Source organism: Amphibalanus amphitrite, unplaced genomic scaffold (assembly GCF_019059575.1).
Source record: "Amphibalanus amphitrite isolate SeventyFive unplaced genomic scaffold, NRLGWU_Aamphi_draft 000740F_arrow, whole genome shotgun sequence".
Lineage (NCBI taxonomy): Eukaryota > Metazoa > Arthropoda > Thecostraca > Balanomorpha > Balanidae > Amphibalanus > Amphibalanus amphitrite.
In genome coordinates, this window is record NW_024882234.1 from 1 (window position 1) to 69,856 (window position 69,856).

Consider the following 69,856-nt stretch of genomic DNA (forward strand, 5'->3'; position numbering starts at 1 on the left):
ATTGAAGAGGGGGCCCAGGAGAGTGTCTGTGCAAATTTGAAGAAAATCGTAGGGGCCGCCCCATTGGGCCCCAAATTTCAATTGGGGCCCGTGGGCCCCAGGTGGGCCTCATCGAAAAATAGTACTTGGGTTTTTTGTTTGGGAAATTACGTTCTTTCCAATGATGTGCATATTGCCGGTGGTCTCGCGAAATTAGGGGCAATACTTAGAAAGGGCCTCTTTGGGGCCCTCTTTGGGCCCTTCCTTTGGATTCCCCGTATGGTTTCTTCAGCCAGATTGAAGAGGGGGCCCAGGAGAGTGTCTGTGCAAATTTTGAAGAAAATCGTAGGGCCGCCCCATTGGGCCCCAAATTTCAATTGGGTCCCGTGGGCCCAGTGGGCCCCATAAAAAATGTTACTTGGGTTTTTTGTTTGGGAAATTACGCTCTTTCCAATGATGTGCATATTGCCGGGGTCGGTCGCGAAATTAGGGGCAATACTTAGAAAGGGCCTCTTTGGGGCCCTCTTTGGGCCCCTTCCTTTGGATTCCCCGGTAGGTTTCTTCAGCCAGATTGAAGAGGGGGCCCAGGAGAGTGTCTGTACAAATTTTGAAGAAAATCGTAGGGGCCGCCCCATTGGGCCCCAAATTTCAATTGGGTCCCGTGGGCCCCAGGTGGGCCCCATCGAAAAATGTTACTTGGGTTTTTTGTTTGGGAAATTACGCTCTTTCCAATGATGTGCATATTGCCGGGGGTCGGTCGCGAAATTAGGGGCAATACTTAGAAAGGGCCTCTTTGGGGCCCTCTTTGGGCCCCTTCCTTTGGATTCCCCGGTAGGTTTCTTCAGCCAGATTGAAGAGGGGGCCCAGGAGAGTGTCTGTGCAAATTTTGAAGAAAATCGTAGGGGCCGCCCCATTGGGCCCCAAATTTCAATTGGGTCCCGTGGGCCCCAGGTGGGCCCCATCGAAAAATGTTACTTGGGTTTTTTGTTTGGGAAATTACGCTCTTTCCAATGATGTGCATATTGCCGGGATCGGTCGCGAAATTAGGGGCAATACTTAGAAAGGGCCTCTTTGGGGCCCTCTTTGGGCCCCTTCCTTTGGATTCCCCGGTAGGTTTCTTCAGCCAGATTGAAGAGGGGGCCCAGGAGAGTGTCTGTGCAAATTTTGAAGAAAATCGTAGGGGCCGCCCCATTGGGCCCCAAATTTCAATTGGGTCCCGTGAGCCCCAGGAGGGCCCCATCGAAAAATGTTACTTGGGTTTTTTGTTTGGGAAATTACGCTCTTTCCAATGATGTGCATATTGCCGGGGTTGGTCGCGAAATTAGGGGCGATACTTAGAAAGGGCCTCTTTGGGGCCCTCTTTGGGCCCCTTCCTTTGGATTCCCCGGTAGGTTTCTTCAGCCAGATTGAAGAGGGGGCCCAGGAGTGTCTGTGCAAATTTTGAAGAAAATCGTAGGGGCCGCCCCATTGGGCCCCAAATTTCAATTGGGTCCCGTGGGCCCCAGGTGGGCCCCATCGAAAAATGTTACTTGGGTTTTTTGTTTGGGAAATTACGCTCTTTCCAATGATGTGCATATTGCCGGGGTAGATCGCGAAATTAGGGTCAATACTTAGAAAGGGCCTCTTTGGGGCCCTCTTTGGGCCCCTTCCTTTGGATACCCCGGTAGGTTTCTTCAGCCAGATTGAAGAGGGGGCCCAGGAGAGTGTCTGTGCAAATTTTGAAGAAAATCGTAGGGGCCGCCCCATTGGGCCCCAAATTTCAATTGGGTCCCGTGGGCCCCAGGTGGGCCCCATCGAAAAATGTTACTTGGGTTTTTTGTTTGGGAAATTACGCTCTTTCCAATGATGTGCATATTGCCGGGGTTGGTCGCGAAATTAGGGGCAATACTTAGAAAGGGCCTCTTTGGGGCCCTCTTTGGGCCCCTTCCTTTGGATTCCCCGGTAGGTTTCTTCAGCCAGATTGAAGAGGGGGCCCAGGAGAGTGTCTGTGCAAATTTTGAAGAAAATCGTAGGGGCCGCCCCATTGGGCCCCAAATTTCAATTGGGTCCCGTGGGCCCCAGGTGGGCCCCATCGAAAAATGTTACTTGGGTTTTTTGTTTGGGAAATTACGCTCTTTCCAATGATGTGCATATTGCCGGGGTTGGTCGCGAAATTAGGGGCAATACTTAGAAAGGGCCTCTTTGGGGCCCTCTTTGGGCCCCTTCCTTTGGATTCCCCGGTAGGTTTCTTCAGCCAGATTGAAGAGGGGGCCCAGGAGAGTGTCTGTGCAAATTTTGAAGAAAATCGTAGGGGCCGCCCCATTGGGCCCCAAATTTCAATTGGGTCCCGTGGGCCCCAGGTGGGCCCCATCGAAAAATGTTACTTGGGTTTTTTGTTTGGGAAATTACGCTCTTTCCAATGATGTGCATATTGCCGGGGTTGGTCGCGAAAATAGGGGCAATACTTAGAAAGGGCCTCTTTGGGGCCCTCTTTGGGCCCCTTCCTTTGGATTCCCCGGTAGGTTTCTTCAGCCAGATTGAAGAGGGGGCCCAGGAGAGTGTCTGTGCAAATTTTGAAGAAAATCGTAGGGGCCGCCCCATTGGGCCCCAAATTTCAATTGGATCCCGTGGGCCCCAGGTGGGCCCCATCGAAAAATGTTACTTGGGTTTTTTGTTTGGGAAATTACGCTCTTTCCAATGATGTGCATATTGCCGGGGTCGGTCGCGAAATTAGGGGCAATACTTAGAAAGGGCCTCTTTGGGGCCCTCTTTGGGCCCCTTCCTTTGGATTCCCCGGTAGGTTTCTTCAGCCAGATTGAAGAGGGGGCCCAGAAGAGTGTCTGTGCAAATTTTGAAGAAAATCGTAGGGGCCGCCCCATTGGGCCCCAAATTTCAATTGGGTCCCGTGGGCCCCAGGTGGGCCCCATCGAAAAATGTTACTTGGGTTTTTTGTTTGGGAAATTACGCTCTTTCCAATGATGTGCATATTGCCGGGGTTGGTCGCGAAATTAGGGGCAATACTTAGAAAGGGCCTCTTTGGGGCCCTCTTTGGGCCCCTTCCTTTGGATTCCCCGGTAGGTTTCTTCAGCCAGATTGAAGAGGGGGCCCAGGAGAGTGTCTGTGCAAATTTTGAAGAAAATCGTAGGGGCCACCCCATTGGGCCCCAAATTTCAATTGGGTCCCGTGGGCCCCAGGTGGGCCCCATCGAAAAATGTTACTTGGGTTTTTTGTTTGGGAAATAACGCTCTTTCCAATAATGTGCATATTGCCGGGGTTGGTCGCGAAATTAGGGGCAATACATAGAAAGGGCCTCTTTGGGGCCCTCTTTGGGCCCCTTCCTTTGGATTCCCCGGTAGGTTTCTTCAGCCAGATTGAAGAGGGGGCCCAGGAGAGTGTCTGTGCAAATTTTGAAGAAAATCGTAGGGGCCGCCCCATTGGGCCCCAAATTTCAATTGGGTCCCGTGGGCCCCAGGTGGGCCCCATCGAAAAATGTTACTTGGGTTTTTTGTTTGGGAAATTACGCTCTTTCCAATGATGTGCATATTGCCGGGGTCGGTCGCGAAATTAGGGGCAATACTTAGAAAGGGCCTCTTTGGGGCCCTCTTTGGGCCCCTTCCTTTGGATTCCCCGGTAGGTTTCTTCAGCCAGATTGAAGAGGGGGCCCAGGAGAGTGTCTGTGCAAATTTTGAAGAAAATCGTAGGGGCCGCCCCATTGGGCCCCAAATTTCAATTGGGTCCCGTGGGCCCCAGGTGGGCCCCATCAAAAAATGTTACTTGGGTTTTTTGTTTGGGAAATTACGCTCTTTCCAATGATGTGCATATTGCCGGGGTTGGTCGCGAAATTAGGGGCAATACTTAGAAAGGGCCTCTTTGGGGCCCTCTTTGGGCCCCTTCCTTTGGATTCCCCGGTAGGTTTCTTCAGCCAGATTGAAGAGGGGGCCCAGGAGAGTGTCTGTGCAAATTTTGAAGAAAATCGTAGGGGCCGCCCCATTGGGCCCCAAATTTCAATTGGGTCCCGTGGGCCCCAGGTGGGCCCCATCGAAAAATGTTACTTGGGTTTTTTGTTTGGGAAATTACGCTCTTTCCAATGATGTGCATATTGCTGGATTTTGTCGATGTTATAGGCCTGAAATTGTTGAAAACGTTTATTTATGCCCCGAGGGCATACTCCCGGGCCCATATATTTGAAGCTGTTTTGTTCGGTTCAGGGGGGCGCTAGCCCCCTAAATTTGGTACCGTTGCACGTAAAATTTTGTCCTCTTTCGAATGACGTGCATTTTTAGCTGTTTTGACGGCTAGAAGTAGGGTTTCCAAAGTTCGTCGATTGTGCCCTGAGGGCATACTGTTTTTTGGGATTTGTGGCCCCCCTGATGGATTCCCCGCATTTTGGCACTAGGATTTTCGATAGAGGACACCATTCTGCACCTCTCCACCAAAATTCAGCGAAATCGTAGGGGCCGTCGATCCCTGCTGAATCCCTGCTGAACCCCTGCTGAATCCCTGCTAACTTCCGTTACATTACATTGACATCCTTTCTATATTCTCCTGACCCTGACCTGAATTTGCTGCTCAGCAGAATATTCTGTGAGTGTCACAAAATATTATGCCATCCAATGGCTTATGCCAGACAGGGTCACCGGGCAGAACATTTTGCTGAGTGTGGACTGTGGAGAAGGCCTCATGTCATGTTTTATCTGTCCCTGCTAGCTTCTTTCAATCAAATCAAATGATAGTTTTATTGGTTAGCTGCAGGGCTGCAGAATGCAGAGTCAGAATCAGTTAGAGTTGGCACTCAGCAGTTTTGCCTGGGCCCTGTTCGGTCGCTGTTTTTATACCAGCGTGCTGTCAGTTTTCCCCATATAAGGAAGTTATTGCTGGCGCGGCTTGGCCTGTCATTGGTCTAACGAATAGACCACTGGAATTCAACCAATGAGGAGCCAAGAAGTAGCAGCATAGCCGCAGCCTGCTGATAAATAAACGGGGAGCGAACAGAGCTCTGGAGTTGCTAAAATCTTAGCAACTCCAGAGTTGGAGTCAACACTTCATAGCTCAAAGTCATGCCCCAAACCTGGTTGCTTGATGATGTTTCGCATCAACCTTTGAAAATAAGATTTTGTTGAAGCTGAGGACATATACTGTCATCCATGGGGCTACTATGATAGTTTTGGAGATGTTTTTCCACCTCAGAAGTCAGACATGCAATGTATTTCATTACCTATATGGAGATGGACTTAATGAGCAATGCATTCTCTGGAGTCAGAGCTGGAGCCAGAGTTGTAGTCAATTTTACAAGCCAGAGTCTGAACTCTGAGTCACCTAAACCTTAAAATCTATCGACTCTAGCCCTGGTTAGGTGTCACCAGAGATGATGGCCGATCCACTCAGGAGTCAGGAACTCCTGTGCAGATGCTGATGATCCTCATGCAGAGAAAGTTGAAAATGCTCCAATTAATCAGTTCACCTTGCTAAAACCTACACGCACGATGGCAGATTTTCCACATGAAATGCATAGGGTTTATGATAGGCATCGATGTGGCAAGTAGGCATTCTGGAGAGGGTGAATGTGGGGGGTGTGAATCGGAAGTTATTCATCTTTGCTCCAGTGAGGGGAAGCATTTTGCTCACATTCTCTTTTTTGTGTGTGTAGGGAAGCACCGCAAATCTTGAACAAATACGGAACCAAAAAATATAATACCGCATAGCAGCAAGGGATCCCTTAGAGTTGAGGTAGGCTTGGGATTCTCAGACCATTAGCAGACCAAATTTGGGTCACTTGGTGTCAGTGTGGGGCGTGGGCTCTTCGAATCTTGCTAAGGATCCCAGGGATCAGCGTGGGTCACCCCACACATTCATGGGGGACTAGGGCTTTCCTAACTCAATGTGGGGCCCTCGGAGGCCAGTGTGAGTGGCAGGTGCTAAAAGACCATGTCGAGCCCTCAGATAACGTGCGAACCCTCGGGTCTGTGTCGAATCGTAATGACCCCACGTAGAGATATAAGAAGTGTGCGTTGGGTTGGGACCCTCAGAGGCACACGTGAGTCGTGACCCCTCAAATGCGGCTTGGGGTCAGAGTTGTCGCCTCAAGAGCTTGCCTGAGCTATCAAAGGCCAGTTAAGGTTCTCATAAATTTTCGAAGGCATCCTCCCAAGATCCATGTGGCCCTTTAGAGGTCTACATACATTGTATGTATAGGGTGCGTCAAGTGTTGATATCCAATATAATTTGGAATATTTCCAATATGATCTGAAATACCGTGTTGCTGAGAATGTTCTTGCATTCCTGCATCCTTTCCTGAGGCGTAGATTATCTGAGCAGCTGATTTTGCCAGACATGAGGGTCAAACTTTTCAGTTTAGAGGTGCGTAGTCGCGCTATTGGCATGTCCTATGGTGGCAACTCACAGAAAGACATTGCCTGGCACTTCAGGCCAGGGTACCAGTTCTCACTAGCAAACGCTGGTGGAAGAAGTTAAGGAGATGGGGGGGGGGGAGAAAGACTCCAATCAAGGCGGTATCAATGGTCCCTGCCATACCAAATAATTACCGATGATCCCGGAAAATTATCCCTCATTTCCCAGATGTCAAACACACGCTTAGTGGCATCCTCATTGCTCAGCACCATAACTGAAGTGATAGATACTTACAACTACTTATATGTTCACTTAACATAGAACATGTTATGCTTCTTATTGTGACCAGTTCTTTTTTATTTTTCTAACATGCTTTGATTTTTCTTCCAGCTAGCCAGAATGAGTCAAGCACCAGCCAGCCAGGACGGTCTTCCAAACACCCAGGACATTTCTGATGTCGAGGCCATCTATTCCCAAAGTCAGGAGCAGCCTGGCGGCGACGTCCAGAAGTGGGGCCGCCTGTTCCCCGTCGGCATCCGTGCCAAGTTTGACGGCCTAGGTATGATGCTCGACTCTGGGGCATGTGCTATATATATTTGCTGTTAACCCGCATTCCACTGAGGGGGGAGGGCTTAATTCATAGCCCCTCCGGCCTCCCCCTCCCGTTTTTCTGCAATAACTTCCAAACCGCTTGACGTATCGACGCCAAACTTTCAGTACCTTCGGCTGCATCAATTTGACACCTTTTGATAAAATATGAATTTCGTAACTACTATAGGTCGGCCGGAAATGACGTCAGGGTGACGTCATGTTCGGCCGATTTCGACGCAAAACATTGAACCACGGCAATCGCTCCCAAGAGCTCAGTTTTTAAGCTACAGGGTGTTTCACTAAAAGTGTCAAAAAGTAAAAGGTCATGATGCACATAATAACAATGTTTTCTACGGAAATTTGCATACCATTTCATCCGCAATTGTTGGACATTTGAAGATATAAAAACGATAGCACCGTCACTCAAACCTATTCCACATATCAGCCCCTTCTTTTGATGCACCGTTTCGGCACGTGTCCGGAGGTGCCTCACAGCCCGTTTTCATCTTCAGCGTCCAGACTGTCGGCAAAGCCTTGAATGGTGCTCTTCAGCTCCCGAAGTGATGCTCAGCTCTGCGAGAGCTACTGACCAAAACCAGAAGTAAAACGGTGACAGATCGGGGCTTTGCGCTGGCCAGAGGCGGGCGGCGAGGCAGCTGATTTTTCGGTGCAGGAACTTCTAATCCAGCCAGTTCCTGGTGGTTACAGCCATTATAGTGGCTGTTTTTGATAACTTGATAACTAGGCCTTGGCTATTTCTGATGTTGAAATTAGCTTCTTGTTATCTTCAAAGACCCTCAAAAAGACCCTGACCTTTTCAACGGTTTCCGCCGAGAGGTGGGGGACCCCGTCTTTTTTGGACTGCGACCGGCATCGAAGGAACCCTTTTAAACCTCTCAAGAAGCCCTTTGAACCTTTTATAATCTGGAACGTAGCGAGGTGAGAGAATAAAACGTTTCCTGAAAAGTCGGCATACGGTTTTTTTTTTTTTTTTTTTTTTTTTTTTTATAAATTTAGTCCGAACCTTTTGCTGGGAAGGATTCACAAGGACAGAGCCACCGCTAAGCGAAGCTTGTTGCGATGACCCTGCCCTTTACCCTCCGATCGCGCAATTCCGATTCTATGGCAGAATTTAGAGTCCAAAGTTTAACGTGCGCACAAAGCCGCGCACGGCCGGTCCCCTCGCTGACTTCGCCTGGCTGCGGCCTGCCACCAACCGCAACCATACCTGTCAGGAGGCCCATAAATGTCGAGCGCCCGTCGCGCTTCGAACCCGGACTGTCATAACCGGGAACGCGTGCTCTCACCACGCGGAGTCCAACGCTCTAACCAACTGAGCTACGGGACCGGCCGTAGCTCAGTTTCAATGTTTCAATGTACGGTTTCAATGTTTCTGATGGCACCAAAGGTAAGTGTAATTCACCCCTCCTGTTGAGGTGTAAATAACCTGTTCTTGTTCTGCATAAGGGAAAAAAACGACTAGTAACTTTGGCCTCCTGCCCTCGCTCCGTATGAGTGTAAAATATATATTAAATGGACAAAGCATAAATGTCCAAAAATTTGCAACCAAGCCACGTGCGCAACCACGTGATTTGCATATTTTATATAACTTTAATAGGCATTTACTTTTTGACACTTTTAGTGAAACACCCTGTAGATCCAATTTCTTTGCATGAGAGGACTCAGAATGGACTGCGATATCAAACTGCTATCTCGGATTTTCAAAATTTTGAAAAAATTAAAAACTCAAAAGTTATAGTTAATATTTTTTCAAAAAGTTTTTGACTTTTCGAAAAAAAACAGAATATTTTTCATAGAACATGTTTATGACTTACTCTAGCAAGTTTTAGCCAGATATCTTCAAAAATGGCCAAGTCATACGCATTATAGCAAAAAAAAATCACAATGATAAATATTCAAATAAACTTTTCAGTACCTACGTATTTGACATCGCACACCAATATAAATAGCACCATCGTGTTCCTGAGCCCAAACTGCATCCGATAAAAACCTTTATTGTTCAAAGATTTTAACTTTAAAATTTGACCTGTTTTGACCTGAAATTGGCCTGACCTAAGCTAAATTCAACTCAATATGACCTCGAATGACATAAACGACATCGAATTCGAAATATGTGGCCTAAATGGATCATAAAACATGTGTCACGTGACCGATGCATGCTATAAGATTTCCTTGACCTGTGATGACCTGGCCTGGCCCTGACCTGAAAATCAAAATACAAGTTTGTTACCCTCAGGGTATCTAAAGCATCTGTTCACGAGTGTGTAAACCAAAAATGAGCCTGATCTGACTTGTAAGCCGGCGGCCAGAGCCCAAAATGTGAAGAAGCCAAACATTGATAATTTTTACTTTGACCTGACCTGTGACGTCATTGGTGACCTCGAGGTCAATGAAATTAGGTTCCGTTCGACAGTTTTTCCGGGGCTATCAGGTGCCGTTTGAATTTTGACGATCGGCCCAGTAGTTTCGGAGTTAGGAGGGGGGGGGGGGGCTATGAAGAGCCCCCCCCCCCGTAGGGCGCTTTATACGCAGACCCCAGTGGGGCGCGGGTGAAATGACTGAAGGTAATGAAAAGATGTTCGTATTGTGATGCATTAAATCTGTGTTTATAGCATGCTTGTGTTTTGATGTTTAATGCGTTTACTTAATGCACTTATTTGAATATTGCCTGTTTATATAAGAATATTAACTATATTGTTGCCCACCATATGTATAGATGCATGCCCCTCCAGAAACAACGCAGTCTGTTTATTCACCGGCGTCGGCGCTGACCTGTGCCCGGTGCGGCTCACCACAGATATGTTCAAAAACGAGTACACGCTGGGCCGCGGCGAGTCCTGCGACGTGGTCGTCGGCCTGCAAAACCTTGTCGAAAAGTACCTGCTCACCATCAGCAAAACGCACCTCAAGTGAGTCCAAACCTGTCGGCTGCGGTTCCTTTCATCACCTGTACCTGTTGCATTCTTACCATAATTGCCAGTCCAGTTTCTGGCGTACCGTTCAAACATTTTGTTGGTTGTATAAGCATTTATTAGTTAGAACGACCTAGAGGTACTTAAAGTGACCCAAATTATTTGTTTCGACTGTTAGGTCTTATTCATATAGGAACAGATGATATGAATATTGATATTTTATCCATAGGAAACCTGAAATCCGGTTCTTGCTCAAATCAAAATGCTGCTTCTTTACTTACGGATGGTTATGTCTCAGAGAAGTAGATAAACACATACATTTTGCGCTTGGCCCTGGTGAAGGTCGCTCTAAACTCGTCAACTGTAGCTCATGTTGCCACTCTGCAGGGTGGTGAGGGCCGAGGCGTCCACCGGCTGGCACGTGTACCTGGAGGATCTGAGCTCCAACGGAACATTCGTCAACGGAGAGCTAGTCGGCAGGGGCAACAAGGTGGCGCTCAAGAACAACGACGAAATCTCGCTCTCCATGAAACTCCTCAAAGGTTAGCTGCGTTTATCTGCGAAATCCCAGCGCGTTGTTGAGTGTATGTCAATGCGCCTCATCTTCAGTGGATTTGTTTGTCACTTAATGCAGTAAGCATATTTTTTAGGGCTCATTTAGTTTATTTACCTTATCTTAACTTACCTTACCTTACCTTACCTTACCGATAACGGTAATTTTGATGGCCACTATGGCCTGTTAGGTCCCGGTCGCATCGAGCTTCTGAACTAACGACTCTTGTGGATGCTACTTTGGGATGGAATATCTTATTCGGATTTAAGCACATTTTATAAAGGTGACAATTCGTCATCGAAAACTTAAAGGGACACTCCCACCTTAACATTAGTTTTGAGTTGAGATAGCCAAATTGGTGGCCATGGCCTGCAAATACCGGTTTGGGCACTAACAACATCGACAAATGCTTTAATTCGGAGATATGGAATTTCAAACTTGCAGTTTTCGGATTCTAAGGGGCTAGTGCATTGGTATGCCCCCTTAGAATTTGTGACGTCAGCGGAGATCTAACGATTTTTGAATCTTTTACTGAAACGTTTGGTAGCACGCGGTGGTATATGCTGCTTTGCGCGCAACAAATGCCGCACTTTCAAATAAAGTCGCTAGGAACAGCGGAGATCCCAAAAAGTAAAAAAAGTAAAAGTCTAATATCTTAAAAACCGGTGAATATTTTTCGATGAAATTTGGTAGATATTCGCTTTCGCTCTTTCTGAACCGAGCGACATCACTTTCGTGCCAATTCATTAACTTTTTTGAAGGTGGGAGGGTCCCTTTAAGACCCATTCAGTCTGGTGTTTGCTGGGTGGGTAGAGGCAGATTCGCATTCACCCTAAATGTACCATTCAAGTGCTTGCGGTTGCTGCAGATGACGTCTTGCAAGGAACAGTCTTTGTAACAAGCGGCTCGTTGACGCATCATATGCCTGCAGTTTATCTAGGCATTATGAGATCGATACCGTTAGTTCAGCACGGCGATGTGCGCACTGACCGTGTCTGGGGGGTCCAGCCCACCGATATACCGCCGTGTTACCGGCCGTCCCTGTGTCTCTCGGCAGTGTTTGTGTTCTGGCCGTGTCTGGGGGGTCCAGCCCACCGATATACCGCCGTGTTACCGGCCGTCCCCGTGTCTCTCGGCAGTGTTTGTGTACTGACCGTGTATCGGGTGTCCACTGATATACCGCCGTGTTACCGGCCGTCCCTGTGTCTCTCGGCAGTGTTTGTGTACTGACCGTGTATCGGGTGCCCACCGATATACCGCCGTGTTACCGGCCGTCCCTGTGTCTCTCGGCAGTGTTTGTGTACTGACCGTGTATCGGGTGTCCACCGATACACCGCCGTGTTACCGGCCGTCCCCGTGTCTCTCGGCAGTGTTTGTGTACTGACCGTGTACTATCGGGTGTCCACCGATATACCGCCGTGTTACCGGCCGTCCCTGTGTCTCTCGGCAGTGTTTGTGTACTGACCGTGTATCGGGTGTCCACCGATACACCGCCGTGTTACCGGCCGTCCCCGTGTCTCTCGGCAGTGTTTGTGTACTGACCGTGTATCGGGTGTCCACCGATATACCGCCGTGTTACCGGCCGTCCCTGTGTCTCTCGGCAGTGTTTGTGTACTGACCGTGTATCGGGTGTCCACCGCCGTGTTACCGGCCGTCCCCGTGTCTCTCGGCAGTGTTTGTGTTCTGGCCGTGTATCGGGTGTCCACCGCCGTGTTACCGGCCGTCCCCGTGTCTCTCGGCAGTGTTTGTGTACTGACCGTGTATCGGGTGTCCACCGATATACCGCCGTGTTACCGGCCGTCCCCGTGTCTCTCGGCAGTGTTTGTGTACTGACCGTGTATCGGGTGTCCACCGATATACCGCCGTGTTACCGGCCGTCCCCGTGTCTCTCGGCAGTGTTTGTGTACTGACCGTGTATCGGGTGTCCACCGATATACCGCCGTGTTACCGGCCGTCCCTGTGTCTCTCGGCAGTGTTTGTGTTCTGGCCGTGTATCGGGTGTCCACCGATATACTGCCGTGTTACCGGCCGTCCATGTGTCTCTCGGCAGTGTTTGTGTTCTGGCCGTGTATCGGGTGTCCACCGATATACCGCCGTGTTACCGGCCGTCCCTGTGTCTCTCGGCAGTGTTTGTGTTCCACGACTACATGGATAACGACTCGGCCAGCTACCCGGAGCAGCTGCGCGCCCGGTACACCATGTCGCGCGTGCTCGGAGCCGGCGCGTGCGGCGAGGTGCGACTCGCCTTCCGCAAGGTCAGACACGCCCCGTCCCGCTCCCGGCCCACAGACTATGCCGGTATGGCTCGGAGGGAGGGAGGCGGTGGTGGTTAATCATCCCCATTAGTTTGACCAGTCACTCGGGGGCTTCGATTCAAATACATCTGCTCACTGTTCTGAGTGTTCAGTGCCCACAGTCTGTTTAAGGCGGGCAACGAGGTTCATGCGAACATAAAACTAATTTATACCAAGTTCATGAAATTCCTGTGAACTGATTTAACAAGAAAATCTAATTACGGAGCGAGCGAAGCGAGCGTAGTCTTTCCTTAGATTAACGGAAATTTCTTAGTATGAGCGGCCGGCCGGCCGTGCGGACGCTTTTGCGAGGCTTATATCTCAGCAACCACTGAACCGATTTACACGCGGTAATTTTTTACGGAGCGAGCGAAGCGAGCGTAGTCTTTCCTTAGATTAACGGAAATTTCTGAGTATGAGCGGCCGGCCGGCCGGCCGGCCGTGGTCACGCTTTTGCGAGGCTTATATCTCAGCAACCACTTGACCGATTTACACGCGGTAATTTTTGTAGGGTAGCTTCATTCCTTCTACCAAGTATTGGACTATTCCCGATGCATGTGGGTGACCCCTTATGCACGTGCCACGTGCAAAACGAAGAGGTGTCACTTTTGTAATTGTTGCAATATCTCGGTAACTACTTGGCCGATTGCGCTGAAAGTTGGCATGTAGGTAGGCACCCACTAGGCACTGCATATACATGTGCCAGAGTTGGGGTGCTGCTGCACGTGCGCACGTGCAGGGGTCGTTTCCAGATCTCGGGAACGGCTGGACCGATTGCGCTCAAATTTGGTACACGGTTAGGGACCGGTTAGTAGCGTGCCGTGCACAAGTCAGTTGGGACCCATTTTGCACGTGCGCACGTGCAGGGTGCCGCTTCCAGATCTCGAGAACGGCTGGGCCGATTGTGCCCAAATTTGGCACATCGCTAGAGACCAGTTAGTAGGGTGCCGTGCACAAGTCAGTTGGAGGTACCCCCTCGCAATTTCGCACGTGCAAGGCCCACCCTCTCGCTCGCTCCGTTAGTCGCCCCAAAAGGCGTTATACTGGTAGGTAACTTCATTCCTTCTACCAAGTATTGGACTATTCCCGATGCATGTGGGTGACCCCTTATGCACGTGCCACGTGCAAAACGAGAGGTGTCAGTTTGGTAAAAATTGCAATATCTCGGTAACCACTGGGCCGATTGCGCTGAAAGTTGGCATGTAGGTAGGCACCCATTAGGCAATGCATATCCATGTGCCAGAGTTTGGATGCTGCTGCACGTACGCACGTGTAGAGGTCGTTTCCAGATCTCGAGAACGGCTGGACGATGGCGCTCAAATTTGGAACACGGTTAGGGACCAGTTGGGCAGTTAGTAGGGTGCCGTGCACAGGCCAGTTGGGACCCACTTTGCACGTGCGTACGTGCAGGGTGCCGCTTTCAGATCTCGAGAACGGCTGGGCCGATTGTACTCAAATTTGGCACATCGCTAGAGACCGGTTAGTAGGGTGCCGTGCACAAGTCAGTTGGAGGTACCCCCTCGCAATTTCGCACGTGCGAGGCCCACCCTCTCGCTCGCTCTGTTAGCTGCCCCAAAAGGCGTTATACTGGTGTTTAAATGTCTTGATAACTTTTGCTTCCTGAATATATGTTTCATGGTTACATGGGCGGGCATTATTTTCTGGCTAGTTAACGACCTAAGATCAGGAGCAGGACGTCTCATAAGTCATGGGAGCTTCATTGGGTGAGTCTGACATTGGACCCGACTCCCAGGGCACCATGGAGCGATTCGCGATCAAGATAATCTCCAAGAAGAAGTTCACGCTGCGCGGGCAGCACCAGATCAACCAGACCGATGCGGTGGCCAACGAGGTGAACGTGCTGCGCGCGCTGGACCACGTAAGGACTGCAGGGTCGCGGATAGCTGATTGTGACGGTAGGATCAGCTGGGTTCAATGGGGCGGGGGTGTGGTAAATGCCAACTGGTGCCAGATGGGTTAAATGGTGTGAATGAGAGGTAGGTTTACATTCCTAACGTGAAAGCTCCCCGTTCAGAGTGTTAGTACTTACTGTGATCTGTTGTCGTTTTGAGACACCCGCTATGATCGGTTCACATTCGTATGCCGTACGCTCGGATGCTGTAGTCAGTCAGTCAGTCCAGCCGCCGGTACTCTCACCGCCAGCCGTGCGTGATTCGGATCCACGACGTGATCGACTCGCCGGCGGCCGTCTACATCGTGCTGGAGCTAGTCGAGGGCGGCGAGTTGTTCGACAGAGTCATGGCGCTCAAACAGCTCGACGAGCCCACCGCCAAGCTGTACTTTTACCAGATGCTGCAGGCGGTGCGCTACCTGCACCAGAAGGGAATCGCGCACCGTGACCTCAAGGTAAGGGGGTGTTCACGGTGGGATCCAGCTGGACTATTCTTACTTCATAATAACCGCTGTCTTATACCAGCTCGTTGGTTATTGCTCAATCGTTACTGCTTTCTTTCTCCTGACAAATAACTCGTACGATTTCTTGTTGAATCATCGTGCGCTTCTACTCGCTAGTTTTATTTCCCCGCTCTTTGTATATTGGTAGAAGAAAGTATGCATATCTGCGTGTGTGAATATTCTAAATGGGTTTGGGCCTGTCAATTCACCTAAACTGCTCTGACTGCCCATTATTCTAAGTTGTCCTAGCTGTCCATTGTCTTGCGTTCTGTCCGTGAGGCAAATAGATCACGATACAGACAATAGAGCTGGCCGCATTGACGTCTGTGCGTTAAGCGTTTGTTGGGTAGGTACTTTGAATTACAGCATTATGTTGAATTACAGTATTTTGAATGCAGCGAGCAAGTGTCGCTCATCGGTCCGCCAGCGCCCGTTCCCCACGGTCTATAGCCGGCTCCTCGTCCGTCCGTCCCTCAGCCGGAGAACGTGCTGCTGGCCTCGGAGGAGCAGGAGACGCTCGTGAAAATCACCGACTTCGGCCTGGCCAAGATCGTGGAGGAGGACGGTCTGTTGAAGACGCTCTGCGGCACGCCGACCTATGTGGCGCCGGAGGTGCTGCGTCGCCGGCCGGACGCCAACTACACACACAGTGTCGACTGCTGGAGCCTGGGCGTCATACTCTTCATCTGGTATGCGCCGCGGCGTGGGCAGCAGCGGCGCCGGGATCCGACAGGCTGCTGGGTGGGATGGGAGGCGGCCATGATGTTGCAGCTGTTAGGCTGTTAGGTTTGCTATAGATCGTGTACCGTGCACTGCTTAGGCTCCCTGAGCTACTGTGTATCTGTGGGAGGCTTTATCTATTTTATTATTCTTTATTCATTTTTGTAGCTACGGTACATCAGATTACTTACATCACAAACCACAAACGCTGGCATTGACGTCCCGTAGCCTAGCCGCCAGGCTGAGCTGTGTGACACCCCCCGGTCCGCCGGGTGGCTGCTGACCGGGGCGCACCTCCCTCCGCCGCAGTCTGGCCGGGTACCCGCCGTTCTCGCCCGAGTACAAGGACATGCCGCTGCAGGAGCAGATCCTGCGCGGACGCTTCACGTTCCAGCGGCGCCAGTGGCGCGGCGTCAGCGAGCCGGCCAAAGACCTGGTGCGCCGCCTGCTCACCGTCGACCCCGCCCAGAGAATCTCCGTGGAGCAGGCGCTGCAGCACCCCTGGCTGCAGGTGAGTAGGTGTTACTGCAGGACAGCATCTCTGGCTGCATGTCGGCAGGTGCTAATGGAGCAACCCCGGCCGCTGGTCATAGGTGCTAACGCGACATCTCTGGTTGAAGATAAATTAGGTGCCGCATTAGCTTATGTGCTAGGTAAACCATAAGAATGACTCATCTCATTCGTAGCAACTTCATGCGTGTTCGCGTTGATCGTTTTCGCGAACTGACACTCTGGTATTACGCTCTGCACTGTATGTAGCATATGTAGAGCGTAACCTTTACGTCTAAGCAATATGCTGAATTCAATACAAGCTTACCGACAGCCTGAGGCAAGTGCTGTGTGCCCCGTATGAACGCAGGTGTTCGCTGATCAGCCATAGGTGGTAGCTGAGTGCTCGTGTTGACGCCCTGTGTGTCGCCGGTTGACAGGACAAGAAGACTGCGGCGGTGGCCGACCGGCTGATGGGCCGGGGGAAGCGGCGCGCCGAGGACTGTCTGGCGCCGGCCGGCCGCCGGAGACGCACCCTGGCCGACGTCAACGGCCACCAGGAGACGGCGACGTCCTGAGCGGACGGCGGCCCTGCGCAGGGCGGACGATATTCAGCGGCTGGCCGGGGCGGCAGCGTGCTGCTGAAAGGAGACGGCCCATTGCAGGCGGCGGTCGCGCTTGTCTCTCGCCGGGCCGCCGTCGATCTGGGCGCTCCGCGGTGCCTCGCTGACTGGTAATACTCGAGGGGCGGCTCGGCCGTCCGGCCCCCGCCGGCGTCTCAGCCGGGCAGCGCCGGCCGACCAGAGACTGATGTCGCTGCTGCGCTGGAAGTGGACGGACTAGTACCTGAACGGGGTGGGCTGTGGACGGCTGGAAGCCCGGCAGACGGGCAGTCTGTCGCGCTGGTGGAGGACGCGGGTTACCGCGGCGGTGGCCTTGCTCTGTGCCTGGGAGCTGTGCTGTGCTGATAGTCCAGAGCGAGCCTTGTCCAGAGTGCTTGTACTTTGGTAGCGTGTAGTCTGCACCTTGGTGCAATCTCTGAACAGTCTGCACGCGTCTTGCCGTGATGTCCTGTGGGGACTGGGGTGAGCCACGCCCGGCTGGGACCGGCAGGCGGTCTGACGGCACTGGGGCCCGATAGCGGGCGGGTGGCTACAGCGTTTTGTGAACATTGTTATCGCATCGTCGTCTGACTCCGTAGGTGAGACTGCCGCTAATGACGTAGGGTTTTCTATTCCTTTATGAGGCTACAATGAGTGTGGCACATGTTTCCTGAAGCAGCGTATAATATGCGTGCTCGTGTCTGTATTGATGTGTTTCGTGTGCCTCGCAAGACCGTTTTTGTACTTTTGTTTCATCATGTGATCAAGTGAATTGATTTCTCAGATATGCATTGGCGAGGAGTGCCAACGTAGTTGACCCAGGAATAATAAACTTACACTGTTCATGAGTAGTGGTCGCTTTGACACCCTTCAAATCAAACTGCGGTTAGCGTCCACGCACGCAGTCGACTGACTGACATGATAAGTGGACACCAGAGACAACCGTGCGTACATGGGTGGTAAAGTATAATGACCGATTACAAAGAATCCTCGGTTACAGTGCAAAACGGAAGAGTAGCATGCCTCCTACCTACGTATTTGGTATTATCGGCGGGCCGCCTCTGCTGACTGTCCATGATAGGCCAGGGCTGCCGGCCGACTGAAGACACGCACATATTATACAGATCTGGAATGACTGGCGACCACGGATCCACAATGCATCGCTCACCATCACTGCTATCGTAATACACGGACAGGTCCCCAATAACTCTGCACGAGCGTTCCCTACCGGCCCGGCGGCAGCCGATCAGCTGACCAGTCGTCTGACTGCCGGCCCTTCCAGCCGGGGCCGGTGCCGTCCCACGGACTCTGGCAGGGCAGCACGGCGCGGCGCGGCGGCCCGCACCGAGCCTCGGGCACCGGCAGAGTCTGCGTGTGTGAGCGGCCAGCGCAGGCGGGCCCGCCCGCCCGCAGCCGTTCGTTGTTGGCCCAGCGCGGCGGCGGGCGCGGTCTTTGAGATCACCCGGCCGGCGGGAGTCCATGCACGCCCCGGCCTTTCACTAGCGCGCGCCCGACTTGGACTTGGCGATGAGCCATTGCAGCGTGATGTCGATGTTGTCCTTCTCCTTGCAGGAGATGGAGTAGCAGCAGATCTCGCGGTCCTGCACCGCCGACAGGTTCCTGGGGAAACGACGGGGCAGATATAGTGCAACTGAGACCAACCTCGGTGAAAATTGTATGACGAGTAGGTACTGCAATAATGACAGCTCTTAGTGTGTTTAAACCTTATCGCTTGAATAGTTTGAAACACAAACTATTAATATGAATTGAAGCTCCGTGATCAAAACTCAACCATCGAGTGCTCCCTAAAAGTCGACCATTGCGTGATAAATGACGTTTTTCGCCACTCTGGCATAAATTAAGTACGGCAACTCACAGTCTTTCGATGAGTCCCTTCTCATCGAGAGCGTTAGGCAGGTCACGTTTATTGCCCAATACGAGGACGGGCAGGCCAGCTAGCTGCGGCTTGTCCAGCAAATTGTGAAGCTCGTTCCGTGAGGCCTCCAGCTTGTCCATGTCCGCGGCATCCACCATGTACCTGGCGGCAGGACGACAAATGGTTAACTTGGACGACCCTCATACCGGTGCTCCAAAACCTTTTCTTTTAAGCCCGAAACAGAATTAATGGTCGTGCTTAAACTTTGAATTTTTCCTATCGTCGAGCATAGTTATTCTTACCTTTCAATCTGATCTTAAATTGTTACGAGCAAAAAGATTTGACCCAAACTGAGGTAAGACATCTACTGACGCCTGACGGATTATATGACAAGTCATCGGGCAAAAAAAAAAAAACCTACAACAAAGCCAGCACTTGTGAAAGCCATCATACACAATACTGTGGCACACATGCTCATTCATTAGCAGCTCATGAACATGGTATTACCCGACACAAGATTAATTTGGCCGCGGAGAGGTCCGGCAGCTTGGCACTTACACGATGGCGTTGACGCCGCGGCAGTAGCGCTCCCACATGGAACGGAAGCGAGGCTGGCCGCCGATGTCCCACAGCTTGATGGTCACATTGCCCTTCGAGATCTTACGCATGTTGAAACCAACGGTTGGGATCATGTCCTCGCTGAATTGACCCGACTGGAAAAGGAGAATGCATGCTGGTCACATATTTCGACTGTATCAACTTCTATCTCTTCTTAACATCGGGAGGGGGGCGTTTTTGGCAACACCACCGGCCAGTTTTTTTTTTTTTGCGCAAGGAAAACAGCAGCGTACAGCGCCGCGAAACTTGGTATAGCTTATGATACGCCAATTTAGCATCGCGTGTGATATCTCCTCTGACCCCAGGTCACATAAGGTCAGGTCAACAGATCAACTTAAGTGATCATTGCCTATAAAAACTTGATGTTTTGTCAATCACTATTCCCAAAGTTGACATCTTAGAAGTTTGAACCTCGGGCTATTGCATGAGGGAATCAGTACCAGCAATGTGTAATGTGTATCCCTAGGAATTTTGATATCGGTGACCTAATGTCAGGTCAATATCGCGATCTCTTCATGTCAATGTGGGATAACATTGAAATACTCTTCTTTCGAACGAAAACACACAAACATCGGGGATGTGAGTAAGCATGACACACTGAATCGGATAATTGCACCCGTGACCCTGTTTCGAAGTTAGCTGCGGGGCCCACCCGGGCGCGGGACACCTGGACGCCTCGGAATGTCCCCATGACTTGAAGATCCCATGTGTACAGGGAGACTCCACTGTGGCCTGTGTGTGCGGTGAGACAGGTATGTGGAGGGCAATTGTAACTCTGAAGAAATGACCTTACGAGGGGCGTTCAAAAAGTTCTCGGCCCGACCATGAAGGAGCAGAGATACGACGTCGACTTATTAGACCAAAAATGTTCATTTAGTCAAATAACCAGCGTTAAGACAAAAATATTTCGCGCAGCGCTTCGCGAGAGGCCCCTGGGTCTCCATAGCCAAGTGGGTTTTGGACGCATCTGGCACGTCCAAGACGGCTGCTTTTGTCTCCTTGCTGTCAGCGAAGTTGGCACTGCTAAGCAATTTCCTTATGTTTGGGGAAGAGCTGGCAACCTGAGGGTGCAAGGTACGAAGAAAAAAGTGGCTGTGACAGCAACTCGAAGCCACAGCTCACTGCTTCGCTGATCGTCACCCTGCTCATGTGTGCTGGTGCGTGGTCCTGGATCAGGCGCACACTTTTAGTCAGCTTCCCTAGTCTCTCCTTGATAGCTGCTGCTCGCTACTGTTATCGAAGGGAGGTGTAGCATTCATCATTAACTGTGCGCCCCTGTTTTAGAAAGTTGACGAGCAGAGCCCCACCATCATCCAAAAATGCAACCACTGTCACCTTGCCGTCTGACTTTAACACGTCGCACACATTTGGTGGCCTTTACTCAGTGTGCTTCCACTTGTGCAACTCGGTCACGCCCTGAGGGTCAATGTGTGACACCCACAATCCTTCCACGGTAACAAGTAGTTTAATGAACTCTTTTGGATTTTCGATATAGGGGCCAAAATTTTCGCGTTACGCCTCCTTTCGAGTTTGCCTTTCCTCTGGAGTCAGCAAACGGGGGATGCACCTTGCAGAGATCTTAAACATATTAATACGCTGTCGAAGAATGGCTTGGAGGAACCTGATAGACACCTACGCTTCTGCTGCGTTGTTTCAGACCAGAACATTTGTCATTTTTCACAAAGAAGTGCTTATTTTTCATATTTTCTTGAGTCAATGCTGTTGATGGCTGGCCACTGCGGGGGTGACCATTAATGATCTGTTGACCAAAATTGAGCAGAGATGGCCACTTTTTGACGCTACTGTAAGAAAGACAAACCTCAACATGTGTTGGCACTAGCTTTTCGTGAATAACGTTTGGTGCATTTTTCTGCAATACATGAACTAAATCACTGTTCTCTTCTGGGCGTCACCCATTCTGACCGGGAATAGCAAACTATGTTACGATTAATTAGCAGCCTGAACCAATCACAGGGCAGATTGGTTAATGGCTACGTAAGTGGACATCCCAATAACACATCTTTGAACACACCGCGTTGCAGGCCGAAATTCCAACTCCTTCATGGTTGGGCCGAGAACTTTTTGAACACCCCTCGTATCTTCTTGCATCTCAAACACTATGTTGCTGAAACCTACCCAGTTACCCACCCCTCCCATGTGTTGGGAGATGTGCTCAAATGTGTGCCATGACCAGTGAGGATTGAGAAATGCTGGGAAACACTTCAAAACCTCAACTCGCGCCCCGTTGGGCTATTGGCGGACCCTACCACCCATCAACCCTCGCCGCACCTATTGGTTTCCTACATACGCGCCGGCCGAGGGGATGGGGCGGGTACGACCCCCCCCTCGCCATTTCGCCCCTGGTGGAGCTAGCGCGTCGCGGAAAAAACGAGCGTGTGCGCCGTTACGAGACGCATACCCGATTTTAAGGTCCTAAGTCAACCGGTGACCTCTGAGGTCAGGTCAAGTGTTCCAAGGTACGGTTCCGTTTTTGGTGAATAACTTCGCAAAAAACAGTCGCAGAGATGCGATTTTGGCAGCATCGTGTTCGTCTCGCTCAGGCGCGTCGAATGATATACTTTTTGTTTGGGTTAGGTCAACTTAGGGTGTTGACCTCGTCACCTTGGGTCACGGTCAGGTCAGCACCCCCATGTCACGAAATTGGTCAAAGGAGGTTATGTCGCATACCATTCGATTTGGCAGGTCTTCCTGAGTCCATTGGTGGTTTTCCCGACTCGCTAGCTCAATTTGATCGGGAGTTAGTGACGAAAAACTAATAAGGTAGGACGCAAGGTCAACATTGCAAAAGTGAAGCATCGAACCTTGCAAGGAGTGCATGAAATCACGATTCTGTGTGCTTGAGATAGTTGGAGATCGTTCCCGGTGCCAAAATAGCAGTTTTCATTTTTCCCCATTGACTTATAATGGTGAGGTCACGAAAATGACCTGACCTCATATGACCTTTAGGAAAAATCCGAGATATACAAGTTGTGACACTCCTAATGGATACTAGATCCTGCAAGTTTCATTTGCCTGTGAGAGCTCCTCTGGCAGTGAGGGCGTTGCGAAGTTGCGACATGTGAAGACCGTGCAGAGGTTCACTTACGACGTCATAGGTCGGTGACCTGACCTGACCCGAAAATGCGGTTGGTGTCAAAAGATCTGACTTGAATCAAAGGTCAGGTATGCTTAGTTTCAGCTCTCTATCGCCGGCGTGTTCGGAGCTATCGTGAAAAAAAAACCAATGTGGGGGCGGCACCCGCACCCTCCCCCTCGGCCGGCGAGGGTTAAGGGGGGAGGCGTTTCGGCCCCCGCGCCACACATCTCGGAAAGTTACCAACCGATTTTGAAAATTCAGACGGCGTTGGATAGCCCCACCAGGGAACTAGCTTGTGACCAGGTTTCGTTGACCTAGGTGCAACCGATGACGTCACAGGGCAGATCAAAGGTCACATTTTTCACTGATCACGCCCCTTCTAAGGAATGCGTTATAACATCGAATAAAAGGCATGTTATCGAAGATCATTGACAGAGCGTTGGTTGCCTAAAACATATTTTGCTTAGAGAGGTCACTTATGCCAGGTCAGGTCACACAGGTCAGGACACTAAGAGTTACAATATGAACCCACCTATACAGGGGTCATGACTCATGTGATGCATATTTCTTGGCCAATTTTACCTTATAAATTCAATGGTATGGGCTAGACAACCATTAGGGCCAGTTTAGGATACGTTCTGGTGGAGGTCAGGTCCAGGTCAGGAAAAAAGTCAAATTTTAAAGTTGATACTTTTGCATAAAAAGGGCATCTCTTTGATGCAGCTCATCACGAGAAATCCAATGGTGGTCCTCATTTCACTATATGATTGGTCTATAACAGCTAAAATTTTAGTTGAAAATTAAACATCATAATTTTGAATAGTTTAATTTTTGCCATAACTTTGTCAAAAATGGAGCTATTAAGCTCAAATTTGGTATATCAAAAGCGGATGAATAGATCTATAACATATTCTGGTATTTTTTAGAAGAAAAAAATCGAAAAAATTGGTATTTTTGGCTTATTATATCTAAAAATTAATAGTTTTCGGGGTCAAAATCCAAAAAATTTAAAAATCCTAGATAGCAGTTAAAGCAGTTTTGTAGCCCTGTTCATTCCACAACTTTTTGATTGTAGACATTTTTCTCTATCTTCAAAACTGTACTTATGACAGCTTTTCCAGCAAAAACTTATTATCAAAAATGACAGAACACGGTCTCATTCTGATGTCATTTGTGGCAGGGTCTAGAAAATTTTTAACAAATTTTTACTGCATCCCAAATTGGAGCAGAGGGCACGTGCTACGACTAAGGACACAGGACAAGGAACAGATAAGGGCACTGAGGAGGGCAGAAAGTAGGGCACGGCAGGTTACAGGGCATGGCACAGGACATTTTAGAGGGAAGTTTACAACTTACAGGTCAGGGCACACAGCAGGGCACAGGGCAGGGACGCAGTCTGGGTCAAATCAGCAGGGGCTACGTCCCAAGGCGAGGGGGCTGCATCCCAGAATGGGACGCAGTAAATGCCTTAAAATATGCCCTGATTTGTGGCCAACCTATCATGGGCTCTAGAAAAATTTTGGAACACAAGGTAAAAATTAATGCCCGGCAGGGTCCTGAAAGTTTGGTGGTGATAGCTGTTAACCTACTTAAGGAGATATCAACTGAACAAGAGACTGGCCTGTTTTGGCCCCCCAATGAATCGCAGGTCAACACACCAACTTTGTCCATGTTCCAGCACATCAAATCAGTAGGCGGAACTATGGTCAAGCGTACCCATTTTCGGGAACGCATTTTCGTTCCCATGTTTGGGAACGATAAACCCAAATATGGGAACGCCATGTAGGCATTATTTAAAACAAGAAAAAGAACCGTTAAATGACGTCCAAAAAATATAAAACGATCGTGAACTGCCTGATAGTTGTCTCAATATTGTTGGGAAAGAGTTTGATATTGTAAGGCCCATCGTAGTTTCAAATCGTTCCCCTATTTCTAAAGCAGTCCATCACCCGGGCCGCGAGCCCAAATTTGGGAACGCTCTCGTACACTGGCGCTGCAAGCGTTCCTTATTATGGGAACGGCGTACCCAAAATTGGGAACGATTTCACCGACGCCTTTCAGGGGCTCTTTTCATTAACAAGCATCACGTCCAACGCCGCAAATTATTGTTAACGCAACAATCATCAGATGACCTTTCCGGCAAGACCGTTGCATGTTTCGCCCGGTCTTCTGCGCTTTTATTCCCGTCGATCTCGCAGCGGGCACGCCCCCCTCTGCAGGATTACGTAATCCACAACGCTCAGCGATGTTCAACAAGGTCTTCCATACCTATATCGACCGTCCGCGCCGAGGGTGGAGACATGTCAAGCACCTGTCTGCTAATCACCGAGAGTTGACGAGCACAAGAAGTATCCAAAAATGGGAACGCTGAATATGTTACACCCTCAAAACACCTAGTCCCAATGAAAATCTAGTTTTTTCCTTTCTTAATGAGTGTAAGTGGCAAAAGGCCTGGTAGGATGGGCACGAGGAATGATCGAAATCAGCATAAAAATTATAAATAAGCCACACAGAGCGACCTATATCAGAGAAATTCCCCCCAAACGATCATGCTTAGAAACGCCGAAGACAAAAACCACGCTCATGACGCTGCTTATAAAACAACGCTAAACAGCTAGCATCCAAATAAAATATGTCTTTCAGGGCTGATAAAATACAGCTGAATGATTTTAAACCACTGAAACTGAGTTTACAACAGTAGTTTGGTAAAATCACTGACGTTCCACGCGGTCGATCGCCCCGACACCAAAAGTCAACAATATTACCTCGGGACTATCCGCGTGTTCGCTTGCATATGTCAGCATCTGGTGTCGCTAGAATGAAACTTCATAACCAGGCGAAAATTATTATACTTGACCTTAAAATGTAAAAAATGCTTCATTTTCCTTACAATTGCATGTTAAATGTCATATAACCCATATTTCCACCATTCTGTCATTTTTAAAAAATCATTAAAAATATCATTCCACGGTCAATTTCCTTGTTCCACGGTCAGATTAAAGATAACTTAATGGAGATTTAGTAGATACTTAAATCAGCGTGCACTTTTTTGAGACGTGATGCACTTTTGAGGTTTAGTGGGCGAACGGCCGAAAAATTGCCTTCCGTTCTCATAAATGGGAACGCCCGTTCCCATATTTGGGAACTCCGTTCCCAAAAATGGGAACGTTCCTATATTTGGGTACTCATGACCATAGTTCCGCCTACTGAAATAGGTAACTTTCTTTGTTATTAATGGACCCACAAAGCAGACAAAAACATTTTACAACAAACTACAGCAATAGGTTCACTTTCACATAATGCATAACTATATGTTCAAATAAAAATATTCAGTCACAACGCACCTCAAAGTGCTAGGCACGTAACATGATAATATGGATCAAGCCTGTGCTAGAAGCTAGCCTCTAGCTAGAATATAGATATTAAGTAAGTACTTACAGCAATCACATTGACAAATGTAGTTTTACCAGAGTGTTGAAGGCCAACCAGAGTAAGCTCCATTTCTTCTTTCCAAAATAAGCTTTTGACCCAGTCCAGAAACTTATTCACAAGGGACATCATTTTGAAGAATTGAAAAGAGATCTGAAGCTCAGATAAGCTGAATGGCTAATGTAACCCCGAACCCGTAGTTTTCTGCAACAACTTTACTTTCAGCCCTGCGCACCCCACCCACTATCTCATTTTTGTGATCAAAATACAAAATGATTCATAACATTATTTATCTACTCAGACAATGGAGAGCAGACAGCAATAGTCTGTTCAAATTAGGGTGTGGGAGCGCTACCCGCTAGAGATTTCAATGAGTTTTGTTACCAATAAAAAAGTCCGCAACAGCAAGCAGAACTACTGAACAGAAAAATGTCCTTTTTGCGCCATGAACGAATAGAAGATCCCAATAACCTGCTGCTAATTGAAAAATATTGCGAAAAATCTTTAATTAGCAATTTTGTAATCTTCGTTTCTTCATCATCAGAGTCAGTCACACTTCTTAGGTCTGCCCAAACATTTTTTTCTTCATGTTTGAGTACTCATCTGGTCATATATTTAAATTTTCATATGTATTGTAGTGAAAAACTAATCAGAATATCTTACCATCTAGCTGGCAAAAGCGCCAGCGCGTCCCCGGTGGCCTCGCCTCGTTCGGGAGATGGGAAGTCGGAAGTCGGAACTAGGTCGGAACGGTGTGAGCCAATCCATTCGAGGTAATTCAGCAGAAATCCCTAAATACCTACGGCCTTAGCCCTTATATAAGCCAAATGAGTAGTTGGACCAGTGGCGGCGGAAGGTATTTTGGGATGGGGGGGCACACCTGATCCTTCCCGGAACCTAGGGTACCCCCAAATCTAGTTTTCTCACCGGTTTTAGGCCACTTATTTTTCACCTCTTGGCCTTTACAACAAAAATAAAAAATAAAACATTTGCAAATAAGTGAGATAATTAGTCTCATCTGAGTCAAGAAACTACCTTTTTGGTAACCTGGAATAAACGTTTAAAGCTTCCACACATGAGCTGTCAAGTCAGGTACGTACAGAGGGGGATTTTTTTACTTAAATAGGTATTGTCTTCCATTCAGCTTTTCTTTGAGGCCCTCGGCCGCTAATATGGGGAGGACAAGCTGCCCCGACGGTTCCTGGCCCTTTGAAACTTTGCGGGGGCAGAGACCCCCACGGCCCCAGAGTTGTGGGGGCAGGCTGCCCCCATGCTGCCCCCCGGCTCACGCGCCTATGCCGGCTGGCGTCTGGCAGAGTCGCGGGGAAAGGCCTGTGGCACGCTCAGACGCACTTTCGTGACGTCCGTGCCGCCTGCCGGGCCACTCGCGTTCCGTCCTACTCTTCCAGACTTCGGTTACCGGTAGCTCGTAGATAGCTCTGCTTGATTTCTGAGCATTATGTGTGGAGGGCGTTTGGTGGAAATAGTCCGTCACGGACTAGCTCGACGGATAGCCCGTCGTGAAAACGGCTATTATCAATCCAAGTTACTCGCTATATCAACTTAATAAAAAGGTACTCAGCCAAACTGGCAGATGTTCCTGACGTAGGTAGTATGGAAGTATTGTGGTACTTCGTCGATAACAATTTTGGGGGGGCAAAAAGATATGTTTGCCCCCCCACCCTGGAAGATGGGGGGGCGCCGTGCCCCCGCTGCCCCCCCGCTTCCGCCGCCACTGAGTTGGACTGCACCAACTGATGCCCATGGCCGTCTCAGTGTGTTGGCTTCAGGCCATCATCTTATTCTTATTGATTCCATAAATTGATGCCTAAGCGCACTAGCCTCACAAAACAATATAGCTCTGTTTCAGATTCGCAGTGGGCAAGGGAGAAAAGCAAATATGCACGCGTTTTGGCATCATTCATTCATTGTGTAGTTGAGTCTGGCAGCACACTGGCCGTCGCTGGAGCTCCTTGGCCGGTGCAGGTTGTTGGCAAAGTTAGAGAGCAACTCCGGAGCCAATTCTTGAACAGTGAGATCAGAGTTTATCCGCATTACAACCCAAATGTAGACCTTATTACAGGGGTCTAAATGTTGACTTGCAAATGCTTTTTTTTCAATCCGCAACGCCTCAAGAACAGCCAAGTTTGGCTTTACCTAATCGCACACCCGATTGTGACGCGATCGAGATCTTTCAGACGCCCTAAATCGGAACGAATTTAGTTTCCCGTGCAATGATCGCTAAAATGGGCGATTACAACGAGGACGTCACTCATGACACACATATACCTTATGAGTGAAAAGTCAGCCACACGGCAGCGTAAACCAATAAATTATTTAAGCAACCATGCGTTACAAGATACGATCCATGATCCGTAAAAGGATAAATATGTTCCACTATCAAATTTTGCAATTTTTTGACATGGTACAAAGTCATCCACGGTCGTAAAACGTAAACTTTGAATTGTATTAGCTTTCACAGGAATGTCCACAAACCTGCTCAACGTACAATTTGCAACAATATACAGGACATACCCTTTTCAAAAGAATCATAATGAATAAAGCGGCACTACTAACGCAATGTACAGCGATAAAGGGCAAAATAATTAGATGAGTCGATATTGTCATATTTAATAACGCAAAACTATTAAACTACATGTTCTTCACCAAAAGAAATGCAAACGCTCGGAAGAAATCTAGCAATAGCACAATAAAGAGGCATCGCCAAACAGATCTAGAGGAGCAAACGATTTAATACAAATTTTATACAGGACACTAATTGAAGTACGCCCCAAAATCAGTGCAACGACTATGGTGTAATTCATGACTGTGAAACTAATACAACGGAAAGACACTTCATCATGTTCTAGGATATGACAATACACTAAGCAGCCCCGCTCATACACTATGATCATACACGGCTGCGCAGCATCCGCAGGTTGCTGGAAAATTCGGAGCGGTATTAGTAAAGCATGAGTGAACTGCGAATCATGGCCACGGCGCACCCGGCAGCGGGCGCCACTGATGTGCGATCAGTACTCGGGCGATAGAAAAACACCCAGCGCGTGTGAATCCGTTTCCATGACTTCTTTGAATATGACAGGATGGCGCGAAGGGTGTCGCGAGCCCCGCTCGGGCGCGCCGCCGTCTGCGCACACTGTGTCCACTGAACGGTGTGGCCATCCACTGACTAGTCGTAGTCAGCCCAGCGAGGCCGGCGTTCATAGGTAGAGCGGCCGGTACGGCGGCCGGCTGCCCAGCTTGGCGCGGCAGATGGGACACTCGCGGCGCACGCGGACGGCGCTCCTGAGGCACGGCTCGCAGAACCAGTGTCCGCACCGGGTCACCAGAAATCCGCACTGCTGCTCCTTCAGAGCGACCACCGACTCCCAGCAGACAGGGCACTGCAGGCCGCCGGACGCTGCCGCACGAGACATACACAGCGTCACGCAGAATTCGACACAAACATTACACAGCCAGTGCAGCAACACAAGAACAAATCCGTACGTTTTGACTAGTAAAGCAGAAGTGTGATCTTTTGAGCAAATTGTCATGCTTTGAAAGATATGACCTTCCCGTTCAAAGATCTGAATTCCGCTTTTGAAATTTATCCTCCAGTTAATTCCCCAGGTGTCAGCAATACCTCACCCATATGCATTGATTTTCTGTCGGAGAGCGGACCAGCAGCGACGCAGCGTGCGACTCTGACTCACCTCCGGCCGGCGAGGACGACCGACTGCTGGCCGCCGGCTCGCTGCGCGGGGGGGAGTCGGGCACCATCTCGGCCAGAGTCGGCGGCAGCGGCCGGGGCGGCGGCCGCGCAGGCGGCGGCGGCGGCGGCGAGTCGTCCAGGTACACGGAGCGCCGCGTGCGCACAGGGCCGGCCGTGTCGCGCTGCTGCCAAGCGGTGCCGATGGCGTCGGCCGCCGCGGCGCGCCGCTGCGCCAGCAGCCGCTCCAGCTCGTCCAGTTCGGCGCTGAGCGGCCGCGCCAGGCCCTCGAACCGCAGCCGGCGGCCGGCCGCCAGCTGCGCCACCACCGCCGACAGCATGCCGTGCGTCTCGCGCAGCTCGCGCAGGCGGCGCTCCACGTTGGGCCGCGGCGCGCGCGCGTTCACCTCCCGCACGTGGCTCTGCATGACACGGATGTCGATGGTGAGGTCGGAGAGCTCCGTTTCCAGCCACGTCTCGGTGTTGTTGCGCGGGTAGTCGGTGGCGGCCACCGGCACGGGCGGCGGTGATGGCGCCAGCGCTGGCGGCGGTGTCGGGGGACGCTCCCGCGGCACCGGGTCCATCACCATGCCAACAATGTCCATCTGGAACGACGGAACCGATCAGTCACTGGAGACACCAGGGAGGCCCCGAAACAACCCTGTCAGTACTCATCAACGGAAACCGTGTGGGATATTAATGAATCGATAAAAAGATCGGTAGGTATCGGCGCTAAGGCTAAGCTCTTATCAGGATTCGGATTAACCGGAAATGTCTTGACATATGTATATATGCCTCTCAAATTCATAACCGTTTAATGTTGTTTGTAATAGAAAAGATTGCAACAAAAATTCCAACGTTAAGCTAATGCGCACCGCGGATAAGCTAATAAGCTCCACATTAATTCAAGCTCAGTCACTGGTGTGCGGCGTTCTGCTGACCTCTGGCCGCTGCAATGGCGCCACGATCGGCGGCGCTGCCTCGCCCACGATGAGCACCTCTCCATCCGAGTCAGAGTCCAGGTCACATGTGAGGTCAATGACGCTCGTCGACGCCCGACGCCGCTGCGACGTCCGCCGTCTCTGTAACAGGAAAAAACAACAACAACACAGATTAAGCCGAGGGTGTCACGGAATGGTATTCTGGTCAACAAAATGAATAGATACAGCATAAACGTGAAAGAACTTACTGCACACTAGTCTCGAAATATATCATAGAAAAATAAGTTTTAGAAAGAAATGTTTATCGTCAGCACACTTAAGTTGCTATTTACTTAGTTATTATTTAGTTATTTTCACTTAAGAACTACATAACTGAAGTAACAGTGCCAAACAGACATTTTCACGATCTATGCCAAATATCCGCTTAGTGATCGACTTATGCTATACCGAATAACCAAAACAAGCAGCCAAACGGATTATGAACGTACCGTGGCCATGGTGCTCTGCTTCTAATCCAAAAAGGACGTCCTAAATCAGATGAAATGACGCTGAAATAGAAATAGCTTCGTCAGATATCAAGCAAACTGCTAAATGTGTTTTGACCACCCGTTTCGTATATGCATTTGTTATCGTCGGCACCTGAGCCATTTCGCAATGGCCGACACTGAAAGTTTGGGCTGCTGGATCATGGAAGCGGGAGGTGGCAGCGGTTGGTATGACGAGCTGTGCCGCCCTGCAGCCTCCGCCGTACTTAGCACATCTAGCTAACTAAATGATGCTTGTGTCATGGCGTGACACTTGGGTTAGTGGGGTGCAGAGTAAAAGACATATGTAAGACTTCGCAGTTTCGTTCTCATATTCCCACCCCATGTACGGCCCTCCAGCAAAAGAGTGGTTGGTTAGCCTATGTGCTTTCGGTGTAATAACTTTAAATAACAGAGACACCCCTGTAAAATGACTCAATAGAAATGAGAAGAGGGTTCGTGCACACATTTCGGCAGTGGTTTTCAGCAGTCATTAGACGTATTCATCAATGCAGATCGATTATTGTGATGTTGGCAACCAACCACTTAATACCTGGAGGGCCGTACCTACGTAAGGCCTACGCTGTCCTGGACGAGAATGAGCTCAGGCTCAGGTGCGACCAATACACGACTCACTCTTACCTGTTTAGTGGTGCCCACCACTTGGCACCCTACGTGCATCTCTCTGTCGATTGTCGAACATATACCGATAAGCGGCACGGTACTAGCTACCTTTTGAGGGACGGTGTCAACTTACCGCCTATCTACTTTACGGGATCTCGACTCCCCTACTGCAAATGGACTTTTCTTCGAGATGGTGACTCAGCGTTCACTATCACTTATTTGGTACTTGATTGCGCTGTGAGCAGGTATTAACCGATATACTCTCCGGGTCACAGACGCAGAAATTTCTGTTCAGGTATTAGTTAAATCGTATAATATAGACATCATTCGATAGATAATTTGCATTTAGTAAGAAAAATGTGCATAGGCGCGGGAGCCGGGGGGGCAGTGGGGGCAGCTTGCCCCCCCAACTCTGGGGCCGTGGGGGCGGTGCCCCCACAGCTTTGAGACGGAATACCACACTTTTTTTTGCAAATGTTTTCTTTTTTTGTTGAAAAAGCCGAGGGGTGAAAAATAAGTGGCCTAAAACCGGTGAGAAAACTAGATTTGGGGGTACCCTAGGTTAATCTCTATTATGGTGTGCCCCCCCAGTCGGAAAGTAGTTCCCGCGCCCCTGAAATGTGTCATCTGATCAACAGCTTTCAGCATAAGCAAACTAATAATACCTTACCTATCTCTATCGCAATTTTGATGTCAGTCGAGCATAGGCGTCGCCAGAGATTTTCGGTTCGGGGGAGGGGCAAAATCAACTTTTGTGTTAAAACTTGCCTTTCCCCAGTCTTTACTCACTCGTTTTACGTATCATTCGACGCACAATGGTGCGAGGAATCCGATGGTGACAAAGGTTTCCTTCTAGCTATGACATGTAATTTTTTACAGAAAAATTCGAAATTTTGAAATTTCAGCACAAAAACGACTGGTAGAATCACGGTAGAATTATAGTATATAGTGGCTGCGATTGCCGACGCACTGCAGAGGGCCCCTGTGCAGACGCTCGACGCTCATGATCATTACCCAGAAAAAGATGAAAAACGCTCCATTTAATCGGATCACCCTGCTAAAATCTCCATTCACGCATGCCTGCAGAGGTTTTACGTGAAATGCATAGGACTTATCCCAGCCGCCGATCGTAGCTAATTTGGGCATTCCGCGGAGAGTGAATGTCGGAAGTGTGAATCGGAAGTAATTCATCTTTGCTCCAGTGAGAGTAAGTGTTTTGTTCACTCGAGTGTGAACAAAAGTTTCTCGTTTTTCATGTGAAGGGAAGCGCGGCAAACGCGAACAAAAACTGCTAAACGGAACCAAAAGTTACGCACGGCATAGCGGCAAGGGATCCCTTAGAGATAGGTTTGGGACTTCCAGGCCATTTCAGGCCACTCAGGGTCAGTGCTGACTCTCAGAAGCATGCTTAGGGTCCCGGAGATCGGCGTGGGTCACCTCAAATATTTACGTGTACGTGGTGCTTTAGGGCGAGCCCAAGGTGGGGCCCTCAGAAGCCAGTGTGGGCGGCGGGCGCTAAGAGACTAGGCCCAGGGTGACCCTGGAGCCCTCGGATAACAGTGTGAACCCTCGGGGTCTGTGTCGAATCCCTAAGGACCCTACGTAAGGACATAATAAACATGTGTTGCGGACCTCAGAGGGACACGTGAGCTGTGACCCATCAGATTCCGGCTTGGGGTTAGCAAAGTCTGTCGCCTCAAAAGTTTGGCTGAACTATCAGAGGCCAGTTAAGGTTCTCAGAAATGTTCGAAGGCTCAAATATCCCTGTATGGGCCCTCAGAGAACATGGACACCAGTGGGACTTTCAGAGGCCTGTTTGGGCCCTCTGAAGGCTTCTTTAGGGCTCAGTGGAACTCCTTAGAAGCCTTTGTTTAAAGCAAGCTCATGGGCCCTGCGACACTTGTACGGTACTTGCGCCTGTCGCAGACATTTGACGAGAGTTGAGAAAGGCCCCGAAGATTTCGTTTCACGCTTTGAACGAAAATTGTGTCACCAGTCACCACTCCAAAACTTATGAAAATCAGCTGTAAAATGCAATAAAGAACGAACTAGGAACATGAAATGAATCACAGCATTGACGTTTCCGAGTCTGGACTCGGAGTCTTGAAGATTTTGCCGACTGCGAGTCAGACTCTGGTTTGAACTGCTTGCTGCCACCGAGTCTGACCTCACAGGCATTCTCAGAAAGGTACTCCCATTTTTTCCCGACTCCAAAATCTCATCGGATCTGTATCGATATCAGGGGGTGCCCAGTCCGAGGTTGGGGGGGGGGGCAAGCTGCCTCGCTTGCCCCCCCCCCGTGGCGACGCTAATGCAGTCGAGCCGCAAGGTCTCCTGGCCTGTTGTGAGCTGTTGCAAATGCCTGTTGTCAGCTGTTGTAAAATAACATTACATAAGCCAAGTTATAAGACATGACGACGTTGACGAATTTGTACTATTTGGTGGGAGGCAGGCATCCTATCCTAGGTTTGGTAAGGTTTGGTTAGGTTAGGCTAGGTCCACGGGCCTTACAATGAACTACGGGCAACCAAAGTAAATATAGAAATATAAAACCACTCGGGCAACCACATGTGTTGTAAATGTCTCATTCACATAGCACATAGCTTACAGTGAGTGATGACATAAAGTAACCGTGATGTAAATCGACCGCTGATATCAGTGTCCTGATTTTAGTGAATTTGGGTGGAAAACCAACACACTAAAATGGATTCCCTTTGTGACGTCCTGGAAAGCCAAACGACATTCCTGACAGATGAAAGCCACCAGATATATCAAATACCAAAAAACGAACAAAAAGAAATGTCCCCTCTGAAGCCCTGAAACAAAAAATAATGATGATGTTGTGACCAAAAAAATATAAGGATTATAGATAGGAGGGTAACAGAAGACAGCAGTGAGTGTCACTGCCTCTTGAGTTTCAATTGTACGGACAATATATGCTACATGTGGTACCGTTTAGCGTTTAAGGGGTTTTCAGTGGCTTAGGTTCAGCGCCGATAGACATTCTTTGAAATAGTGACGTCTTTGTGGCAGTTCAGTCACACTCTGAAAAATCATTTCGGGACGCTGGCTGATGTCATGTTGGCTGATAAACAAACAAGGGGCGAACAGGGCCCAGGACAGGTTAGCTAATGTTCATTTATCCTGGTTGAAAAAGCCATACAAAGATGAAAGATTTGTCCAGATCTGTCCTGACTCCTGGGCCCTGTTTCACTGCCCGACGCTGTGTGCGCTGCAGCGCGCTGGGAGCTAAGGCATACCCCTGACGTCGCTCGAATGACGTTGCATACGATCCATTGACTTATGATAAATCTTGTTAGGAACAGAGGTCTATGAAAACCTAGTATGAATTGAGCAGAAGTTTGAGTGCAAATGCTACTAACGTGCTGATGAGTGACGGCGCTGGCGGCATGGTGCGCTACCATTTGTTTGACATCATAGCTTAGCGTCAGAGTGAAGTTTGTTGGGAATTAGTATATATTAGGTCCGAGTGGACAATTGTGACGCAGTTGATACAAATATGCAACAGCAAAAAATTTAGGTTTTAGGGTAGGTTAGGTTGTAGGTTTTAGGTTTTAGGTTGGTAGGTTTGTAGGTTAGGTTAGGTTGTAGGTTTGTAGGTTGTAGGTTGGTAGGTTGTAGGTAAATAGGTAAGGTTAGGTCAGGTTTGATTATGTTTTTTCTTTTATTTCCAGGACATATAAGTATCATTTTTGGATTCAGGATGTCAAATAATGTAAGAATATGAAAACTTTATCTTTTTACAGTTACTCGGACTCAATGTATACTTTTACCATTTGTTGATATTGCCACGGAAACCCAACGCACCAACGCGCGCAGCACACTACAGCGCTCTGCCTTGAAACACCGCCCTGGTCCTACATTTATATAGGTTATTATATAAATTATTACATTTATATAGGTTTATATAGGTCCGCCACTCGCCAGTAATTGGCCAGTAAGTACTGCGCGTCGCGCGGCGCAATCGTACCAGTGCGGTGTCAATAGCTTTGCCTTTGCCTTACCCGTTAGAAAGGCCCTTGGCCCTGTTTCACCGGTGATAGCAGCACGCTGCTTTTACAAGTGTCAAATTGGGTTTCCATGGAAACATCAACAGGCCCATTGCTCCAACACTACCACAAGTGTGACGTCAGCTCGCGCAATTTGATAGCAGCGTGGTAGCAGCGTCCCGTGAAACACCGCCCTTGCCTCTCGAAAGATAACAAATACCTACCTGCCCTAAGGGACCCTCCCACCTTCAAAAAAGTTAATGAATTGGCATGAAAGTGATGTCGTTCGGTTCAGAAAGAGCAAAAACGAATATCTACCAAATTTCATCGAAAAATATTCACCGGTTTTCAAGATATTAGACTTTTACTTTTGTTTACTTTTTGGGATCTCCGCTGTTCCTAGCGACTTTATTTGAAAGTGCGGCATTTTTTGCGCGCAAAGCAGCATATACCACCGCGTGCTACAAAACGTTTTAGTCAAACATTTAACGGACGTTCGAAAGCCTGATGACGTCATCAGACTCCCGTAATGGTTAAGAGATAGGGACCACGCTGGTCCCACCCTGCAAGTAAAGGGAAGAAATTTCTTGAACACCATAAAGCTGCGGGGGTTGCGACCAGGATAAATGGTGGTTTCTGAGCCTGGCCGCAAACTTGGCTATCTCAACTCAAAACTAATGTTAAGGTGGGAGGGTCCCTTTAACCTTGCAGATCACGGCACCTCCACAAATCCTTTCCGTCGAGTTGCCGTTGAAGCGGATATGAATCAAAATTAATTCTTCTTTTGATCTGCGTGTTATTTTTTGTGGGATTTGCTTTCAATCGAGAACAAGGTTCGAAGCATTCGAAGGACGGCTGTCATTTGACGATGAGCTTTGGTGTTTGTCATAAGTGACGTAAAATTTGAACTGGTATATGAATTTTTGCAAGCTCACATACTTTTTTCAAAAAGCTTCATGAAATTCATGAAATACGAAGCTGAATAAATAAATCGTACATTGGTGCACAAAAGCTGATTTTTAACCTGAATAGTATTTATATTTACGTCAAATATCATCAAATTTGTATGTTCTAAGGGTCTGTTCGGTAGCATAAAAGAGTTTTCGATGCTTTGAGATATTTTGAATAGCTCTCAATATTTTAAGAAAATTTCACGATCAAACTTATTTGATCTTTACACAGTAATGAAAAAATTATCGTGTTTTAACTTTAAATTTAACCATCAACTATATTTGAATAAATAACAACCAATTTAATTATGCATCATGATTTCCAGTCGTCGTACAACAACTGCTGTTCAAGGAAGACTTGAGAAAAAATATGACGAGGGAGCATCATTGAGATTATTGACCTCGCGAACATAGAAATACAAATATTGCGTGAATGAGACAAAACATAAAAAAGCTGTTGTTGTTGGTTGTGTGGTATTGGTGGCGGCGCTGTCTTGTTTCGCTTTTGTGGAATTTTGAAAGACACCACTGCACTTTCTCCTCAGACCAAAGTGATAATGGAGCTAGACTGTCGAGTCCTCCAAAATGTTGTACCAGTATCACTTCCAAGTTCCAAGAAATAGTAGTAAACCTTGGGAGTTGAGACCTCCACTAGTCAGCCGGAGCCCCTGCTGCTTCTGTTATATAACATTAACATGGACATTGAATATTGATGAATCCCAGAGGTCATGGGCTTAACCCTATTCCTGGCGGGGGGGGGGCCTCAGGAGCCCCCCCCTGAGGTTTTTTGGTTATTTCTCCCAAACGCGTTGAGCTAGGAAGCTCAAATTTTCTGACTTTTCCTAAAAGGCTTCTACGCAACATGTCTGAAAATTTTGAGTTGATCTGACCTCAGGTCAGGTCACCAGAGGCGGTTTGGTGACCCTACCTCAGAAAAGTTTGCAATCACGCCAGAGCTAGAGTTTTTGACCGATCAGTTTCTTCTCTTCAGGCTTTAGTTAGGGTACCAGTATGTGCAATTTGTATATCTCGGAATTTTGATATCAGTAGGCGGAACTATGGTCAAGCGTACCCATTTTCGGGAACGCATTTTCGTTCCCATGTTTGGGAACGATAAACCCAAATATGGGAACGCCATGTAGGCATTATTTAAAACAAGAAAAAGAACCGTTAAATGACGTCCAAAAAATATAAAACGATCGTGAACCACCTGATATTTGTCTCAATATTGTTGGGAAAGAGTTTGATATTGTAAGGCCCATCGTAGTTTCAAATCGTTCCCCTATTTCTAAAGCAGTCCATCATCCGGGCCGCGAGCCCAAATTTGGGAACGCTCTCGTACACTGGCGCTGCAAGCGTTCCTTATTATGGGAACGGCGTACCCAAAATTGGGAACGATTTCACCGACGCCTTTCAGGGGCTCTTTTCATTAACAAGCATCACGTCCAACGCCGCAAATTATTGTTAACGCAACAATCATCAGATGACCTTTCCGGCAAGACCGTCGCATGTTTCGCCCGGTCTTCTGCGCTTTTATTCCCGTCGATCTCGCAGCGGGCACGCCCCCCTCTGCAGGATTACGTAATTCACAACGCTCAGCGATGTTCAACAAGGTCTTCCATACCTATATCCACCGTCCGCGCCGAGGGTGGAGACATGTCAAGCACCTGTCTGTTTATCACCGATAGTTGACGTGCACAAGGAAGTATCCAAAAATGGGAACGCTGAATATGTTACACCCTCAAAACACCTAGTCCCAATGAAAATCTAGTTTTTTCCTTTCTTGATGAGTGTAAGTGGCAAAAGGCCTGGTAGGATGGGTACGAGGAATGATCGAAATCAGCATAAAAATTATAAATAAGCCACACAGAGCGACCTATATAAGAGAAATTCCCCCAAAACGATCACGCTTAGGAACACGGAAGACAAAAACCACGCTCATGACGCTCCTTATAAAACAACTCTAAACAGCTAGCATCCAAATAAAATATGTCTATCTGGGATGATATAATACAGCTGAATAATTTTAAACCACTGAAACTGAGTTTACAACAGTAGTTCGGTAAAATCACTGACGTTCCATGCGGTCGTGCGCCCCGACACCAAATGTCACCAATATTACCCCCGGACTGTCCGCGTGTTCGCTTGCATATGTCAGCATCTGGTGTCGCTAGTATGAAACTTCATAACCAGGCGAAAATTATTATACTTGACCTCAAAATGTAAAAAACGCTTCATTTTCCTAAAAATTGCAAGTTAAATGTAGTATAACCCATGTTTTCACCATTCCGTCATTTCAAAAAATCATTAAAAATATCATTCGACGGTCAATTTCCTTGTGCAACGGTCAGATTAAAGATAATTTTATAGAGACTTAGTAGATACTTAAATTAGCGTGCACTTTTTTGAGACGTGATGCACTATTGAGTTTTAGTGGGCGAACGGCCGAAAAATTACCTTCCGTTCCCATAAATGGGAACGCCCGTTCCCATATTTGGGAACTCCGTTCCCAAAAATGGGAACGTTCCTATATTTGGGTACTCATGACCATAGTTCCGCCTACTGATATCGGTGACCTAAGGTCAGGTCAGTTTCGCGACCTCCCCATTATAAGTCAATGGGGGAAAAATCAACTCCCTGTTTTTACCACTAAAACGGGTCGGAATGGCCCCATATACCATACATGACTTCATATACGATCAACCTTCACTACCTTGAGGTCTGTTTTGCTGTTGGGCAGCTGTGAGGTCATGTGACGTCATCAAAGGTCACCAAAGGTTTTTGGCCAATAACTCCGTACAGGAACAAGATACAGACGCGTGGATGGTCTCATTGTGTTCAGCTCGTCAAGACGCATCGAATCAAGGCCCTAAATACAAGGTTGCACGGACTTATTTCTACTAAACCTACCAGAATATAGTTTCACGGTTGAAATTTAAATAATTATTCAATCAAAATTTCTTTATTATTATCTCGTAATCATTTATCAGCAATTTTATAAATCAACTTTCGATTTGCTTGCCTTTTACTAGCAAAATAACTTTTCTAGTATTGGGTCAACATAGTGGTGTAGCAGTAGGAACCACATCTGGCAAAACCCCAATGCCTACATGCAGCAGAAAAGCAGCCACCAGGTGTCGCCACAGTCGCCACTTGGTCGCCACACAGATGTCGCGCGCGTCGCCAATCGCCACACTACCGATTTCCATAAGGACGCATATGTACGGATATGTATAGGAAAGTCGCCCTTAAGGATTACGCTTACATCCTTTGCTTATGAGGTCGGTGGTTGGAAATTGGGAGGGGCTCAGCTATTTTCGACCACGGATATGCCTTTATCACACGATGAGGAACATGCTGATAAGCGTTTTATGCGTCATAACAGCACAAAAGTATTTTTAATCATTTTTCAAAAATAGCCGTTCTGCCGTATCTTTCAGTGCAAGGTGCCGTCGGTCATCCCCGACGTGACGTCACGCAGGGAATTTGCCAGATTTTCCTACTAGACTTCGACACCCCCTGCATCGAATGATATACATGATGACCTCGAGGTCACGTGACCTGAGGTCAACCTTTGACCTTGACCTTTCGAGGTCAACATATATATCATTCGATGCGGATTGACGAGAGGATCACGATGATGCCCTTAGTTTGTTCCTATCTTGACTAATTCGAAAGTTATTCGAGAAAAACTCTCCATATCTAGCGCCGCCATTTTGAGTTTTTCGACCCCTGTGACGTCATCTTTGACCTGACCTGAAAATGACCTTAGTAAAAATTGTAGATCTTGACCGTGCGTATCCGATGCCGTTTACCGCTTGTCGCTATTGTTGTGGATCAGCTGCCGCTGTTGACGATCGGCCGTCGCGCGCCGATCCGGTGACCCAGTTTTGTCGATCAGCTGATCGTAATTTGTCGGCCGGCCGCCAGAGGCGCTGTTTGTCCTTCTCGCGACGGACCTGTGTGGCGGCGGGCGGCCGGCTTGTGTGGCCGAGAGTTTTGAGCATTAGTAAGCGGTTACAGTGCTACCTTCGTGTTTTAATTAAGTTCAATAAAGTTCAAGTAATCGTAACATTCAGCGGTGGGATTATAACCGGCGCCGCGTGCCGCAGTCGGCGTGAGCGAAACCGATCAGTGTGCCGAAGATCATCGAAGATGGCGTCGGCCGGCAGCGGGAAGAGCGTTAGCCGGACGTGACGTCACAGGGAAGCTTCGGGACTATTCCGCGGGTGGCGCCACCGGTCAGGTGTGTCATGGCGGCGCCCAGTGTGATGATGTAAACAAACTGAGTGAACGGATACCGGACGGATAATCTGTGTGATACGGGACCGGTGATGGATAACTCGGTGGACACGAGTGCCGGGGCGACTGGGGCACTGAGCCTGCCCCTCCCCGTGTTCGAGTACGCCGAACCACGGCGTTTCTTCAAGCAGTTTCGGCGTTATGCGAGCTTGAAAAACCTGTCGGGCGTGGTGGCCCTGGACTTGATCTGTTATGCCCTTGGCTCGTGCAGGCGGGCGGCCTGGGTGGCCGACCGGGTTGAGGCAGAAGTACAGGCTGCTGAACGGGATGCTACAGTCAGTGCTGCTGAACAAAAGGTGCTGCATCTCCTGACGCCGGAGGTGATGAAGGGGCAGATCCTTCAAGGGCTGGACCAGCGTCGTCTGCAGCCAGGCGAGACTCCGCGGGAGTACGTAGAGGCGCTGAAGAGTCAGATTCAGCAGGTCATGCCAGAGCTGACAGCCGAGTCTCTGGACCGCATGACCATCGTACAGGCGATTAAGGGTGCGCCAGAGGTCTGGTCGCACAAGCTGGGAGAGGGCGACCTGTCCTCGCTGGACCAGCTGGTGACTCACATGACTCTGCTCCATGGCAAGCAGAGGTCAGCAGCGAGGCGCTGCCAGGAGACTGGAAGATCTGTGAGTCGAAAGTGTTATTCGTGTGGCCAGATGGGACATATTGCCAAACAGTGCAAAGGAGGGAGCCGGTCAGGCGGCTCGAAGGGCATCAAGTGCTATAAGTGCGGAGGTGTGGGGCACATCAGTCGATACTGTGCCAGTGGTGGTAACCGAGGTGGTGCCATGGGGAGTGCCAGTGGTGGCACCAGTGGTGGTGCTGGCACCAGTGGTGCAGGACCAGGAGCTGTGACGGCCAACAGGCGAGTGGTTGTCGGTTCGACGTTGAAGCTGGACGTGACGGTGAATGGACGGCTAGTGCAGGATGCAGTCGTGGACAGCGGCAGCGAGCGGACGCTTCTGTCGCGATCGACGGCCGACAGGTGTCAGCTGCAGCTGCGACACAGCCGAAAGGCTGTGGTGGGAGCTGGACAGGAAAGTCTCCATGTTCACGGAGCTGCAGATGTGGTTCTGCATGTGCCGGGCACTGCAGGTGAGGTGACCATGGAGGTCCTGGTCGCCGAGTGCAGTGACTGTGTGCTACTCGGCACAGACTTTCTAAAGGCGGCTGAAGTGGCTGTCAACTTCAGTACCGGTGTGCTCTCATGTTTTGGACAGGAGGTTAGAGAGCCGGCCGCCACCGTGTGCCGGTGTGTGGTGACAGATGGTGCGGTGGAGGACTTCGAGGACAGTCTGGACGAGGAGGTGATGCCGTTCCTGGACCAGGTGAAGACACAGGCTGACCTGTCTCACCTGTCAACAGTGGATCAGGAGAAGCTGAAGGCGGTGCTGGACCAGTCGGACGTGTTCAGCTCGCCAGGGCAGCTCGGACGAGTCACAGCTGTCGAACATCGCATAGAGCTGATGGAGGAGCCGCGGAAAAAGAAGCCGTACCCGATTCCGCCGGCTCTACGAGAGACTGCCAACCAGCAGATCGCGGACATGCTGTCAATGGGCGTGATACGGGAGTGTGCCAGCCCGTACGCGAGCCCGGTGCTTCTTGTAAAGAAGAAGGGAAGCAAGAGCTTTCGAGTATGTACTGACTTCAGGGAGCTGAACCGCTGCACCGTGAAAGACTCTTTTCCTCTACCTAGGATAGAGTCGCTGCTGGCGTCGATCGGTCCCAAATGCCGTGTCTTCTCGCAGCTCGATCAGAAGGCTGCGTACTGGCAAGTGAAACTGGACGAATCGGCACAAGAGAAGACAGCCTTCGTCACCGATCAGGGGCAATTCTGCTACCAAGTCCTGGCCTTTGGTATGTGCAATGGACCGGCAACGTACCAGCGGATGATGACGACGGTGCTGAAGGACCTGCTGCACCAGTCAGTGGTCGTGTATCTGGACGACGTACTCATCTTCACGGAGACTCTAGAGCAGCATGTCGCTGTTCTGAGGGAGGTGTTCGAGCGGCTCGAGCGGAGCGGGATCCGCCTGAACCCCCAGAAGTGCCGCTTCGCACAGTCTGAGGTCACGTTTCTGTCTCACGTGATCTCTGAGGGGTGTATCCGGCCGGCGTACGACAACGTGGCTGCGATCACGGCCTACAAGAGGCCGAGCAGCGTGAAGGAGGTGCTGCGATTCGTGGGGATGGCGGGCTACTTCCGTCACCTGATTCCTCACTTCAGTGTGCGTGCGGTGGGTCTGACTGATCTGACTCGCCGGCACTCGTTCGAGTGGACGGAGGCAGCAGAGCGGAGCTTCCAGGATCTCCGGAAGGCGGTGGCTGCCTTCCCTGTGGTCCGGCCGCCGGACCCGGAGCAGCCGTTTCGGATCACGACCGATGCGTGCTCGCGCGGCTGGGGCGCGACTCTGAGCCAGTGTGATGGTGATGGCGAGTATGCAGTCGCCTTCGCTTCGGGAAAATGGACGGACTGTCAGTCGCGCTACACGACGACTGAGCACGAGCTGCTCGCTGTGATTCGGGCCGTGACCAGGTTCCGATGGTACGTCCTCGGGACTGAGTTCGTCGTCGTGACGGACCACCAGGCGCTCAAGTGGCTCTGGAGCCTAAAGGATCCGTCTGGTCGGCTGGCTCGCTGGGTCATGGAGTTGTCCCAGTATGACTTTACGGTGGTTCACCGACCGGGGACTGCGATTCCCCACGCGGACGCACTGTCCAGAGACTGTGGTGATGGTGACAGTGCTGGCTGTGTGCCAAAACAAGGACTGTCTGGTGATGCTGGCTGTGTGCCAAAACAGGGACTGTCTGGTGACCGTGCTGGCTGTGTGCCAAAACAAGGACTGTCCAGTGTCAGTGTTGGCTGCGTGCCAAATGGTGACTCGTGTGAGCTGGCCGAAGGTGACGTGCCGGCGACGGTCCGAGCTGTGGAGCTGAAAAGCTCGGCGGCTGACGAAGCTGCTGTCGGGGCGGAGGCGACGTCTAGCCGGCTCAGCCTGCCAGAGCTGCAGCCGGCGACGCGGGAGGACCCGGTGCTGTCAGTTGTCATGGACTGTCTACGGACTGGGAGCACGAACGATGCGAGACTTGGTGACGTCGGTGCGTTCTATATGCGTGATAGAGACAGCCTGTTTGTTCGTGATGGCCTCGTGTACCGACAGACCATTTCAGACCGTGAGCCGCAGATAATCGTGCCGTTAAGCATGCAGAGTCACGTGATACGTCTTGCTCACGATGTGCCAATGGCGGCGCATTTCGGGTTGAAGCGTACGATGAGTCAGATCACGCGTCATTACTACTGGCATAACCTGAAAGTGACCGTGCGCGACTACTGCCGTGCATGTCTCGGATGCGCGCGGGTGAAAAGGCCGAACCGTTCTCACCGAGAAGGTGTAGGTAGTGTACCTGTCGTAGGGGAGCCGTTCTCCCAGTGGTCGGCAGATATTCTTGGACCACTACCTTGTTCAGATGCTGGGAACAGGTACGTTCTAGTCGTGTCGGACTTGTTCACGAAGTGGGTGGAGACCTATTGTATTCCTGACCAGAAGGCCACGACCGTGGCCGACTGTTTCGTGGAGCTCTTTGCTCGTTTTGGAGTGCCGAAAAGCATTTTGACAGATCAGGGCACGAACTTCGAAAGCGCGCTAGTTAAGCGGATTTGTGAGCTATTGGGGATCCAGAAGCTACGATGCACGTCGTACCATCCACAAACGAATGGTCAAACCGAGCGGTTCAACCGCACTCTGTGCGATATGCTCACCCATTATGTGAGTGAGAACCAGGCTGATTGGGACCGGTGGGTCAGTGTGTGTGTGTCAGCCTATCGGTTCTCACAGCACACCACGACAGGATATTCGCCGTTCGAGTTGGTTTATGGTGTTTACCCGCGTGTGCCCGTTGTGAGTGAGATCATTGATGACGCAGATAAGCTGCAGTGTGACACTTACGCGAATTATGTGAGTGACCTGAAGCGCCGTCTCGAGGTGGACCGCGACCAGGCCCATCAGTCACTGCAGGACAGCCAGTCGCGCTCGTCTGTGGCTGGAACGAGTGACATTGAAGTAGGCGATACGGTGATGCTAAAAGTGCAGGCAGTGAAGCGTGGTAAGAGCAGGAAACTGTCCGCTCGTTTTACTGGACCATATGTAGTCGTCAAAGTGCAGCGACCTGATTATAGGATTAAGCGGGGACGAAAGCAGGTGCTTGTGCATGGTAGTAACCTGAAGAAAGTAGAAAGTTCTGTGCGGGACGATTCAGAACGGGCGACATGTGTGACGGTTCCTGTCACTGTCAGTGTGTCTGACGAGGAACCGGACCTCGGTGCCTGTATTCCGCTGTTAGGTCGGACCGCTGTCGGGCCATTGCTGGCGGTCCGCTCCGATGAAGTTTCCGGTCGTGTGGAGTCGCCGAGTAGCGCTGAAAGTGAATGTGCTCTGTCGGACTCGGATAGTTCAGATTCGGAGCCGGACGGAACCCCCGTCCGTCCGCCAACTGCTGTTAGCCGCTATGGCCGCCCAGTGCGACGCCCGCAACCGTATTCGCCAGGTTAGGCCCTCGGGTGTGCATCTGTGACCTAGGTGTCCGTACTTTTTGAAGGGGAGGATGTTGTGGATCAGCTGCCGCTGTTGACGATCGGCCGTCGCGCGCCGATCCGGTGACCCAGTTTTGTCGATCAGCTGATCGTAATTTGTCGGCCGGCCGCCAGAGGCGCTGTTTGTCCTTCTCGCGACGGACCTGTGTGGCGGCGGGCGGCCGGCTTGTGTGGCCGAGAGTTTTGAGCATTAGTAAGCGGTTACAGTGCTACCTTCGTGTTTTAATTAAGTTCAATAAAGTTCAAGTAATCGTAACACTATCTTGCTTCGTTCTCGAGATCTCAGGGGGGGGCCGAATCGGCCCCCCCCCCGCCAGTTTCTTGTCCCGCCGGAGCCCGCCAGGAATAGGGTTAAGTGGCCTATATAGGCTTGCTCTATCGTCTAGATGAAAGTGGGCCCCTCGTGCATGGAGACTAACTGAACCATACTGATTGCTGATACGAGTCTATGCAAGAGAGACCTCTTTTTATCCAGATGATAGGGCAAGCCTTCATATAGCCTTGGCATAAGCTACTGAAGCCCCAAGCATCATAAATAGCCAAAAGAGCATGGTTTATGCCACATTCTCAGGATTAGGAGTCCATCCCAAAAAGGCATCACTTAAAACATTGGGTGGCTTACTGAAGCAAAGTTATTGAGTGGTCCAGTCCCTATGACCCCCCCCCCCCCCCCCCCCCCATTGGCAGAGCCCCTGTAAAAGTGAAATTGTCAAAATAAATTTTGCATGAGTTTGAGCCATGCATGACTTGAAAGTTATTCCCAACTTGTTATTTATCATTCAAGTTATTTTAAAGATTCCCACCTCCATTGTCCAGTCAAATTCAGTCAACCAATGGAAATCCAGGCTGAGACTGCCATCACTTACACTGGCATGTGTCCTGCCACTCCTGCCACAATGTAGTCCATAACAATTAACATATGCTTATCACTCCAAAAGAGAGCTAGAGCCTTACAGCTGTCAGAGCCTTACCCCATATTGCCCACAGATAGACCAAGTCTGGCATCTAAAGCTGGTAGACAGATTTGGCCCAGGGCCCAGAGTTATGGAACTTCATTCAGTCAGCTGAACAGTGAATACCTCAACCTGAAATACAGTCTTTTCGCTTGGAACTTCAACATGACAACCCTTGTGCATTTGGTGAATGATGGAGCAAGTTTTTTCAGCTTGAATGAAGTTTAGTACCTACTAGAAGGAACAGTTTGTTTCATTGTCTTGGTCCCAAATCCCAAACCCTGCAGCTTCTAAACAGTGGCGATTTGATTCAACTTCATCCCTCCAGTTACCTGGTGGTGGCAGATGATCCTTCCCTGGTTCCATAGTTTAATGCTTGCTTTCCGGTTTCCTTTTCCAGACTGTGGAGTCACATATTTAAAAAAAAGAATGGCGACAGTGCTGATCCAGGGTGCCTCGCGCGGTCTGGGGCTCCAGTTTGCTCGTGCGTTGGCCGCGCGGGACTCTGTGACCACTGTGCTGGCCACGTGCCGGCGCCCGGAGCAGGCTGAGGAGCTGCGCTCGCTGCCCAAGGTGCAGGTGCTGCCGCTGGACGTCACCAGTGAGACGAGCGTGGCGGCGGCGGCCCAGCAGGCGGCGGCGGCCACTGCCGGACTCGACCTGCTCGTCAACTGCAGCGCCATTCTGCACCCCAGCGGCCGCGGCGAGACCAGTCTGCGGGACGTGAGTCTGGCCGGCCTGCAGGAGACGTTCAACACCAACACGTTCGGCCCGCTACTGGTGGCCAAACACTTTGCGCCGCTGCTGCAGGCGGGTTCAGGCGCGCTGGGAGTCCAGTCGGAGGACGCCAAGCAGCGGCACGCCGCCGTGCTAGTCAACATGACGGCAAAGGTCGGCTCCACGACCGGTGAGAAGCCACTCGCCGTCGCCCGCACAGCTGGGGTCTGCGCGTGCATCGGACATGTGGACCGTGTGTCTTAATATTTTCATGAGATTCAACTGTCGGTCCGCCCTTGTGGACCGGCAGCGCGTATGTAAAGGCCGCCCCACACTGGACCTCGCATGCGGGTTGCGAGTTTTTGGGTTTTCGGGTTTCTTCAAAATAAAACAATACAATCTAGGCCGAGTGACCCACACTACCATCTAACAAGCGAGTCTGCATGTTTTTAGCTCGCGAGCGACCTTGCATTGCATTCCAAAAGTTGATTTTGAGTCAACTTTCGATTTTCCTCGCTGCGAGGTCTGCGAGTTCTGCGAGGTTTGCGGGTTTTTCGTTGGAGCCGAATTTTGGTTCGTTGCGCTGGTATTGCGACTATATGTAAGTTTCTGAAGGTGTACCGGCTTCACTGCATTCATGAAGTTACCATAAGGAAACGGTCTAATCACTCTATGAATTAGTATTATGCCCGCAAACTCAAAACCCGCAAACCCGCAACCCGCATGCGAGTTCCAGTGTGGGGCGGCCTTAAGATACAGAAACAGGAGAGAGGGAGTCGAGACGGGCACCACGGGTCACCCCGTCTGCATTGTCCGTCGTGCTTCTGCTCCTGCCCTGTCGACCAGCGTGTCACTGTGGGAGTGGTTAAATGCTGACATTTGTTGACATGCTGGCCCATACTGTGACCTGAATTACCGTAGTTGCATTATTTCTTTCTAGAAAACGTTCTCGGTGGCTGGTACAGCTATCGCATGTCTAAGGCTGCCCTCAACATGGCGACCAAGAACCTCAGCATCGAACTGGGACGGGGACGGAAGAAGGTGCTGTGTGTCGGTCTCCATCCTGGTAAGCCCTTCACTCGCTGTCAGAAGAAAAAATGTTTCACACTGTGTGATACATGCCAATACTTTCACGAAGCTACCACAGTCTTGTCATAGCTACAGTATGCAGCGCCTGTAATCGATATACCGAGGAAAAATACATACACGAGTTAGCACGCATCCGAAGGCAGATTCTTGACGGGTTCGCATGAGTTTTACTGAAACGCGCCTCGCGTGGGTCATCTGTGCAGCTGTTAACATTCGTTTCTCCCACCAGGCACGGTGGATACGGACCTGTCTCGGCCCTACCACAAGAACGTGCCGGCCGGCCAGCTGCTGTCGCCGGAGCGGTCCGTGTCCCACCTGCTGGCCATCGTGGACCGGCTGACGGTGGCAGACTCCGGCCGGGTGTTCGTCTGGAGTGGGGAGCCGCTGGCATTCTAAGCACGCTGAGCGAATGACGGCGACACTTTTCGGGCCGGACGCTGCTGTGTGTGCTGTTTGATGTGCTGCGTTCATGGACGTAGATGAAGCATGTGAGTGGATGAACGCTAGCGAGCCGTGCAATACAGTGATGTGTAGGGAAGATACAGACTAAAAGAAGCTGCTTTTTTTGCGCAGGAAAACACATAAACTTGTAGCATCGATCAATGTGCCGCGAAGATAGCTCCAACAATGCAATGACGAGTTATTCCTCGTCTCGTCACTTGTTTGATTTACCGTTATTTCGTATTGGATTTTTATATCTATTTTATTTCTCATATACACGTATTCTATTCACTGATGCGAATGTTGCTTTTGTGACTTGCAAAATGCCATATCTCTGTGCATCTTCATCGACCATACGTTGTACAACTGGCTGTCAAGATGGACTCGTACGCAATATTGAAACTACTGTGTAGTGCTCCATGGTTGCTGTGTAAAATAGCAAAGACTATTAATCACTTCCGAGTTTGCTGAGATGAGTCGCCAACACTTTAAACACCAACTGTTCTAAAACTGCCGGTGATTTCGAAAATCGAAGCACACATGTACTAATGTGCTACAAACGTCGTGACTGAACAGCTCCCAGCCCATGAGCTAAATACAAACATCGTGACCTAGAACAGCTCCCAGCTCAGGCGATAGTGCTAACGCCGATCGTGGTCCCGCTGACGCGTCTTTCACAGCGTCACGGCGTCTCTGACAATGATCCCAACGGGATATCGCTCTGATCTTTTTTTTAATGTTACAGCTTATTGACACCTGTTGCCCATTGACAATTCGTCTCTTGGCTCCTATTTCAATTCAAGTCACATGCGCGTTCCTGAAGGCTCAACCAGACCCATTTGCTGCCTTCCCGTCACTAGCGCGTCATGCACTGAACCAGATTGAACAATGCGTGTATTGGTTGGTCACCGGAGCAGGTGTCTACGGTGATTCCGTGATTGCACTTGATCCCATCCGTTTCAGCGTAAGATATGTGCGGAGACGCGGAACAGTGATTGTCAAATGGCGAGTATTGTATAGCTTTTCCAAATGTTCGCAAGTGATTTGTTCAACTTGTGTCATGACATTCGGCACTTATACATTCAAGTGAAATTGGTGCTTGAGGGCAGAGGGCAACACCATCCTTTCAACCTAACATCCGAATTCCAAGGCTTTTCCAGCCCTCGGTCTACACACACTGACTCAGACATAACACTTCCACTTAAATTAGGAGTTAAAACATTGCGCATTAAATACAAAACAGAGCTGAGCAGCGTAGGAAAGACAGTGGTGTGTGCGAGCAGGTCCGGTGTGGCCGGGGGTGGTCTCACCAGAGCCGGGCGGCGCCGTCGCAGGTCTCCCAGGCAGTCACCAGCGCCGAGTACCGCTGGTAGTCGGCGGCGGCCGCGCCCAGGCCGCCCAGCTCTGGCTGCGTCTCGGCGGCCGCGCCGGCCCAGGCCGAGCCGTGCAACACGTCCAGCAGGGCGGCCAGCCGGCGCTGCGTGTCCGCGTCTCGCTGCAGCAGCAGCGGCCGCAGCCCGACCGGCAGCAGCTCGGCCAGCCGGCCCAGCTCGGCGCTCAGTTTCGGCGGCCGCGTCCGGTACCGGCTTCGCACCGCGGCGCGCACCTGGCGGTACACTGAGGCACGCGCGATTACCACCAGCGGCGGCGGCTGCAGCAGCGCGGCCGACAGACCAAGCCAGGCGCCCAGCGGCCGGCGCACCCGTGTGGCCGACGCCTGCATGGCCAGCTCGAGCACGAGCCGAGCGCGCGCCCGCCGGCGCGCCGCCTCCCCGTCCGGGAGCGACGCCGCGCCGGCCGCCGACTCGCCGTCGTCGAAAGTCCAACGCACAAAGTCCTCGATGGGCACCTCTGCGAAGGCACGCGCCACGATAAAGGCCTGCACGACGGCGCCGACGATACTCCGCAGCCGGCCGCAGACTGAGAACAGCCGGCCCCAGTCGGTCGGGTCACACTCCAGCTGACTGTGCAGATGGCACAGCAGACCCCAGACGCGGCGCGCGCAGAGCAGTGAAGCCCGCCCGTCCACCAGGCCGGGAGGCGTCACCTGCACGTGGTCGATGGCGCTGGAAACGAATGAGTCCGGCTCGGCCAGCGCCGCGCGCCCACACTCGTCGTCGTCCAGCAGTCGCAGCGCCAGCAACGTATCACGGCGCGAGTAGTTGTGCACCAGCAGCGGCCCGAGCACGCTCGGGCAGGAGCAGGACTCCTTGTCCGTGCGCCGCGATACGAACTCCAGCTCGTCGTGCGTCAGGCCGTGACGGAGCAGCGCCTCGACAAAGCCGAGGCCGGCGGCGAACACTGCGTTCCAGAGGAACTCCTGCTGCGTGCGGCGCAGCGTCTCCATTCCGACTGCAGCCAGCAGCAGCTCGAAGATGACGGCGTCGTCGCGCTGCGCCGCGTGCAGCAGCAGGGAGCGCAGCGGCGCCGGCGACAGGTCCGCGCCGCGCTCCAGTAGCGCCGTCACAATGCTCGTCTTGGCGGCGGCCGGGTGGTCGCCCATCACGGCATGCAGCGCCGTCCGGCCGGCCACGTCCCGCATGTTGACGACCTGCGGCGTCAGGCCGTGCCGGCAGAACAGAGCGACGACGTCGGAGCGCTGCAGCTGGGCCGCCAGGTGCAGCGGCGTGGCGCCAGACTCGTCGGCGCAGCTCAGCGCGGCGCCGGCCTCCAGCAGCCGCTCCAGCATCGGCAGGCCGGCGCCGCTCTCCACGGCGGCGCCCAGCAGCGGCAGCGCCGCCTCGCCCGCCTCCAGCGGCGGCACCAGCCGGCCGGGCGCGCCCAGCGTCTCCAGCTGCTCGGCTCCGTACTCGAGCAGCGCCTCCACCAGCGGCAGCAGGCCCGTGCTGACGGCCGCGTGCAGCGCCGACCAGCCCGACAGCGAGCGCAGTGTCGGGTCGGCGCCGGCCGTCATCAGCAGGCGCACGCACGGCAGCGACGGCGAGCCGGCGGCCAGCATCAGCGCCGTCACGCCGTCGTAAGTGGCCACGTCGACGTCGATGGAGAGCGTGTCGGCGGCGGCGGACATGGCGTCCAGCACCAGCCGCAGACAGGCGGCGTTGCCGCGACACGCCGCCACGTGCACCGGGAACCAGCCCTGGTTGTCGTGAGCGTCCACTCCGTGGCCATCAGCCAGTAGAGAGCGGAGTTTACCAGCATCATCAGACCTGTCGGGATCCATTAAAGTGGGCAGGCTGAGTAATGTTTCGATACCAAAAGCTTAGCTTCATGCTTCACATTTTCACAACTGTGCAGATATCAAATGTGATGAACATAGACAGAAGTCAAATCCTAAGAATGTTTGATACTGCAAGCACAGCCACATTGGAAGCAACATTGTTTTGTGTTCAAGTGGCAGTTAAGAGAACCTAGAAAAATGTTATGTGATTTCCTATACCAGAAACCCACAAGATATGATTTTAATACTGGCAATCATCTACCTGCCCTTATCAATACTGTGGTGCTTACCAGCATGCTTGGGCAACAGATGTTATTGTTTCGGGGTAGCGCCCTTCAAAATTCATACTCCTGCGACAATCAATGTCTGAAAATAGGAAGGCTGTCAATTTCTCTTGGTCCAGTGGAGCTGGGCTGGGGCATATTTCTTTTAGGTCAGTGAAACTAAACAATGCCTACACTATCCTATCACATCTTCACCTTTCTCAATACCGGAGAGTAGCTGCAGCCTGCGACCATGCAACAATGTCTGATCTTGTACAATATTAATAACCAGTCTTAACCCGGCAGGCGGTGGGCCTCCCGGCCACCTTCCGCGCGGTGGGGGGGGGCATTCCCCCCCCCCCGTATCTCCGAAACTACGGGACGGATCCGGAAAATTCAAACGGCGTTCAATAGCCCTGTCAAATTTGTCGAGGGAACCCAAATTTCATTGACCTCGGGGTCACCGATGACGTCACAGGTCAGGTCAAAGATAAAATGTTTCACCGTTCACGAGGCTTCTAGGGAAAGCGCTATAACACCGAGTAAAACGCATTTTGTCGAAAATCAGCGATAAGGCGTCAGTTGTCTAGTACACATGTTGCTATTAGAGGTCACTGGTCATACCAGGTCAGGTCACAGGTCAGGTCACCAAAGGTCACCAAGGGTCACCACATGAACCCAACTTTACTAAGGTTGTGCGATGCATGTTTATGGCCAGTTTTTCATTTCCAACTCAATGGTGTTGGTTATAAGACCATTAGGTACGGCTTAGGTCACATTCTGGTGGAGGTCAGGTCAAGGTCCTCCCCGTCCTCCCCGTGGCCTAGTGGATAAGGCGTCCGTCTCCTAACTCGGTGGCAGCGAGTTCGCGGCCGGGAAGCTCCACGCCGTTTGACCCGCGTTCCTATAGCGTTCCTATCTCGCCAGCTGGCAACTGGCGAGACAGGGCCACGCTAGACCCGGGAGGACCGTGCCGCCATCTACCTGCGGCACGCTAAACTTTCGATCCAAATTACCACCGGTGAACCGGGCGCGGGCAAGGCGGGGTGGTGGGTCCGTGGTGTCATTCGCAACAAGCACTGCTTAGCGGGGCACCCGGGCCCATAGCCACCCATTCATCCATTCGAACAAAATTTCTTTAAAAAAAGGTCAGGTCAAAAAAGGTCAAATTTCAAAGCTGATATTTTTGCATAAAATGGGTATTGATTCGATGCAGCTCGTCACGGGGAGTCTAATGGTGGTCTTTGTTTTGCGCTGCGAGGTCTAGAATTGCTAAAAATTGAGTTTGAAAATTTGACGTCATCAATTTTGAACAGTTTTTTCGCTGTAACTTGGCCAAAAAAAGAGGTATCGATCTCAAATTTGGTATATAGATAGAAGGCGCTAGGGACTATTACATATCTTCCGGTTTTTTTTTTTGAAATTCAAAAAACTTTTTGGATTTTTCGGCTATTATATTCAAAAATCTTTTTTATTTTTGGTTGTCAAAATCCAAAAATTTCAAAAATCCGAGATAGCAGTTTTGTAGCCCTCTAAATTCTACACCTTTTATGTCAAAAACTTTTTTTTGTATCTTAAAGCTGCAGGCCTGACACTATATATGGCCTTGGGCCTGACAGCTCTTCTCGGGAAACCTTTTTTTGGGTCAAAATGGCAGAAATGACGTCACTCTGACGTCATTAGCGTCCAACCTATCATAGCCTTTGGAAAATTTTTGGTCACAATTTGCAATAGCTACTCACGGGAGGGTACTAAAAGTTTGGTGCCGATCGGCGCAGCGGTTCTAGAGATATATCGAAAAAACTAAAGGGGGGGGAATGCCGCCTGGAAGGTTAAGTGTTTTTTGTACAATAAACAAATGGCTGTATATGGCTTTGGTACACACAAATGATTAGTTGGTTCGGGTTAAGCAGTAAGCACCATATCCGGTCGACCGTGGTTGAGGTGCTAACAACTCTGATGATATTCCAAGCTTCTATAGTATAGAAGCTTGGATACCTATGTCTTGGTCTATATACCTACCCTGATTCCAAGCGGTCAGGCAGCGACAATGCCACGTGCGAATTGCCCGGGAATCGAACCCAGTGGCTGAATCTAGAGGCAAGAAAATTACCCCTAGACCAGATTCAGAATGCGCCCCATTGGAAAGAACTTACTTACTTACTTAGAAGTACAGAATTTAGATAGGCTACTTGGCCTTTATGTCCGTTCCAGTCGAGCTACTTGGTGTGAGTTTTACTAGTCTGTGTATGGTATCGTGTATACGAGGTTTGCCCACTGGGTGTCTAAGCAGTTCTTGAACTGGTTGAGTGTAGAGGCGTCGACGACTTCCGATGGCAGGCCGTTCCAGTCGTTGATAACCCTGACGGAGAAGGCGTTGCGTCGGACTCTGGTGACCGCACGCGGCTTCACCAGGCACCACGAGTGGCCTCTGGTTTCACGGGCGGTCGAGCGGTCGAAGAAGTCGTGCGATTCCAGGTCGATACCACCATGAAGCATCTGGTACACCGCTATCATGTCACCGCGCCTCCAACGGTAGTACAGGGATGGCATCTTCAGCGCCTGCAGTCTCTCAGTGTAGGGCAGATGTCGCAGCTCCGGAACCTACTTGGTCGCCCGCCGCTGGATGCGTTCCACACGTTTCTGATCCGTCCGGTTGAAGGGGCCCCACACAATGTTCCCGTATTCAAGGTGGGGTCGGACCAGGGCATTGAACAGCAGGGGTAATGTAGACTTATCAAACAGCTGGAACGACCTCTGTATCGTGGAGAGTATCCGCGACGCCTTGCTGACTGCCGGCTTGTTGCCGGAACTTCAATTCTGTGTCTATGAAGACTCCCAGATCCTTTTCTGCCGTCACCTGTTCCATTCGAGTGCCCTTCAGATGATAGGCTTGCTGGGAGTTCTGACGACCAATGTGTAGGACCTTGCACTTGCCAGCATTGAATTCCAGCTTCCATTCATCCGCCCAGCATGATGCAGCGTCCAGGTCTCTCTGAAGGGCTAGAGGGCCAGATGGGGCGTGAACCAAACGGTACAGCTTGCTGTCATCCGCGAATATCTTGACTCCGCAGTGTAGAACTCTCGGGAGGTCGTTGATGAAGAGCACGAACAGGAGAGGGGCCAGCACTGAGCCTTGTGGGACTCCGCTGGGTACCGGTGCCCAATGCCCATGCCGATCGGCAGCCATCTACCGTGACCCGCTGCTGGCGTTCTGAGAGAAAGGCTTCAATCCATCGAAGTAGTTTGCCTCCAATCCCATGGGATTTTACCTTCGCGATGAGCCTCCTATGTGGGACAGTGTTAAAAGCCTTAGCCAGATCCAAGTAGAGGACATCAACTGGCTGGCTCTCCTTTCTCGATCCAGCTGCTCCACTCTTCGATTGCTTGGAGCAGTTGGGCGGCGCACGACCTTCCGGGTCTGAAGCCGTGTTGAGCGTCACTGAGGAGGAGGAGGAATAAACAGAAAGAAATGAAATAAAACCAGACCCCAGTTCTCTATATACGTCCCACCGGTGCCCAGCCAACCCCCCCAATCTTCACTCAATAAACCCTGCCTCCAATCAACCTCCAAAATCCAAATATAACAATCCAAACCAATAATCAAGGGCAGCTGGCTAACCCCTCCAATTTTCACTCAATATACCCTGCCTCCGGTATATTGATATAGGGCCAATTGCTGCTGCCTCCTGCCAACCTCCTGCCTCCAATCCTCCAATCAACCTCCAAATTCGCCTCGTGACTCAGAAGTGGCTGACATCTGGTGGCCGTTTCCTGAACTACTATAGGTAGGATCCGGCGGCCGCTCCGCAGGCAGACCGGCCGGTCTAATCTCGCGAGACCTCGGATTTCGAATACTTTTTCTTTCAAAATTGGAATGCAATGCACATAATTCGACGACAAATTCCTCATAGATCACAAATAATGATTCTCATAGCCCATCATACATCCTTTCACAGTCAAAAGGGCCCTGAACAAAGCGTCCCGTGGCACTTCGTAAGCAGTATTGGTGATCACAACCAATGTTAGGGCGGTAAGGGCGGCCGATAAGGATATTGCAATCCGCCGAAAGAGCAAGGTTCCGGGCACATTGTCTGAACCCTTGCCGTAACGGTTTTCTACGTAGGTAGGTACCGCCCGATGCTTTGGAACCGCCCTGAGATCTTAAGAGCATTCATATGCCGGCATAAGACATTCACCTTTAACAGCCCGTCACAGGCCGACGTGGGGACCTCAGAAATAGGCATGGAGTTCTCGGAAACCTGCAAAAGGTCCTCATTGACTACCGTCGGAACTTAAATCTGCGATGGGCCCCAAAACGCCACCGTGGAGCCCTCAAAGACCTGTAGATTGCAGCCTTCAGAAACCAGCGTGGACGCTAGGGTGCCGATGTCGAATGATCAGGGATTGGTGCGGGCCAACGGTGAGTTCAGTGCGGGTTCGCTCAACCTTTCAAATGACCTGTTGACCAGTGGGATGGAATGGAACAGACTTACAAAACCAGCTGCTCGAACGGCGCCCCAGAAGGCGAAGGGACATGTTCATTTCACATTGCTTTTTGCTAATGATATCTGCATGTCAGGGCCAAAAGGCAGTAGCTACTAGCCTGAGCACTGAGCAGGAAATGAGGGATGTATTCGGTTCAGAAGAGGCTGATTCTGCTCCCAATGATGGGGGTTGGATATGTTATCTGTGTAATTCAAACTCAGTTCTGAGTTATCACTTCAGAGTCATAAGGCTTCAGAGGGTGGAGCCTTATGACCAGTGACACCAAAAATTTGTGACTTTTACATTCTTCCATTCAGTTATCAGTAACATATGTGAAAGATAAATGGCCCTGGCAATGAAAATAACTTTAAGGGTACCCCAGGCTTGTTGAAGGGAAGGTATGAATGAATACCCGAGGACATCAGATTGCTTCCCTCTCCCAGGTAGTATTCTCACACCATTGATCATATGATGTTGATATAGTTCAGGAAACAAATGAAATATATGTGCAAATTCAGGCCAGCTGTGAACGTATCATTGATTACAATGCCTCTAATGCCACCAATACTGCACCAACTTCTAAAGCACTGAGCAGAGGTTGTAACTAATAAAGCAGACCATTTGTCAATTCAATGCTGAGTAAGGGGGTGACTGAGGTGAGGTGCAATGAGCTAAATATGTTCTGTGCTCTGCTGGACACATGTGCAGAACACATGTAGCATATTGTGCTGCACCACACATGCCAGCAACAGACTTAATTGTAGGTCTAACCTCTTCAGCTACCTCCTTGAAACAAACAGCTATCTCAGCAGCAAGTGGGTTTTGAGGGTTGGCAGCAAGACTCCTCAGTTCCTTCCTTCCAGGGCTGCAGCCTGCTGCTGGAAGCTGTCTCAGAAACCCTAGCATAGTGGAACAGCTGCTGTTAGCAGTGGAATCGGGTTGGCAGCCATCACTTCTGACTTCCGATTTCGGTCAAATGCCACTAGTTGTAGTCTGAGTCCTGTCTTTTGTACTTGTGTGGTCATGTCATTGTCATACCATGCTATTGCTACAACATGAAAGATTGCATATGCACCTTATTGCCTGAAATATATCCATTCTAATAATGGAAACAAGATCATTTAACGAATTGCCATGCGTCTTTGTAAGCTGCTTCAGACTGAGATTAAAAGTCAAAGGTCATAGCGATTTCTGCAGCCAAATGCTGTATGATATTCACTAGCGATAGCAGGTAATTTGCTCCAAAGGTCAAAAACCCAAAACGTTACATAAAAGGGATCAAAATCGATAATAATCAGCTTCCCCCGACCCCAATTTCCACTGAAGCTCAAGGTATATAAAAACACTGAATAAAAACACTGAAGCTGACACGGTATGAAGAGACTGTTAAGCTTGAAGAGACTGTTAAGAAAAACTCAGAGTTGTTCCTGGACTCGGTAAAGACCCACGAGAAAGCTATCAAAGACCATGCTTCTCTGCTTGAGAAATCACTGAAATCTATCGAGTCACAGACATCCAAGCAGTCCCAGATGCTTGAAATGACAACCCAACAGCACAAGGTGTCGTACGCTGAGGCAGTCAAGAGCTCTTGCTCTGAGGTAGCCCAGGTAGTGAAAACCCAACTTGCTCAGCTCCCGAAACCCAGCCAACATGACGAGCGCAAAGCCGCAGTCGACCTGTCAAAGGTACTTGACACCCACCTCGACAAAGAAAGAAGGAAATCAAATCTTGTTGTTCACAACCTTCTGGAGCAAGCTGAGGGCTCCTTCCATGAGAGGTCTGAAAAGGACCTATCGCTGTTCTGTGAGATGGTAAAAAACGAGCTGAAGATAAATGTCAGGGCATCCAAGTCATTCAGGGTTGGCAAGGCAGTGCCCGGTAAACCACGGTTGCTGATAGTAACTCTGGATAACCCAGCCTGCAGGCAAGATGTACTCAGGTGTGCTCCTCAGCTGCGACACTCTGTGCAGTACCCCAACATCTACATCACCCCTGACTTGACCCAACAGGAGAGGGAGGCGAACAGGAAGCTTAGAGACGAACTGGCATCAAGACGCAGAGCAGGTGAAGCAAACCTAAGGATTAAGGGGGGTAAGATTGTCTGTCTTGGTCAGCCTGCAAACGAAAAGAGCACAGCTACAGACGAGAGCAGAAAGAATGTTGACACCCCAACCGAGGAGCCTGGCAGCAACGTCTCAAACTCTGTGCCTGCTCAAGCTGCCTCTGTCCCGCCCCAGACAACGAAGGCAGCGCCTGCTGCCCATACCAATGAAGGTCAGAGCACTTCAAGTCTGTCTGATGCAGCAGGGGAGTCTGGCGGCACCCCTCGTTCAGGCACAGCGGGCCACCCCGCCCAACCAGATAACGTGCGCCAAGGCTTTTGACTAAGTCACCCAAAACGGCACAGCATCAAGGGTCTGACAGTCCTGTACACAAATGCGGACCAGCTCACTAACAAACGGGATGACCTTTGTCTACTGATCTGCAATGACGAACCAGATATTATTCTAATCTCCGAAGTGATTCCGAAAGCCCAGAAACATCCCATAGCCCCTGCACTTCTCCACATCCCTGGATATACTATGCACCCCAGCTTCGACCTGTCCACACCCAGACTGGGTGCTAGTGGCAAGAGAGGTGTATGTATCTATACAGCTGACAGACTAAGTGTGTTTGAAGTGTCACTAAATCACTCGACAGTGGAGCATGTTTGGGTGGGCCTGCCACTCACTGGGAGCGATCGTCTTCTGTTGGGATGCGTCTACAGAAGTCCGTCTGGTGCTCCGGAAGAAAGTATGCAGCATCTCCAGGATCTGTTCCAGCAGGTATGCCTGCTGCCATTCTCCCACCTGCTCATTGTTGGAGATTTTAACTTCCCACACATTGACTGGGAATCGGAGACAGCACCAGCACAGCACATTTCACACTCTTTTCTGGACCTGATACACGACTGCCTCCTCTTCCAGCACATTAAGCACCCAACTCGATATCGATTGGGAGAGACCCCATCTGTCCTAGACCTAGTCTTTACCAATGAGGAGGGCATGGTTACAAACCTCCAGTACCAGCCTGCGCTGGGAAGTAGTGATCACCTGGTCATCCGGTTCACCCTTTCCTGTTACACAGATACTGTCACTTCGCTCCCCCAGTGTCACACTATCACTGACTACGAACAACTATCTGCTGTGTTAGGCTCCTGTGACTGGTCGGAGCTAAATAGCATGAACCTGGACGACGCATATGCAACTTTCAAGGCATGGTTGTCCGAGGCTATGGCACAGGCTTCCACAAGGAAAAAGATGCGGCCCAGGAAAAACATTTATATGGACCGCAGAGCTATGCAGCTGCGAAAGAAAAAGAAGTCACTCTGGGGTGAATATCAACGCACGCTAGACCCACTGGACCATGCCAGGTTCACACGCTGCAGGAATGAGTTAAGAAAGCTCACAAGGGATCTGCGGAAGAAGTATGAATCCAATCTGGCTGGTAAACTGAAGGAAAATCCCAAATCTTTCTGGAGATATGCCAGCACAAGACTCCGCACTAAGAACAAAATTGAAGACCTGGTCAACGAATATGGAACATTAACCTCCTGCAACCAAGAAAAGGCTGATGTTCTTGGAAAGTATTTCAGCAGCATCTTCACCCACGAAGCCAACGAACCAGTGCCCGAACTAGACCTCCGATGGGATGGACCTGTTCTCGACGACATCGACGTTACAGCGCAGATAGTGGAGGGAAAACTGACATCCCTCAGGACAAGCAGCTCACCAGGACCCGACGCCATACAACCCAGAGTCCTCCGCACTTCAGCAAGGACCCTCGCGACGCCTCTGAGCACGCTTTACAGAAAGTCTCTGGATGCTGGAACACTCCCCCCAGAATGGAAGACCGGAGAGATCACGCCGATCTTCAAGAAAGGCGATCGTCAAAACCCCTCAAGCTCCGACCTATTACTCTCACGGCCATCCCCGTCAAAGTTCTTGAGTCGATTGTCCGAGACGCCCTCCTCCAGCACATGAGCACAAACGGGCTGCTAAACAGCGCTCAGCACGGGTTCCTCCCCAAGAGATCCTGCGCCACCCAGCTGATGGAAGCGATTGAGGAATGGAGCTCTGCTCTAGAAAATGATGAAGCGATTGACATCATCTACCTGGACTTCGCCAAGGCCTTTGATTCCGTGCCACACAAACGCCTGATTCGCAAGCTGTATGCTTATGGCATCAGGGGAACCCTTCTCAACTGGATCGCGGCTTTTCTGGTCGATCGCCGACAGAGGGTCGTGGTCCAGGGAAGTAAGTCCCCTTGGGCACCGGTGACGAGCGGAATTCCACAGGGATCGGTCCTCGGACCTGTACTCTTCACTATCTTTGTCAACGACTTGCCCTCAGAAGTGTCCGGCTCGGTTAAGCTATTCGCCGACGACACGAAGCTCTACCGCCACGTGCCTGGGCCCAGCTCAAGCCTCCAAAGGGACATCGACGCACTTGTCCGCTGGTCTGAAAAATGGCTACTTCCCTTCAATGCCCAGAAATGTAAGGCGATGCACCTCGGCCACCGAAACCCAGGCTTCATGTACACCCTGAGTGGTATCCCGATTCAAACTACAGAGGAAGAGAAGGACCTCGGCATCGTCATAGACTCCCAGCTCAACTTCCACAAGCAGACCGCCACAGCCATCGCGAAGGCTTCCCAGATACTGGCCGTTTTGAGGCGCTCATTCGCCAACATTAATGAGTTCACACTGCCTCTGTTATACAAGACGATTGTACGCCCTCTCCTGGAATACGGAAACACGATCTGGGGTCCCTTCCAAAAGGTTGATCAGAAGAAGCTTGAACGTGTGCAACGGCGTGCAACAAGGATGGTCCCCACGATCAAATGCCTTCCGTACACCGAACGACTCCGTCGACTAGGATTGCCATCCTTATACTACCGGAGACGCAGAGGTGACATGGTGACGGTTTACCAACTGTTACACGGTGGTCTGGCAATATCACCTGAAGTCTTCCTGACACGGAGCGACTCGGACCGCACCAGGGGCCACGGGTGGAAACTCAAGAAGCCCAGGGCATCGAAACTCGTGCGGAGAAACGCATTCAGCATTAGAGTTATCAACGACTGGAACTCTCTACCAAACGCAGTGGTATCAGCCCAGTCCGTGAACCAGTTCAAGGCCCAACTGGACAAACACTGGCGCGACTCGATGTTTGACGTCCCAAACCCCTAAGAGCCCAGCCTGTATCCCGTTACGAGCTCGATGTGAGCGGGTTCCCCAGGCCTAGTGGCCTTTTATCCCGATCACCGCAAAGGTAAGGTAAGGTAAGGTATATAGAGAACTAGGTAAAACCGGTTTGCCGCCACAACACTAAGGTATTTTAACCACTATTTTCAGCTGGCCTTCTCAGTCCAAAAAAAGAAACTAGGCCACGTATCTTTATGTGTTTTATTATTTATATATAAATTGGCAATAAACGTGCACAGGGCAAGACTAGCGTAACTCTGTAAAGTATTTGCGAAGATAATTTTTTGACCGACCACGCCATTTCGAAAATAATATATCTTTGGTTGTAGGAGTTTGTTATTGATGAAATCATATTTTTATCCTTAAAAATTAAAATTAATAGTAAAAAAGTATTATCAAATGCCAATACTGTTTCATTCAATTTCGAAACCACCAAGCTCAGCAAATGGCGGGCCCACCTGACCAGCCAACGTTTTACCACAAATTCTCGAATAAAATCAGTTGTATAGGTTGTAAATCATGATTGAACAATATCAAAATTGAATTATCTTTCCGATTTTATGTGTTATTTCATTTGTTCATGCTCAAAACTAGAATAAATCGATGTTGAATGTAAAACCACCTTTGGTGATCTTGGTCACACTGTTTCACTGGATGTAATGGTTTTCAAAAACAAGACCGAGTCGGCGTCTGAAACGTTCACCAAAATATGCAGAAATGCTGACATTATAAGGTGTCAAAGTATCAAAGCTCATCTAATGGGGGAACATTGTCAATTTTGCTTCCGAATCCGAAAGTTGGCATTTTGGGTACCAATCAACTCCGAACAAAAAACATAGATGCTCGGTAAACATGGTGGTGATGGATTCGCAAAAGGTCTTAATCAAAATGAAAATTTTATTTTCTTCCCAAGTATGCATGTTTTATTGCAGTTTCGGTGCTATAAGTTATATATTTTTGGTCTATAATGTATCAGCCTCCTTGCTGTTTGAGGTCACACTGTAACAGTTAGTGGCATATTACTAAAAAATAAGACCGAGTCGGCATCTATTGAGGGTACTATATGTAACAGAATTTAATTTTCTATCTGATGTTATAAGTTTCAAAACATGACTAATGGGGGAACATTACGAAATTCGATGTTAAAAACTGCTGACCACGATTATACACCCACAGCTGCTCACGGTTTCGTGTACTGCAAATGCTGCTAATATAGTTCTGACGCTAGCAGACGCACGTTTTTGCATTCAATTGGCTGCCACGGTGTTCCATGTGATGATAGCGAACATCCCTGGTTTTCGACCTTTCTGTGTTGTGTATATTTGTTTATTAGGCACATTTCAATTCAAATTTGATTTTGGTTCTCTCACTTCTGTGGGTCTTGGAGTTGTGGATATATTTTGTGGAGCGTGGAGCATCGGAGATTTGTGGAGTATTGGATTGGCCTGGTGTCAGTATTCTTTGGTGTTTTTTTTATAGATATTTTCATAGGCTACAATGCCACCAGGAAGACCACTGACCAAGACCAAGACAGTGCTCATGCCCGAATCATCGGCAACACAGGATGGCAAACTTCGCCTCCCCTGGCTTGTATGAAGCCTTGACTTCCATTTAAGGAAGTAAGTCTGTGCCCAAATGGATGATGCACGTGTTGGGCATTTTTGCAAAACAAAGCGGTTGAAAGGGTTCATTTGCCGAGGCTGTATGGAGTACGCCAAGCAATGTCATGCTGATGGGGAGACGTGAGTATGACAATGAAACAGACTACAATTCTTGGCGAAAGGGCTAGCAAAATGCATCATTGAGTTTGACAATTCTGTACCAGTCATTGTCAATTAAGCTGGAAATCTGGGTAACGGTAAAGCTGGGGTCACCGTCAGCATATAGGTATCAGTCGGGCAAACTGCAGGGAGGTAATCTAAAATAAGATTAATCTAATTTAAGAATATGATGTCACCCAAATGGCCAATGGGCTGAGTGATGACCATATAAGGAGTGATGATCAATATTTAGACTATATTTCCGACATGTCCACATTTGAGTCTCTCCCTGACCTTGGCCACGACCGGACGTGCTCCTTGATCTCCGAGCCTCGATCACAGTGTCCTGTTCTCTTCCGCTGCCTACGGTGCTCATAGTTGTTTTCGCAAACCGTTAAGGAAAAGAGAACCAATCAAATCAGGTTCTTGAGCAAGCGGAACAGCGCGAGTAAGAAAAGTGAACAGAATCGGCGCGAAATGGTAAAAATGAGAAACGCCGAAACAGAAAACAATGGCGCTAGGGCAGGTGAGGGCGGTGACAGTGATTCAAGTGGATGGTTTGAAGCTGGAAAAAAGGGTAAACCCTCCAAAAAGGTAAGGTTTATCTGTCGCGGAGGAGATGAACCGTGTGACAAAGAGATAGGTGCAAAGGAAAAGTGTATAGAGTGTGAGACATGTATGGAGTGGTTTCACCACAAATGCCAGGACCTCTCTGAGAGAGCTTTCAATGCCATTGATGAATTTAAGTTGTTCTGGATCTGCAAGAGATGTCATGAAAGGATGCGTGATGTGTTAGACACAGGGAGGAAATTGGAAGCATGCATAGAGATGGCGGAGAAGCGTATCACGAAGGCAGTGATGGAAACAAAAAGACAGACGGCTGATGAAATGCTAAAGCAAGCTGAAGGCCAACTGAAAAGGATGCAAGAACAGGTTGCTGAACAGATGCAGTCTACTTCAGTCATGCTGAAAAAGGCTGTCCAAAAACAGGAAAAAGAGGGAGAAAGAGCAAACAATCTCATCATCTTTGGATTGAAGGAAAGTTCAAAGGAAGACCCAACCGAAAAGAAAGAAGAAGACAAGAGAAACATCATCAAGCTCAGCAAAGCTGTCTGTGGTGAAGAGGTAGATCTCAAGATACTGGACACTGTCCGCCTCGGACAAAAAGGAGAGGGTCGGTCTGCCAGTGCCAGTGAAAAACCAAGGCTTATCCTAGTCAAGTTTGAGACTAAAGATGATGCTGACAAACTGTTCTGGAAAAGGTTTGGTCTGAAAGATGCTGGCCACAAAAATGTATATGTCAACAGAGATGTCAGCAAGGAGGAGAGAGAAATCCAGTATAAGCTCAGAGAAGAACTGAAAAGGAAAGGTCGGGAAACCCATCGGATCTTTCGAGGAAGGGTCATCCCAAGAGACCAGTAAAAATAGGTCACCAGAACGAGAGGGTAATGGAGACAATGGAGCATATGGTCCTGGAGGAGAAGTGTTAGCTAGCAGCTGGTATTCTAAAACAGGCATTGTACTCAAGTGTCTTTACACCAATATAGATGGGCTCAATGCAAGCAAAGGTTCAGAGCTTGACATCATCATCCAGAGGGAAGATCCAGATGTGATTTGCTTAACAGAAACTAAGCTGAGTTCACATTGTACATTGACACAGTACCTGAGCTGTCAGACATACAATGTCTTCCGAAAGGACAGGAACACTGGTGGTGGTGGTGGAGTTTTGATGATGGTGAGAAATTCGCTCACAGCTACTCAGCTATCTGATGATGTATTTAATGATGTTGAAGCTGTTGTTTGTCAAATTGGTGTTTGCAGAAATGGTGTAAAGGTGGCATGCATATACAGACCTCCAGGCAGTCCCCCAAGTTATAATGCCCAGATCAGGGAGTCAATCTCATGGATATCTGCGAACCAACAAAGCCAAGTCCTTGTATGTGGAGATTTTAATTACAGGGAAATCGACTGGGTTGAAACTGAAGTGGAGGGGGCTTAGAAAGCGAGCAGGCCAAGTTCCTTGATGAATGTCTGAACTCGTTCCTATACCAGCATGTGAGAGAATTCACAAGAGTTAGAGGAAATGACCAACCATCTGTTCTTGATCTTGTTCTAACAAGGAGTGAACTGGAAGTGATTGATCTGGAATATTTGTCACCTGTTGGTTCTAGTGACCACTGTATACTCAGCTTCAGGTTCACTGTTGACCATGGAGACCATCAGGGACAGATGGATGGACAGGACAAGAGAAGCTTCCATAAAGGGGACTATGAGCTAGCCTCCACCATGTTTGATGAGGTCAACTGGGAGGGTGTTTTAACCCCCCTGGATGTAGATGAGGCCTGGAATGTTTTTCTCAACAAATACCAGTCAACAATCGCCCAAACAGTGCCCCTCTACTCCCATGCAGGAAGAGGTCGTTACAAGAAAAAGTGGGTGACAAGGGAGGTTCTCCAGCAGGTTAAGCTGAAGGAAGACGCATGGTCGAAACTACGGAAGAACAGAAATTCTAAGAGACTGAGACAGCTATATGTCCAGGCAAGGAATACAGCCACCAAGACAGTGAGGAAAGCCAAGTACGATTTCGAACACAAGTTAGCAAATGAAATAAAATCCAACCCAAAGGCATTTTATGCATATGCTCGAAGCAAGACCTCAATCAAGGAAGACATACTGATGGTCAAGAAGCAAGATGGGAAACTGACAACGACACTAGAAGAAACATGTGAAGAGATGAATGAACAATTCCAGAAAGTATTCAACAAGACAGCTGGAGTATGTCCCCCAGGCCCTCCATTCCCTGCTGATGACAGACTTACGAGGTGTGAAATTGATGTTGATGATGTGTACAACATACTGACACAGCTGAACCCATCTGCGCCTGGCCCAGACGGGATCCATCCTGTTGTTCTAAAAAGCTGTGCTAGAAACTTGGCAGAACCACTGTCGATCATCTTTGGGAAGTCTCTGGCAGCAGGAAAGCTCCCCAGTGACTGGACAAAGGCCAACGTGACCCCGATTCACAAGAAAGGGAGACGCACTGAGCCACTTAACTACCGTCCAATAAGCTTGACCTCCGTCCCCTGCAAGGTGTTGGAGAGGCTGTTGAAGACAAGAATAGTGGAACACCTCGAACAACACAATATAATCACTCAGAACCAGCATGGCTTCAGGTCCAGGAGATCTTGTGTCACACAACTTCTTGAGTATATGTTTGACCTGGAGAATGACCTCGATGATGGCTACTGCGTTGACGCTGTGTACCTGGATTGTCAAAAAGCGTTTGACTCGGTCCCACATCCGCAACTGCTTGTCAAGCTCAGGAGTGCTGGCATCGATGGAGAGATCCTGCAGTGGATTGATGACTTCTTGACGACTCGCAAGCAGAGAGTATGCGTTCGGGGCCATTGCTCTGGATGGAGAGCAGTGTGGAGCGGCGTCCCCCAAGGCAGCGTTCTCGGGCCAGTACTGTTCCTGGTGTACGTTAACGACCTTCTGGATGACCTACAATCACCAGGGAAACTGTTTGCAGATGATGCGAAAATCTACAGGAGCATCCAGTCTGCCGACGACCATTCCATCCTACAGGCTGACCTAATGAAGCTGGACCAATGGAGCAAGACTTGGCTGCTTACATTCAACCCCGAGAAATGCAAGGTCATGCACTTTGGTGACAGGAATATGAACCATGGGTACACGATGAAGGGAATTGCCTTGGCAACCACTGAACGAGAAAAGGACCTAGGAGTACTCTTGACACCAAGCCTGAAGCCGTCAGCACAAGTCGCACAAGTCGTGGCCGGAGCAAGTGCAATGCTGGGAAGAATCAAAAGAACATTCACCTGTATGGACCAAGAAATGTTCATGTCGCTCTATAAGTCCTTGGTGCGCCCCCGACTCGAGTACGCGGTACAAACCTGGAATCCATATCTGCAAAAAGATATAACGAAACTTGAGAAAATCCAGAGGAGAGCTACAAAGCTTGTGCCAGGCCTAGCGGACCTACCATATGAAGAGCGCCTAAGAAGACTGGACCTAACTACCCTACAGGAACGTCGGCACAGAGGCGACTTGATCCAAGTATTCTAGATACTAAAAGGCATTGACCTGGTGAACGCTGGCGACAAGTTTCTTGGACTGCAAGCAGGACCACACCGACACAGGACTCGTGGACACCCCCTCAAGTTACGTAAACCGAGACACCGGACACACAAGCGGAACATGTTCTTCTCGTCCCGAGTCGTCGACAGCTGGAACAACCTGCCAGAAGATGTGGTCATGAGTCGCACCATCAGTACATTTAAGAAGAAACTGGACCAACACATGTCGAAACAGTGAGAGAGGCAGCATCCTATGAGCAATCCTGCTCCCATGCCTCTTATCCAATCTACTAGGTGAGCATCTACTAGGTGAACCCTCCACAATCATCGAAGAACTGCTCATAACCACAATATTTTTTGTTGACTGACAGACAAAACATGATCCTACAAATTGTGAACTGGCCAGCTCATTTCAGATTGGAATTTGTCACTGGTGACCAAGATATTTGGGTATTAGTAGAGCAGATGTTACACAGAGGTTTTACAACTGAGGAGAAGTGCTCTTATGCTTCTTGCTTCCAGAGATGCTTCTTTTTAACACCAAACCAAACCTTACCTGACATAATCTAACCTACAAGTCAGCATACAACCTAAAACCCTACAACCTACAAACCTACAGCTGTGCCTCTCCTTGGTTGGAAACCCTTCCTATGAGCATCCTGCTCTCTTTGCCTATTTATCTACTTGGTAAGCATAAGCGCCTTCATTTGACATCTGCTCTACTAGTGCCGTTAATTTTAATTTGTAACTTAACCAAACCAAACCTAACCTAACCTAACCCAAAGCCTGCTCATAACTGTGATAAGTTGCAGTCCTAACTCCTAACATCACTTTGATTCTCCTCAGCCAATTACATCAAGAGGGAGACCACACTGACAGGGGTCCAAGATCCAACTCAGGCCCTTTTTGTAAGTGTCGATGTCCTGACCTGTAGCCAGAAGCACTGCCACTGGAGCACAGCAGCTAATTCCCTATCTTCCTTCCAGCTCCATAATGGTCTGCATTTCTGCAATGGTCTCAACAGGCCTAACTGAACACAAAAGGCATTTTCACTTGCTAACAGTTTAAGACTAATATTATTCTTAAAACGGTTGTACAGCAATGTATAATGAAATAGATATACGGTGTATATGAATAGAATTAGGTGTGCTGAGACTTGTACTTTATGAACTTGAACAGTGAACACTAGAGTAATTAATTCAACTATTTCTTGTTATTCAGACTGCCCGCCAGTGGACGGAGGCCCGGCGACGGACGCTGGCTCAGTGGCCAACAGTGGTCCGCCAGCCGGCTGATGGTGGCTCGCCGACCGACGCCGGCCCGTCGGCTGACCACGGCATTCCGGCTGATGGTGGCCCGCCAGCCGACGGAGGTCCGCCGGCCATTCGTGGCACGCCCGCCGACGGCAGCTCGACGACACGTCCTGGCTATGCCACCCCCAAGATTACTTCGCCCCCCAGTCCATAGGTGAGTGGCTGGAGAGTGGAGAGAACTTTGTGTGTTGCCGGGACGGGATGTTTGCTAATGCAGATGCCGTTGCAGGGGTCGTGACGTATGATGGGTCTCAGACTCGGACCTCGACTTTTGAGTGAGAAACGTATAAACAGGCTAATGTATTGCAATTATGGGCGATGGCTAAGTGTGCGACAGGAAACGCTATGAGCTATGAGTTATCGTCGCCGTGGCGGAAATTTGAGGACCGTCGCAACCTGTGACGTCGCCGTGACTGCTAATTGACGGTCGCCTTGGATCGTGTGTAACGGTCACTGTGCCTGGTATGTGACGGCCGCCGTGATTGTTTATATAACGGCCGTCGCGACTGAAACGTGACGGTCGTCGTGAGACCTGACGTGAGACCTGACGTGTCGCTGTGTCACAGGTCACCAGTTGCGGGCGCTTCATCTGACGGTGTCGTCCGACGGCTCCACGGTGACCAGCGCCGCCACTGCGGAAACCATCCAACCCCGAAAATGCTGCTAGCCGTACACGAACAAAGGGCGCCGGGCACCCAGGACCAGCGCCCTGCTCCGAGGCGGTGTCCAAAGAAGGCTGCACAG

The 69,856-nt window shown here is 49.9% G+C and overlaps 4 protein-coding genes across 16 annotated transcripts; 1 reads left to right on the forward strand and 3 right to left on the reverse strand.

Annotated features, from left to right (window-relative positions):
- Window positions 1-4,477: 4,477 nt before the first annotated feature.
- On the forward strand, window positions 4,478-17,754 carry LOC122365455 (serine/threonine-protein kinase Chk2-like). 4 transcript variants are annotated; one of them, XM_043336654.1, is made up of 10 exons: window positions 4,478-4,542; window positions 6,697-6,865; window positions 9,716-9,827; window positions 10,218-10,372; window positions 12,511-12,638; window positions 14,431-14,556; window positions 14,841-15,044; window positions 15,570-15,781; window positions 16,122-16,323; window positions 16,742-17,754. In XM_043336654.1, the coding sequence occupies exons 2-10, from the start codon at window positions 6,706-6,708 to the stop codon at window positions 16,877-16,879; spliced, it is 1,437 nt and encodes a 478-aa protein (XP_043192589.1). In that variant the 5' UTR covers window positions 4,478-4,542; window positions 6,697-6,705; the 3' UTR covers window positions 16,880-17,754. The 4 variants fall into 4 exon arrangements, with proteins under 4 accessions (XP_043192589.1, XP_043192590.1, XP_043192591.1 ...); XM_043336655.1 differs by lacking the exon at window positions 4,478-4,542 and adding an exon at window positions 4,555-4,615; XM_043336656.1 differs by lacking the exon at window positions 4,478-4,542 and adding an exon at window positions 4,567-4,590 and having other exon boundaries at window positions 14,431-14,529.
- Window positions 17,755-17,852: 98 nt separating this feature from the next.
- On the reverse strand, window positions 17,853-26,280 carry LOC122365457 (ADP-ribosylation factor-like protein 8B-A). The gene is made up of 4 exons (XM_043336657.1): window positions 25,933-26,280; window positions 19,338-19,492; window positions 18,780-18,941; window positions 17,853-18,523 (listed from the first exon to the last, which is right to left on the reverse strand). Exons 1-4 carry the CDS (start codon window positions 26,053-26,055, stop codon window positions 18,403-18,405), a joined length of 561 nt encoding a protein of 186 aa, XP_043192592.1. The 5' UTR covers window positions 26,056-26,280; the 3' UTR covers window positions 17,853-18,402.
- Window positions 26,281-28,369: 2,089 nt separating this feature from the next.
- Window positions 28,370-36,541, reverse strand: LOC122365465 (WAS/WASL-interacting protein family member 3-like). Of its 10 annotated transcripts, XM_043336692.1 has the most exons (6): window positions 34,330-34,389; window positions 31,855-32,008; window positions 31,062-31,121; window positions 30,574-30,714; window positions 29,637-30,237; window positions 28,370-29,344 (listed from the first exon to the last, which is right to left on the reverse strand). In XM_043336692.1, exons 3-6 carry the CDS (start codon window positions 31,068-31,070, stop codon window positions 29,145-29,147), a joined length of 951 nt encoding a protein of 316 aa, XP_043192627.1. In that variant the 5' UTR covers window positions 31,071-31,121; window positions 31,855-32,008; window positions 34,330-34,389; the 3' UTR covers window positions 28,370-29,144. The 10 variants fall into 10 exon arrangements, with proteins under 10 accessions (XP_043192627.1, XP_043192626.1, XP_043192625.1 ...); XM_043336691.1 differs by lacking the exons at window positions 31,855-32,008; window positions 34,330-34,389 and adding an exon at window positions 36,453-36,541; XM_043336690.1 differs by lacking the exons at window positions 31,855-32,008; window positions 34,330-34,389 and adding an exon at window positions 36,436-36,515.
- A 13,219-nt stretch (window positions 36,542-49,760) lies between these two features.
- On the reverse strand, window positions 49,761-55,845 carry LOC122365460. The gene is made up of 3 exons (XM_043336669.1): window positions 55,829-55,845; window positions 52,234-52,309; window positions 49,761-51,932 (listed from the first exon to the last, which is right to left on the reverse strand). Exons 2-3 carry the CDS (start codon window positions 52,287-52,289, stop codon window positions 50,072-50,074), a joined length of 1,917 nt encoding a protein of 638 aa, XP_043192604.1. The 5' UTR covers window positions 52,290-52,309; window positions 55,829-55,845; the 3' UTR covers window positions 49,761-50,071.
- Window positions 55,846-69,856: the final 14,011 nt, after the last annotated feature.

Bases quoted from the DNA above. Each gene is read 5' to 3' on its own strand.
- LOC122365455 (XM_043336653.1), top strand. The intron at 15,045-15,569 runs GTAAGGGGGTGT...TCCGTCCCTCAG, and splicing joins TCGCGCACCGTGACCTCAAG to CCGGAGAACGTGCTGCTGGC. The intron at 15,782-16,121 runs GTATGCGCCGCG...CCTCCGCCGCAG, and splicing joins GGCGTCATACTCTTCATCTG to TCTGGCCGGGTACCCGCCGT.
- LOC122365457 (XM_043336657.1), bottom strand. From the start codon at position 26,055: ATGATGTCCCTTGTGAATAAGTTTCTGGACTGGGTCAAAAGCTTATTT. The intron at 18,942-19,337 runs GTAAGTGCCAAG...TCCTGCCGCCAG, and splicing joins CGCGGCGTCAACGCCATCGT to GTACATGGTGGATGCCGCGG. The intron at 18,524-18,779 runs GTGAGTTGCCGT...TCGTTTCCCCAG, and splicing joins AAGGGACTCATCGAAAGACT to GAACCTGTCGGCGGTGCAGG.
- LOC122365465 (XM_043336691.1), bottom strand. The intron at 30,238-30,573 runs GTCAGCAGAACG...CCGTCGTTCCAG, and splicing joins CGCCATTGCAGCGGCCAGAG to ATGGACATTGTTGGCATGGT. The intron at 29,345-29,636 runs GTGAGTCAGAGT...CTCGTGCGGCAG, and splicing joins GTCGTCCTCGCCGGCCGGAG to CGTCCGGCGGCCTGCAGTGC.
- LOC122365460 (XM_043336669.1), bottom strand. From the start codon at position 52,289: ATGAATTTTGAAGGGCGCTACCCCGAAACAATAACATCTGTTGCCCAA. The intron at 51,933-52,233 runs GTAAGCACCACA...GGATCCCGACAG, and splicing joins TCTGTTGCCCAAGCATGCTG to GTCTGATGATGCTGGTAAAC.